At 43.1% G+C, this 71,927-nt stretch overlaps 1 protein-coding gene across 1 annotated transcript; it reads left to right on the top strand.

Annotated features, from left to right (window-relative positions):
* Positions 1 to 41,561: 41,561 nt before the first annotated feature.
* On the top strand, positions 41,562 to 68,710 carry CD96 (CD96 molecule). The gene is made up of 14 exons (XM_067289802.1): positions 41,562 to 41,652; positions 44,692 to 45,117; positions 48,466 to 48,575; positions 50,017 to 50,239; positions 53,786 to 53,841; positions 57,124 to 57,214; positions 57,570 to 57,746; positions 59,010 to 59,063; positions 61,025 to 61,099; positions 63,511 to 63,513; positions 63,908 to 63,982; positions 66,433 to 66,522; positions 67,335 to 67,458; positions 68,590 to 68,710. Exons 1-14 carry the CDS (start codon positions 41,595 to 41,597, stop codon positions 68,696 to 68,698), a joined length of 1,671 nt encoding a protein of 556 aa, XP_067145903.1. The 5' UTR covers positions 41,562 to 41,594; the 3' UTR covers positions 68,699 to 68,710.
* The last annotated feature ends 3,217 nt before the right edge of the window (positions 68,711 to 71,927 follow it).

The raw sequence follows: 71,927 nt of genomic DNA, 5'->3' as shown, positions 1-71,927 counted from the left end.
GTTTCTTTTTTGTTAACCAAACTGCATACATAGCTGATGTTTGTTAAAGCTAGCAAGCTGCTTTAGCAAGGGTGTCAAAGTATCATCAATATAACACGTATTCTGGCTTTTGACTTAGCTTGGACTAATCGTGACTAGAGTCCCACAGACAACTATGTCTCTCTTGTATTGAATCCTCTTTGCCCTCTGAGGATCATAGCAATGCAATAATTTATCTCAGATATGCGGCACTTAAGCCTAAATACTACTTTTTACCTACCTGCAGCGGCTACTGCCTGGTGACCTAAATAGCTGTATGTGATGAATAGGAAAACATAATTTTTTCCTTAAAAGTATTTTTGTAAGTGATATCACAGGGATGTATGTGTAAAGACAAAATGACAAGGGTGTTCTAAGGTTGTATCGCAGTTATGAATGATAGTAGGTGGTGTAGCTGAGTCATCTTAGCCAGAAAGTCAGGGTGATGAATGATTCTATTAGATACATACAATGTCATTAACCTGGGAAATCTACACGCAAGTTATGAATTCTGGCTTGACCTGGCAAACCTATTTTTAGGTCCTGACAATTTTTGAAGTTTTCTTTTTTTTTTTTTCCCCTCCTCTGTTACTTTGTTGCTTCCCTCAATTCCTGTGCTGAATAGAAGAGACTTATTTATGAATTGGTCTGTTAAGATCTGTTCAGGGCCTGATGATTCTGCCTGGTCCTGAAAGAGACATGATATTACAGGTATAATGAGCTTTATATAGTTTCTCTGCAGGGGCCAGGGCATAAAGTCTCTGGCACAGTTTGAAACAGAGGTATAAAGGCCAGCCTTGCCCAAAATGCACTAATTAAGAATAACGGTTATTTTCTGGTCACTGGGTGCATTTGTTCAGTACTTTTATTGGTGGTGCCACTGGTCCCCAAGCTGCCACTAAAGATCTAGTAACTAGATTTGAATGCCCCCTTTTTTATTTCTTTTTTTTCTTTTGAAAACTCAGACTTGCATCCTACTTTCAAAACGGCTGAGAATCTCTGTCCCTTTGGATCAGGCTGCTCTCCTTTCCCCTCTCCGCCCCAAGGTCGAGGTGCATTATATGGGTAGTGGGAATCTAAAACTGTTTTCTGTCCCTTCTTTTTATAGGAACCGCTATGAAGAGTGGTGAGGCTGATAATTCACATAGCTACTTTCTGTGTTTTTCCTTTCTTCAGACATGCTGAGACTGAGGAAAATTAATATCACACTTATAAACCTGTCCTTGTGGCTGATGCAAACTCTTCTAAAAGCATGTCAAAACAACTTGCTTAAGCATGGTGACTTGCTAAAAAGTAATAATGTTGGAAAACAGGACAAACTTGTTGAGGTCTATTGGCTATTTATAATTTCAGGATTTTAAATAGGATATCAGCTCAGAGGTGTGTGATGAATTTTGATAGTAGAGAAAGCAAAGACGGACGTTTTTGGAATCAGCCTCTGATGAAGGAAAAATCCTCTCTGCGCATTGTCATTTCTGAGCTTGAAAGACTGAAGCCTTCCATGTGAACCCTGCCTTTCAAGGGAAGGCAGCAAGGCTTGTTGATGTGGATGAAACAAATTACTGTTCTTAAAACAATACCAGAACGAAACGAGCTCTGAAATCTAACCCAGGTAGGCCTGAGATAGTCAGTAGCTTTTGCATATACAAATAAAAAGTTCCTTGTCTGCTTACTTATTTATTCTGCATCTCTGTAAAACATGTTACTCCATTTTATACTCCACAGATTAAAGCCAGAATTGCTGCTAATCAGGATTTTTGCTGCCTCATTGTAAAATGCTTGTGGTATCATCAGAAGCAATCTGAGCTTTTTGCACTCCTGACTTTTGACTTAAAATGGATGTATAATGCAAACCAAGCACAAAGGGAAGTACTCTCCCTGTCTCATTTAATGTGCTTAGTGAAGAAGGAAAACCTCATCATTATAATACTCAGTAAGTTTAGGTTAAAAAAAAAAAAAAAAATAGAGGCTTAAAAACTCTTCCCCCCCCCCCCCCCCCCAAAAGGCTGCAAACTTTATTGGTCCTAGTGTTCAGCACTGGCACTATTTGAGTTCTCTGTGATGTAAATCCCATATCACACCACTTGAGTTCTGGCCTCAGAAGTAGGTGGACAGCTTACCACAACAACATTTCATCTAGTTCCTTACTTTTTTTAGGACTAAATCTATTTTTCCAGCAGGGCCATTACACTGTATGCAGCTGTATCAATGCTGGACCTAAACCTGGCAGCAGTAAGTGGCATTTCCCTGGAGTTCAGCGTGTCTTCTGCCCTATTGAGAGGCCTGTGCTAGCCTGTCCTTATTGTGCTTGTGATGCACACTGCCTAACTTAAAGTCCCTGTGTCTCCACAGCTGTATCTGATCAACGTGTGGACATCTGCCTTTGCACTTGTCTGAATCAATGCAAAAGTAAAAATAAGTTCAAAATCTAAGACATGTATTTAATTGCCCTGTTTTGGGGTGTTTTTTTTTTTAATCTTTTCTCGCCCTTCAATGCTATTTAATTTTTGAGATAGCTCATCATGCAGTCTTTCCAAACCGACTGCTTGTCTTCATGCATGATACTGGTTTGCTATGAGCACAGGTTGTCCCTGCATACCCTAATGGGTCATTTTAAGCACAACCTTTCCAAAAGGGAAAAGCATGATAAATGGAAAGTTGGAGAAAATTCAGGAATCAAAAATAAAACAGAGCTTACTTATGGAGGCACAAAGCCCCAAGGGAGCTTTTGATGTATGGAACATAAATCTAGCGAGTTGCAGTCCCTAAGACACATAGATGTCAAGGCTCAGGAGGAGTGACTTGCTAGACCATCAATAACATGGGCAGATTATACCCAGATATAAAACTGCAAATAGAATCAGAGCACTGCCCTTAAAAAGGTTTTGCGCATCAGCACCATAACCTTGAAATTCATCTTTCTTCCTTTAGCATTCTTGTATCAATTACAAGGAAAGCTGCTGTGATACAGGTTGAAATATCTTTCATGCCAATGCTCTTTGGCAGCCATATTGTGAAGACGCTGACAAAAGAAGAAAAATGAGTTTATATGGAGCTGGTGGGCAAGAGGAGTGTTGCTGCAGTCGTGTCTAAAGGAAATGAGTATGGCTTCATTTCTTGGAAGCTGCTAACAGACCTGGGTGAAAAAAACCACAGTATTCTGAAAGGTAACTTCATCTTTCTTATGGTCTGCCTAATTAAAAAGTTATCGCAGAATGAGCTCCCACCCCGCAGGCATGATTGCTGCTCAGGCTTGAAGAGGTGCTTTTGAAGCATCAAAATAAATAGACAGTGGTCATGGACTGAGGTTGATGGCAGATGGCGCCCATTTTAAGCCTCTCCGGGACACATCTGAGAATGAAAGCCTGGACTGATTTAGCCTTTATTTGCTCTACAGGCAACTGGGGAACTTATACTAACTCATGGGCTTTCCATCATTAAGACAGATCCGAGAGTCATTGGCATGGAAGTGAAATTTCAGGTTATCGTGAGGACATGAGAAGCACCCAGTAAAAGGGATGAGCTTTCTAATAGTTGTGTAGGAAAGATGCTGTCCAAGGAGAGCCATAGTTTCCATAAGGCTCTCCACCAGCTAGGGTTCAGGTAGCAGGCAGAGAAAGGTCAGTATGGTAGGATTTTTATGGAAAGTGAAGTATTTCAAGTATTTTTATGAAAAGAAGTTCACAGAAGGTGACCAAAAATGGAAACATAGTGTTAACACTGTTGCATATATTCCTAAATAAATAACTGTGGAGAAAAACAAGCCAAAATCTTGTCAGACCATTTCCTAAAGATCTCTGCAAGTTAGCAGCCAAGTCCCCCAGTGCTTTCTGTTAGTAATATACCTCTTCATTCCCAACTGCACCTGCTTGCAAATGAATGCCTGTTTTAAAGCTGAAAAAGGGACTGGATGAATGGCGGGGCTGCCCAAAATATCCTTCTCTGCTTAATCTTCTTTTTATTGCCTGAGCAGTAGGTCCACGTATTCTCTCTTCCTCACCTGTTAATCTCACAATTTTTTTTGTACCACCCCAAAGATGATGTTGCCATTATTATTAATTCTCTGTTCTGCTAAAGCCACATCAGTAGTTTTCAGATCAGCCCAAGGTCCTGGCTCCTCTGACTGACCCAGCCGGGCACCGCAGTCTCCTGCTGTGGGGATGCAGCCCTGCAGCCCTTCTCAAGCTCTGGCTCAAGCCCTGAGACACCATGTCCAACCTCGCAGCGTGCCATGCTCTGGGACAGAAATTGGCCTGGCCACCGCCTGGGGTACCCTTCAATTTTGAATTATCTTGCAGCTCTATGTTGGATCCCACAGGCTGGATACATCCTTGAAGCTTTGAAAATGGCACTTTTGCTTGGCAGAGCTTAAATACACTGATTTTCTGGGATATCACTGTTTGGTTGGAATAACTAGCTCTGCTAGGCTTGGTATAGAGAAGAAAAGTAACAGGAAAAGAAGAACTCAGATCTGTACAGGGGCAGCTGAAGCACAGAGACATGAAGGAGATTTTTCCAGGTTTACTAAGCTGGCAGGAGCTGAGAACAGAATTGGGGTATTTGGAGCTATAGTTAAGCCTCCCCTTACCATTGGACACTGGAGGTGCAATTGGGGATGTAGCTTGCTTGGTACTGGTGCTCTTGGGCTTTGCCTTGTTGACCTCCTAGACAGCCCCTGTGCCTTTGGATGTGAGTTTTAAAATGTACACGTTAAAATAAAGAAGTCTGTGATGAGAAACACTCTTTTTCACAAATCTACAACATATCTCTGTGTTTCTTTTCAGCTGTATAGAAAATCAGAAATTTTTCAGAATATGTGCTGCCCTGTTTTGCATGTGGCAGGCAGAAAACAAACAGTTTTCTGAAGCACAGAAGATGTGATCATGGTTTGCAACTGAACTTGTTAATGTCTGAGCTTGTTATTTGTTAGTCACCTTATTTAACATTTCTTAGTTGCGCTGCCATAATGTCTGCAGAGAGGATGGATGTGTAACAATCAATCTGCTTTATGCAGATTAGAAGTGGAAAAATGGGCTTAGGTAACTGCAATGTCATAAATATCTCTGAGTCCTTAAGTGGTGCATTATCAGAAAGGTCAGGAGCGGGATACAATGATTACTGGTGACCTCATATTCATCATGAGTCTGTTCTCTAATCCTTTTGTGTTGGTCTTTTTGTATCTTTGAAAAATACTCTGATTATCCTAAAGATAGGTGGAAATGGAGTTTGGAGAGGATCATACCGTGAGTTAAATTAAGTCTACCAAAGGTGGATAACTCCAGTGGTAATTCTTCCCTGCACATTAGTGTTATAGTTTCAGATATGATGTATCCTCAGATGTATTTCTCTGAGGAGAAATAAGGCCAATGAGTGATCATCGTGTCACATAATCAAATAATTGTTTTTCAGTCTTCCTGTAGATTACTATTGACGGCAAGAATTGCCAGGAGGCACTAGCACACTGACAGCACCAATGTGTGTGCGCCAGAAAAACCATCACTGCGAAGTTAAGCTATTATCCAAAAATAGGATATAAATACAGCCAATGATTAGCAAGAGAAAGTGGGGGGCTGTGTGAGTGGCCTAATAATAATTCCAAATTGTCTTAGTACTGTGGCTCTCTTTACTTGATTTTTGAGTTAGCTTTCCTGGGCTGCTGATTTGTCTGTGATGACAACTGTGTTTCCTCGACTTATGAGCTATGTATTCTGGTCTGCTTTAATAAAATTGGTAAAGTCGATGGCCATAAGGGAGCATTTTTTTTAAAGGAGTTGCTCCATCTTAAGGCAGCCCTGCAAGAAAGAAAGCATAGTTCAGATGGGAGATAAAGGGCGGAGATTCTGGCTACAGTTCAGAAGAAAGGAGTCAGGAACCAACATTAGTATCTTGGGAGGCATTCAACATTTAAGCATTGGATGCCTCTAAAGTACCACAGATATTCAGTGCTGTAGGGTTATGAGATAAGAATCTTAGGATAAGGATGTTTTTCTAATGTTTATGCCACAGATGTGGATGGGCACACCTATAAATAATTTTGTATTTGAGGAATTATTTCTCAGACAAAAAAAATATTGAACTAACCAGTTCTTACTGAGCAATACAACATTGCTAATAATTAACTTTGTCTCCATGGAAGCAAAATCATTTTAGGAATCTTGAAGTTCATGTTAGGGTCAAAAAAGTTAAGTGTTCAGCTATACAATGGTCATTTTGTTCAGTGTCAGTTATTAAACAATTAGGAAAGTGTGGGCTGTCTTTGAAAGGTGCTGCTCTGCTTGTAGGCAACAAGCTGATTATGAAGGTCTGGCACCTAACATTTAGCAGCTGATTTCATTTTAGAGCAATGGATTTTAAGCTATGGAGATGGTATTTATAAGTTTAAAGTAATATGAAGAAGCAACATTGCAGGAAAGTTTCTATTTGTGATTTTATCATTACCTTGTTGATGGTAGCTTGCTGTTGAGCATGATTTATCATACACAGATGTCAATGATATGAAATAGAGTATCCTTCTGTGAAGTTCTGGTTCAGCAAACCTGTCACTTAGCATTTCTCAGTTTTATTTTGTTTTAAAACTATGATGATGCTTTCTCAATAGTTAGACTTGTCTGACTGATAAAATGCTATATTTAGTATGGAAGCTGTAGCATATGCACAGTCTTCATCTGGGCCAGTGGAGAATCCATCCAGATGACTGTAGTATGGACCTGTCCTATCATGTTCAGTTGTTGCACAGACATGAATAGAGTGTTTGCTTAAAAAAAAAAAAAAAACAAAAAAAACAAAACCTAATTTATTAGGATCTCTGCATAAGGGTGATGCTCACATGGGGACTCAAATGTCTTGAACAAGATGGTTGGTTGCTGTCTGGATGGCGATGGGACTCTCCGTTGCGAGGGTCTTTGTGTCAGCATCTTCAGCTGGATCAGGTAAGACTCCCCAGACTGCAGTTCTGAATTCTCCCTACACTTCAGCACATGCATGACCCATTGTTATTGATTATCTTAAACTACATACAAAACATCTAACTATGTTAAAGAAATGATCCTATGCCACCATTTCTGCATCTTCAGGAAAAGTTTCTACCATTTCCAAGCATCCCATCTATGTACAGTTCAGCCAATTATGCAGCAGGAACTACCTGGGGAGTCTCTGGGACAACCAGGTTCCCCACCCAGCTTGTTAGTCAGGACATTGAAGCCTATAAATTGCTCTGCACCAAGTACGATCTGCCTGAGGGAATCGCTGGAATCGCTAGAACTGTCTGAAGTCCTCCCCAGAGAGCTCCTGCAAGAGTTAGCCATGTGTTGGGTGTGATGGGGGCTAGGAGTCGGTCAACACTTTGCCGCAAGTCTGCCTGTTGTCTCATCAGTCCGTTGTTTCCTCTATGCAGTGACTAGCTGGGCAGCTTCTGGACCACCCAAGAAATTAGTGACATAAGTGCACTGGATGTGCATGCAGGCACAACCCTGAAACCCAGCTACACCAAAATGATAACTATAGGACAAGCTTGAATTTTTTTCTCATAACTCACTTAAAAATTAAATTCCAAAGCTCTTGACACACAGTATATGTGTAACAGTAATTTACAAGGTGTGTTTCCATTCTTGCTGGTACCCCAGGAAATGGTAGATAGATGCCTTCAAGCTCACACAACAGGAACTCCTTCATTTCTGTTATCACTAGCTAAAATAAGCCATTCGCACCACCAAGCTGAAGCTCAGTGTATCTACATGCAGAATATTGTTGCCCACTCAAAGCACTGCTCCTATACCCTTTGTAAATTGAAAAGAGAGCTCCTTCTTAAACTATGGGTTGAATTTCAATTGGAATTAAATAAAATCAGCAGCATTTTCCAGAATACTAACTTATTAAACTCAACACTAGCTACTTCATCTTTCATATTGTTATTTGTGACACTTAGCTAGCAGTTGTTTACAATGATTAAGTTGGTCAATAAAAATAAATTAATAGAGCTTTTCTTCCGATAAGAAAATATTGGAAGCTGGGACTCTGCAGTTAGAGCATTCAAACTTAAGATGCCTCATAAAATGTTAGTGATTGTTCAATATTTTTGATCTGCAACTTTATGCAACTGAGGAGTGAAAAGCCAAACTAAGGTTAAGCAGCCTTTAGCAAACATAAATGAATGTGTAGAAGCCACACAATTCAAATTGACGTTTTCTACAAACATAAGCAGCTCTACACTGTTCAATAATTGAAAAATCCCTGTGGCATGAACATACATAATGACGGGCAGTGAAAATGCTTTATCTTCCTTGCAGTGCCTGTTGTGGGTTTCTTGACTAGAACTTGCTGAATTATTCATTGCAAAGAGTTCTCGTTGTGAATGCGTCTCCTTTTTGCATGAGGAAGTCTGGGGATGCTGTGGTTCAGTTAAAGAGGCTGTGCTATGATGCTCATGGGGTCATCCTCAGTGGCCAGCTAGGTAGCAGGTGAGATGAGGGAATCAGAATACCCTTTTGTAGAGTCACAAAAGAGGTTGTTAAAAGTTATATTTTCCCCCTAATTGTATTCAGTCAGTAGTTTATCATGCATGCAGATTTCATAAATCTTTTTCTTTTTTTTTTCCATCCTATGGGCAATTCAGATTGCCACGTCAACTTGTTGCTTGCTAGTCTCACAGCATTGTGGGACATGCAAGTCACATGACTTCTGCTCTCTCACCAAATGACTAAATGTCAGGTGCATTTAAATGGAGATAAACTGCTGAATAGTTAATAAGAATAATACAGTTCCAATGTTGTGCTAAATTTGATGTTCATGCATCTTTCCACACATCTAGTGATGTGAGTCTGTGAAGAGCATTGAATGCAAGCTGTGAAAGTTCACAGTCATAGTGTTTTCCCCAGCTCTGCTCTTAACTGATATAAGGCTTTCTTTAACAACCTAAAAGAAGATAAATATTTCTAGCAAGTGTACTTCAAATTCAGTTTCAAGTGACCAATCATTGCCATGTCCATTCAGTCCAGTCATGGGAGCTTTGTTTAAGTAGGCAACAAACAATGTTGACCTAGTTGTTAGCTTTGGAATGCAAGGTAGCTGCAAAAGATACTGTAGAAACTTTCTGTAAAAGCATTGACAGTGTTTTACTGAGCGTTAATCATGTTTAATGGCTATTCCAGTCAACTAATGCAGTTTGTCTCTAAAGTGATAAATAATCCATAAACCTAATTTCTCATAATTTTCAGCATCTTTGACATAAACTAGGTTCTGACCATTTTATGTACGATAGTATATTCAATGAGTCAGCATTGTTGGAAAAAAAAAAGTAGAAAAGAAAAAAGTCTTGTATTTTTGGTCATGATTCCATTAGAGAGCTAGAATATATTTAGCTCTTACATTTTAATTTGTAAATAAATGAGCTACACAAGGCCAGATTGTTAGCTTGGCTAAGGTGTTGTAAATCATAAGCAAACCTTCTGAACTGGTTCTGACTTGTGAGAGAGAGAGAGAGGAGCCTACCGATTGGGTTTTAATAATACTTGTGCATGACTCTTTTTTTCTAAAAAATTATAAAAATCATAAAAATGAGTGTGTGAAAAGTCCTACTGTTAAACATTGCAGGTCTCTCTCTATAGCATTTCTTTTTAAATGAAAAATGATTATTTACTTTGGGACATTATTGAAAGCAGGATATTTTTTAGTTCATGCTTGAATATTTTGAGAGTTGCATGCTAATTTACATTGGTCTGCAATGTACTTGAATTCCCAGAAGAGTTTTTAATCTTCTTCTCATACAATATCAATGAATGGATTTTCTTTTTTAAACATTCGATGTGGGGGTAGAGAGGGAAAGTTCTCCATTTCTCCCAATACTTTTCTAGAATTTAGCAAACCTTTGGAGGATTGTTTGTATCATAAGCCACAAAATTTGGTAGTTGAGAAGGGGAGGGAAATGTAAGCACTAATAAATCTACATGTAGTAAATTCAAATTACAAATATAAAAATTATTTATTTTCTCTAGGGGTGGAGAAAATCATGTGCTAGAAAAAAATCCCCAGTCAGGTATCTATTCTTAAGCTCTAAATGTTAAAACATATTCCTTCCAGGTTGTGTATTGCTGCCTCCCCTATAATTTTCTGTACTCAGTATCACAATTCACTAAGTATGTTGTGTCATGTTATTTTCCTTGAGCCAAAACTCGCAATATATTAGCTAGCTGCTTGTGTACACACCTATCAGTGAAGCTGACAGGTACAAGATGTAAGGAATCAAAAGAAAAAAATAAGTCGTAGAAAGGGGGAAAGAAATTTCAGTACTTGGGAAGCAAAAGAGGAAAAACAGATTTCTTTTTCCCCCTACGTTGTTAAATGTCAGCTAGAGATGCACGAGAAGTTTCAAATGAATATTTGAGTAGTACAAGTAATTTAAAGATGGCCAAAGCAATTGGGAAATTCAGCTTTTAGTTTAATCTGAAAAAGGGAAAATATTGGTTCTACTGTAATATTGTTTCAAAATGTGAAAAAGGAAATTGTCATACATCCCTTCTTCTATGTTTTTCCTACTCTAAATGTAGAGTTTTCTTTGATGTGAAGGAAAATCATTTCTTTCTTTTTTTTTTGCCTCCCCCATTTGTGGGTGGGATGGGCGAATAAGGGAACTTCTGGGCTGCTGAATGGGAAGTTTTGTTTTCCACACTTTGCTAGCTAGCCAAAAACAGGTTTGCCCAACCTCGGTTCTGATCCTCTGGGGGCTGTGTTCAACAGGGGCATAGCTTCAGCCACTGTGCAGCGAACGCAGGGGTTGCTCTCTGGTGCTGGGGAGCATGGCCCCGGACTAGGAACGTGGCCCTGGGGGGCTTTTCAGCTGCTCTGGTGGCTTTCCCTATCCTTGCAGCTTTCCGTTCTCAGGAATTTCTGCTCGTGGCATCCAGATCCTGGCGCCTGGGGGTCTCGCTCTCCTCCACGGGCCGCGACAGCTCAGGGCCAACGCCGAGGTGAGGCGCCGTGGTCAGCTTCCCCAAGTAAAATAAAATGGAAAAATCAACAGGAAGCCCCACATGAGAAGAAACAAGCTTGCAGATAGACCTGGTACCTGAAAATAGCAGAGTGGTGCCCTGCTGCATAAATCAATCCCCCGTGTACCTCCTAAATCTTTTGCACAAAGGCAATAAATCAAAGGTAAATAAGCAAGTAACATAGTCCTTGTATACTTGTAAGCGTAGCAGCTGAGGCCGCCTCATAGGGGGCCATAAATCTGATAGCCAGCTATATTTAAAAGAGCAGAAATAGTAAGGTCTGTCTGAAAGAGCACTGTGTGCTGATACCAATGACTTTATATATGTCAGGAATGACTTTTGAACATCATAAATCAATTCAAGCTGCCTTGCTGGAAGGATTGGAGGTTTGGTTAAAAGACATGAAGAGAGCCCAGGCTGCAGTAATTCACAGAGGCACCTGCCTCATGCTCGCAGGTGGAGCCTTTCCAGAGATAAATATCAGGATAGTAGAGTTGTTATTGAGGTTTCCTTGATGAAGAGGGAATCTTAAAGAACACTATATTTTTTTTGGTCCCCAGAAACAGTGAGAGAGAGAGAGATCCTGCATCTAGCTCTGCAAACCATCTGCTTTAAAGATGTGTGCTTGTGTTTTTAATGCTGGAGTCGACGCTTTTGAAAAGTGAGCTTTGTTGCTATGGAGAGGAAAGTCTCCTCTCCCCTCTCCACCTCCTCGCCTCCCCCAAGAAATGAGAACGAGCAGTGAACTACATGACTTCCTTCATGCTACCTTGGCAGTATGTTTCAATACTGTTTCTAGGCACCAAAGGAAGTAATTCCTATGTAAATCCTATGTAATTCATTTTTGTCGTCTGTTAAGAAGAAGGAAAATACGAGCTGTGGTCACAGATCTCGAGGTGAGGATACAGCTCAGGACTGGTCAGAAAGCTGCTAAGTCTAAATGCATTAGTATAGTTGTCAAATATTTAACTGAAGTATTTGCAGGATTAAGACATCTCCAGAAGAGCTCCGGGTGAAGCCATACAATAAAATGAAATAAAATGAAATAAAATGAAATGAAATAAAATAAAATAAAATGAAAGAAGGTAAAATAAAATAGTCGGCTTTTCCACCATATAGTAAAACCTGAAATCTTGACATGGTAAAGCCAGGTTTTGGTGCAGTAAAATGTTACATTTCTTAAAACATGGTTTGAAACACAATTGGTCCAATTCAGAAGAAAACTGAAGTGATAACCTTTTAGTGTCCTAGATTTGGTCAGAGTGAAATAAGTTTTTTGGGTACAGATACATCCCTTACAGAAAGGGACACATTATTGAATTCTCTTGGTACAGGAAATACTCTTGTGAGGACTCCAAGAGAGATGTCATGAAGTGAGTAGGCCCTTGAGACTTTATTTACTTTCCTACCAGTCTTCAGAAGTGGTTCATTCAGGGCCAGGATAAAGGCACATTATTACTTTCCTTCTGCTGGTAGTGTGCTTTCTTGTGTAATAAATAAAAAATTCTTTACTTCAAGGCTGTCAATCTAATGACCTTCACCAGAATTAATACACGTTTTATGGAAAAGATTTCTTAAATTGTCCCACAAAGAAAAGGGGAAAATACAATTTAAAACTGATGCTTCACAGATATAAATGTAGCACATAGCTTTTCTAGAGAAGAGAGGCAATAGGGGGAAAAAAAACATGCCATTTCTCTTGACAGTAGGATTAAGACACGATTAATTTAATGCAAGAGACAGTTACGAATTTTTAGAGAGAGGCTTGGGTGTTCTCTTTAAATAAATGTTATTAAAAAACCCTTACAGGAGATGTCTCATAAGGTGTCATTTTGATTGTTCTTCCCCCCCCCCCCCCCCCCCGATTAGGAGAGAATTGATTGGATCTGCGGGTTTTGTGTTGGAGCAGAACCCAGACTATCTGGGACACATTCAGGTGAACTGCTGAATTTACTCATACCTTAGATTTTTACTTACAGATTAGCACTGTTCCAAAAAATTCTAACTTTTTGCCACAGCCTATTTTTGTTAACCAGCTTTAGTTTAGAAGGAGCCATGAGTCCACTTTAAGGCTCTGAAGCAAAAGCTGATAGTAATAACCAGGTTTTATATAGCTCTACAACTAAAGTTTTGTGCACATAAAGCATATATGAAATAAAAAAATAAAGGCAACACCTTTCTTTTTCCAGCACTGCTGCAAATAAAATGATTGTTTATCAATAAATACATAATAAACTCTAAACTGCATTTTAAACTGTGGGAGCTGAATGAATTTCAATTATGCAGACCAACGATATTGTGCCATCCATTATATAAATCAAAGTTAGGCCTAGGCCTGTAAGCTTTAGCTGCTTCACTGATTTTTATTGCTATACAAAATGATAACATGAAACCATATAGAACAAGGCAAATTAAGAATCTATTTGGGGGAAAATGCAATTGGCAATACACATTCTCCTGGAAGCTACATTCACAAGACAAATGCCTTATGAGATTTTATCTTCCACACACAATGCGATGATATTCATGTGCATATATGGTTAAATTAATTCTCCCTTATCAACATAAAAATGTAGCTGGCCAAAACAGATTAGAACAGCATAATATGCTGGATCACATTTTATTTAGGTGAAGAAGAGGAAAATATTTAATTTCAGACTGGAATGGTATTGAGCAGAATAAATGATTGAGTTCAAAGAAAGAGATCATGCTCTCTGTTTTTTCCTTCTGTACAGCATGAATGAAATGATCTGTAAATTCATGACAAGATGATGATTTTTCTCAGCTGCAGAACACTGAAAAGAAAATAAACAGCTTTCCCTATGGTCAAACAGAGACTCCTGGTTCTGCTGGAGCTCAGTCTCACCATTCGAAGGATTATTCTTTTTGGCGTTCAGTCGGAGCGTGGGAGTGCAGTTCAAGGCTAAAGTGGGATGATGGCTTCTGTGTCCAGCTGGAGCATCCTGTAAATGAACCCATCTTCTAAATGGCCCCCAACTGCCCACTGCTGTTGTTAGACCCCAGCTTGGTCCACAGATGGTAACCAGTTGAATTCAAACTGGACAGGTCCAGTTTTACTGCTGTCCTACCATTTGCAGGTACAATTATATTTGCCTTTTTTTTTTTAGCAGTAGCTTTGGCTTGTCTGTCTCGCCAGGCTTGCGGAGCTCTGCCCATCAGCACAATTCCGGGCGTGCAGCCTGTCTCACCTTCTACAAACGGGAGCCCATTTTACTGCGTCTTAGAAACATGGGTGAGTCACCTTGTGAGGAACGGCAAACCGGAGCCAAGTTTCAAGAGCAGAAGTCTACTGCTGACGGATGGGACAAATCTCTTCAGGGCCTTGCTGAGAAGTTTTTTCCTAACCCTCTTGTTTTATCTCTCCTTGTAGTATAAGGGGGTGGGGGGGTTGGCTGTTTTTTGACATTTTTTCTTTAACCATAATACCATGGAGAGTATTTCAGCCTTCAGCTGTTTTTTATGAAAACATTTGAAGAAGATACTTGCTATGTGCATTAAATGCATTTTTCAATGACAAAAAAAGTTCAAACAAGACAGGCAAATATCCCCAGCGAAAGGAACTTTATTTTGACATCTACTTCTAGTTTCAGTTGTGTGGATATTTTTTAATCCAAAATTCAGGCATTACAGGATTGAACTGGTGATCATTTAACCTTAAGACAAGATTTAATTGCTTAGCTTTGGTTCCAGGCATTTCACTGTCCCTCACCAATATACTGGATTTAGTTCATACCTATTTCTACTTGAGCTTTAAATTTCAAAATTGATAACCTTTTCCTGTGCTACATTTTGGCCAATGGGCAGGACTCGCCTTGCTCTGACTGGGGGTAGTAGAAACCCCTGGCAGAGGCTGAGCTGGGCGATCCCTTGACAGTGACAACGCCGTTCACGTGTACAGGAGGCTTCCACTGACCTACCTGGAAATCTCACATGCTTGGTGAGTTTAGGATCTGATCTCAGTTTATGGTACCTCATTAAGGTGAAAATGAACTCCCCTAAATCGCATTTAATAAGACAGGTTTAGACTGAAAAGGCCTCGAATAACTCTTATATTATTGTTAATTGCATAGCAATTTATGGAGCACTGTGGATGAATGAGATCTGTTGAAGGAATATACACTGTGCTATATGCATAAATGGAAAGTAGATGCATTTTCTCTAAATGTTGCAATGCCATCTCCTTGCAAGATTAGGAAAGCAGCATTAAGATGTCTTGTCTGTCATGAAGAAGCTGACCTTGTTACTAGTTAGTGAAATGCATGTTAAATGGCTTAATAAATAGAAATTATTCCTTCAAAATGCAGAGTTTTTTTTGAAACTGTAGAAGGAATTGATACTAATTTGCTAGAAATTATAAGATGATGCTTATTAAACAACAGAAGAATTTTGTTTAATAAAATACATAAACTGAGAGCAATGAAATTGAGGTGCGTCCACTGCAACTTTGCTTTGAGAAGCTTTGTGTATCACAGTTAAAGCTGTTTGTAGCTTCTTACACTTTAGACCTGAAGAAAGTCTCATGCGCATAACAATGTGCCTGGCTTTTGTTTTTTCTCAGTTATATCAATTGGTCTCGTGAATGACATTCCCTTTCCATGCAGTTTTCACTCATAGCTATAACATGTTTCCAAGAAAGAATTGCACCTTCCTAGTTGAGGGACAACATATTTGGGCATTCAGATGAAATGAGAGATGTTGAGATAAAAAAGTAAATATTAATAATTCTCCAGTATGACCTGATTTTGCCAGTAATAGCAATGTCTTTGGTTAAATTTGTAAACTAAATCTAGTTGAAATTATTGGTGAAATAGGCTACTCGGTCTGAGTTTTTTGTTATACAAATCGATGTTTAAACAGTTAACATTTTGGTCTAGCATTAGAAAAATTTTAAATGTCAGTTTCAAAGCATAATACCTATATTTTAGGCAGGAGAAATAAAGAAAAGGACTCTTCAAGGCACCAAAGATTTAGCATACAAAAGTAGAGTTCTGCTCAAAAACTAATTCATGAAAAAGAAACCCATTTTCCTCTCAAGGTGAAGAGTGGAAGCGGCACCTGTTGTGGTAAAACATTCCTTGGAAAACACTGTGGCTACCTATGTTGCAGGAAATGAAAAACCATTGAAAGGATATTAGAATAAAAGTGCAGTGAGATGTTCAGAGAATCCATCAATAAAAGGATGGCAAGCAATTGCTAAAGACAGCCCTTTCTAAATGTGTCTTTATTGCCAGAGGATGGAAAATTGAGAAAGAATTTGCAAACAATTGAATTTATGGTAATGGCGTATAAGCATATTGCACCACCAAAGCAACACAGAGAGCAAATATAAAAGACAAAGTACACCAATGCCCTATGGAAATCCTTGTTTTTTACATATTATCTCCTGGTACTGGAAACCATAATATTCTGACGTTAAAATGACATACTTTGCAAAATGCATTGTCGGTGAGTGATGTGGATGATACTCCTCTCCATGACTGCTTTAAGGTGAATTAATGGACCAAGAGTCATACAAGACGTGTAACAAGGACTTTGCTCCTGTGTACTCAAGATAGCTTTGTTTCTTGGCTTTGGTGATATTTGGACAATGTGACGCTCTTTCCTTTGAGTTTTATGGGTAAATTAACTTGGGATAATTTGAGTCAATTTGAATTTTAAACCTGCTTGAAAATACGCTGTCACTAAGTCTGTTAAACTCTAGCAGAGGTGACTGCTAAATGACTGGCAGGAGGAAAGTAATGAAGTGATGCTATGGAAAAGGAATGCCAATTCATGCCCAATTCATTCCATGAGATGGAGCCTGCCAAAAACCAGAGAAACTGGAAAGGGGAAAAACAATTTCAATACGACAGGAGAGTCACAGGGATCTGGAAAAAGCCCCAAACAAAGGCTGAGGGTGATAAAAAATGTGTCGTTGAAAAACCACAGGCATCAGAAGACGGTAAGCTTCAATGTGGCCTGTGCTCAGCAAGCAGGGCAGCGTTGAGGGAGGGACAGGGAAGGTTTGCCTGTACGGCTTTCACATGTTTTGGGGTGTGTGTGTGTGTGTGTGTGTGTGTGTGTGTGTGTGTGTGTGTGAAGAAATTGCTTGTCTGTTTTTGAAGAGATTATTTTCAGGGGATTTTGCCCCGCCACCTTTGGGTGGAGGGCTCAGGACAAGGGTGCCTGTGGTCTGCAGCACCCTGCAGTGTGTCGGCACTCACTTGTGCTGCGTTTTGCTTTTGGGGGGACGCTCTTTCCCTGGTGACCTGACATCTGGGCAGTGCTGGGTTTGTTAAATTCATCTTCTGTAGAAGATAAATTTTGTTTTGAGTTTAGGGCCTGAAAATAGAACAAACTGTAATCAAATAGCCCCGGTCAGTTCATGTTGCTCAGGAGCATCTGCGCTCCCTCAGGTGGGCAGAGAGAGAGCTGACCTGTCCTGGGTTATTTCTTTCTGTAAATCCTCTGCAAACAAGCTTCCCACTCTGAAAGGCCCTAGGTTGAAGGCACAGAGGAACAAAAGCAGCTTTGTAAAGAACAAAGAGTAATAATTAAAAAGTCCAGTTTCTATGAGCTATTACTCAGGCCTCAATATCAAACACCTAGGATGGAAGAGAGTTTTGAAACACCTAGGGTGGAGTGTTTTGAAAATGCTAGGAGGCTGCTACAAGGCAACCAGCAGTGATATACTCACTGGCTTTCAAAGCAATATAGAACAAGGAAAGCCCAAAGTAATTAACTGGAGATAGGAGGTAAGCTGAAGCAGCCTGTCTCAGCCCAGCCACATGGAGAACAGAGCTTGGCGAGTACCTCTTTGGTGAACAAAAATGTCACAGCAGCCAGCTGCTGGCCCTGCTGAGGTGGTGGGACAAGTTTCTGCTGGGCAAAATCTCTCTAAGCCAAGCCTCTATATTAATGATAAAGACTTCAGTGTTAATGGCTTGAGCTGTAGCACAGTCTCATGTGTCCCTTTCCCTGTAAATGTTTGCTAAAATCTAATTAGCATGTATTATTGTGCTGTTATTAATGACTCCACTTGTGCTGAAGTGAAATATTCTTGATCTTATGGGATTTTTTGTTTTGTACTATTTCACCCTAAGCATAACATTTCCTAAATCTGTAGAAAGCCGGTGAGTGAAGAAGGGGCAGTGGGGGAGCTCTGCCAGCAGAGGGAAGCTGGTCACTACAAGCAGCATAGCCACCTCGGCAGCACATGAGGATCTGGGTACCTGTGGGACATTTGCCTTTAATTGTGGAGGAATGCCACTGCTGACTGCAGAAATGTTTAACCCTCAGAAATGCTTGTCTTACCTGTTAGCATTTCATTGAAGTGCTGGGTGTCATTGCCATGGCCGGTAGGCAGCAGAACCCTTCTGGCTCAGTTGAGGCTGCCCTCAGGAGGTCTGCGGGAGCACTGAATGGCTTATTTCTTTGACTAAATGCCCACCATGTGTAACATGCAGACACAGGCAGCGACTATCTGTACCTTCACTGAGAACTGTGTTGAAGGCTGGTCGCGAAGCCGACAGAGGTGGTGATGTCTCTGTGGGGACATGCCTTGACCAGCCAAGGGAGGTGGTGACCCAGCTGCGTCCCCTCCTGGGGTCATGCTGCTCTCTCCCCATCTTCCTTTTGGGCACCCGTGAGTTTGATGCATGTGGTATTGGTGTCTTAGAAGCAGCCCTGTAAGTATAACAGAGTTCATGGGGCATGGGGGGGATATTTTGGTTTTAGCCAGAGCAGTCTGCACTCTGTTTTTCTGTGGACTTGTTTATCACAAGAGAACCTTGTGATAAAAGCTTTAACTAATGTATACTTAGAGGGGAGGAAAAAAAAAAGTGTTCCATTTTCCCAGACTATTTTTTGTATTAGGAAAAGCTGGGTGGCCCCAATTAAGTTTTTTTAGAAAGAGCCCCAATAGAAATTAGCGTGGATAAAACGTTCAAGTTTGTATTGCCTCTCTAATTGTGAATGCTTCAACCCTGGCTGTCAGTCAGAAAGCTCTGTTGGACTTCCCAAACACTGATACGCAGCCACAGCGGCTGCTTTCTTCCCGGGAGCTGCCTCTCCCACTGGTCACCACCAGCAGGGTGGCGGTTTGATGAGCTCTTCCAAGGCTGGCAGGTTTTATTCACCAGCAAGCAAGGATGAGTAATCAGCAGTCTGTCCTTGCCCCTTCTCCCTCCTCCTATTTCCCCAGCCAGAAATCCTAATGTACCCAGCTGTCTTTAAGAACAGATCTGATTCAGTATTGCATTTGTCACCCTTAACTTTCTTTTTGAGGCAGGATTGCTGAATAGTAGCTGTATGGGAAAGTGCGGAAGAATGTCGAGGAGATAGGCGATGGAAGCTAGCCAGACCGTTCCGTGGGAAAAGGAGCATCAACAGGACATGTTGACCCATAGCCATGTAGCTGGGCCTATGCCAGTGTGGTGTGCACCTGGGCTTTGACTCGAGATTAGCGATGAGCTCAATGTGCCCACTGCGCATGTGTGTAGTACACAAAACCCACGTATAGTGCCCCCCGGCGTTCCTCGCCATGGACCGACGCTCAGCGGTGCCAGGGACTCTCCCGCTCCTTTATTGCCTCGATCGGGAAATCGCTGGGGAACCCCCGCTCAGACGCAGAGGTAATAAACGCTCAGCATTGACCTTAGTGTGCCTTGTGTTTGTGTATCTGTTCCTGCCGGGAGTCCAGGCGTCGCCCCCGCCGGACCCTTACAACTGGCGTAGTCGGCAGGATACACAAACGACAATGCCGTGGCCAAGGAGAGCGAAGGGGGAGGGCGAGAGCCACGGAGGGACTGCTCGCCTGCGGCTGCCAGGATGGCCCCAGACTGAGCGGTGGGGGCCGGTAGCTGCATTGCTTGCCACTCTGGCAGTCCCCCAGGACTGGCCAGAGTTGGCACAGGGGGAAAATGTTACCCCGAAGGCGGTTGAATCCGCTTTACAGGCTATGCCCTTCCGTGCTGCTTCGGAAGCAGCTCGGAAGCTCGCCGGACAATTAGGGTGGGTGCTGTTGACGGGCATTCGAGCCTTAGATAATGAGGTATCATCTTTGCAGCAACGAGTAAAAGATGTGGAGAAGGAGAATGGAGATTTGCGTGATGCGAGGGCGGTAGCACAGGAGTTGATCGCGAGCCAAGCTGAAAAGAGTCAGGAATTAACCCATAGGGTAGAGCGATTAGCTTTACGAATGGCTAACATACGCCGTGTGCGCTATGGTAAAGCCCCAGCTACAGTTGCACAGGTGAGAGCAATAATAACTAGACCTTCCTGGGACCCGGAGGAGTGGAATGGTAATATTTGGAGTACTTCATCTGACTCGGAGATTGAATTTGGATTAGAAGGAGAATCGGCTACTCCCCAGGTCTGACCTCTTGTGCAACTGAAGGGGGTGAGGCAAGTAGACGGGAATACAGTGGAGCAATCTAGGACGTATACCCCGAAGGAATTGCGTGAGTTTTTAACTGCTTTCCAGCAGCAGCATGGGGAGTCTTTGTTAGCCTGGTTAGTGAAAGCATGGGATGCGGGTGCTGGATCGCTTAGTCTCGTAAGAGAGGAGCTGAATTTAATGAGCCCCTTATCAACCGATGCTCAAGTTCAGTATTATCTTACCCAATTAACTGCTCCGCGGGACGGGGCAGGAAATATTATCGTAGCTCCAACATTATATCAGTGGTTATGTGCTGCTGTGGTAGGTGCTTATCCGTCCACCGATGAGTTAGCCACCACAGTGGGAGCGTGGCGTACTTTGGAGGAAGGGATCAACGTGTTGCGGCAGCTAGGGGTAGCAATCGGATTAGCAGATGGAGAAGGACCGGACGGTGTGGAAATAATGCAGCAAATGAAGACCCAGTTATTAAGGGGGGCTCCAAGTGCCTTAAAGCCCTTACTATTTGGCATAGTAATGCCTGCAACTGGAACAGTGGGGGCTTTAATACACAATATAAGGGATTTGACACTTGTTGGTGAACCAGATACTAAGCAAGCGAGAGCAGTTCGGAATTCCAAAGGAAGAAAATTGGCAGGGACTACTAAATTGAGTGGAAAGGTAACGAGGTGGCAGATGTGGACTGATTTGCTGCAGGCAGGGGTATTACGTGATGAGATAAATGGTCTTTCTACTGCTGACTTATTCAAGCGGTGGCAGCGGCTACCTGCTAATCAGCAATGTCGAACACAGCCTACCGCCCCCCCTGCTCCAGCCACAGCGTGGAAGCTGCCGGCCAAAAGACAACGAGGGGAGGCGGGTCCCCTGCAATACGAGCGTCAGTTGCGGCTTACCATCGGGGGGACCGACACCCTTATGTACCCTTGCGAATTCGCTGGCGCTCTGGAGGAGAAATTGCTGTGCTTGCTTTAGTAGATGCTGGGGCAGAAGCTCCTGTACTACATAGTGCGGTAGCTCCGGGGAAGGCCACTACCCGTATATGTGGGTTAGGAGGATCAGCCACCCCAGCAAGACAGGCTGTAGTTACGTTAGCAATTGGCAAAACCCCCCCATTTTCTGCCACTGTTTTATTAGCACCGATTCACGAGTATATCTTGGGGATCGATGTGCTACTGGGCAGAGATATTCAGACCCTGCAAGGATTGTTCTCCTTTGGAAAAAGTTCTGCGTTACCGCAGTTGCAATCCATTACTTTGATTAGAGAGTATCCAAAATGGGACCCAGTGGATCTACCGGTTCCCCCCACTGTAGTGCAAGTGAAGCAATACAGAATTCCTGGTGGGGAACAGGAGATTCAGGAAACTATAGATGCTTTATTGCATATCCAAATAATACGCCCTGCCCTGTCGGCTTTCAATAGTCCTATTTGGCCTGTTCGGAAGCCTGATGGCTCATGGCATATGACTGTGGATTATAGGGAGCTAAATAAAGTTGCCCCACCATTAGCAGCCGTAGTACCTGACATGGTAACTCTGCTGGAAGGCATAGGGAAACATCTGCAAGAATGGAAAGCTGTCATTGATTTGGCAAATGCATTCTTCTCTATCGCTATATCCCCGCAATCGCAAGACCAATTTGCATTTACATGGGATAATAAGCAATATACGTTTTAAGTCCTTACTCAGGGCTATAAACATAGCTCCACTATTTGCCACCAGATGATCTCAGCTGATCTTCCCCCCCACTTACAGAGTGTACCATCCACCATTATATCGATGATATTTTGATAATGGGACCTTCTGAAGAACAAGTCCGTGAGCAGTTATCATTGCTGGTACAGACCCTACAGGAGCGGGGGTGGGCTGTAAACCCTAAGAAGGTACAGGGGCCGGACATCAGTGTGCAATTCTTAGGCATAGTCTGGAGGGGGCAGACGAAAGCTATCCCTGAGAAAGTGCGCAATACCATTCAACAGTACCCTGTCCCCACTACTGTGAGACAACTACAAGCTTTTGGGGGCCTTTTGGGGTTCTGGAGGACCTTTATACCCCACTTAGCATATTTAATGCGGCCGCTACAGCATTTGACCAAAAAAAGTAGCCAGTGGCAATGGACTAAAGAACATCAGCAAGCCTTCGACCTGTGCAAGGAGGCGGTGGTCCAACATTGCGAACTATTCACTCCATATGAGGGACGACCTTTCGAGCTGGAGGTAACGGTCATGGGGGATACGGTGTCTTGGGGGTTGTGGCAGCAATGTGCCCACGCAAGGCGGGAACCTATAGGTTTCTGGTCCCGTTCCCTGCAAGGGGCCACAGCAAATTATACACCTCTAGAAAAACAGCTCTTGGCTGTGGTGTGGGCTTTGCAGGATACCGAACGAGTTACAGGACGTGACCCGGTGACCGTACACACCCCCATCCCCATTCAGGCATGGGTGACAGATGATACCATCAGGGCCCATGTGGGGGTGGCCCAAGCTGCAACCCAGTGGAAATGGAAACACTATTTACAAGCCCGGTTTAAGGCAGGGAGAAAGGACATGAGCACCCCGCATGCAACCTTGTTAGGGGAGGTACGTTTTGAGCACGTGCCTCTATTGTCAGAGCCAGAGGGGCTGCCCCCCCTTGCTCCCCCAATAGAGCCATCGCCTGTCCAAGAGGCCCCTCCTTTTGAGACCTTATCTCCTGAGCAACGAGAGTGGGCCTGGTTTTCTGATGGCAATGCAGTGTATTCCTGGGCAGGAGAGCGAGTGTGGCGCTCTGTAGCATATAATCCTGCCACGGATACTATCTGTTTTGCCTCAGGAACGGGATACTCAAATCAGTGGGCTGAACTAAAGGCTGCAGCTATAGCTCTCGATGAGGGAGATGCACGCTACCTCTATATGGACAGCTGGGTAGTATACAAGGGTCTGCGCAGAACCTGGTTACCAACATGGGCCGCTGCACAGTGGAAGATACGTGATAAGGAACTCTGGGGGAGCCCCTTGTGGGAAAGGATTTGGGACATTGTGCAAACTAAAGCTGTGTCTGTGCGACATGTCGATGCCCATCAGAAGCAGGAGACCCTCGAAACTCAGCATAATACAGCAGTCGACCAGATGGCAACTCCCTCAGAGTTAAAGCAAGCTTGGCAAGCGTGTGAACGATCAGGGCATCGTGGCCCCATCACAGCTCAGGCTTGGGATCTATCACGAGGCCATCCCATGTTAGCCCTACATTGGTATAAGACAGCCCGTGCTAACTGTCCCGTTTGTATGAAGATAACAAAAGTGCCTTTCACCAGCACATACGGTCGCATCAAGCGAGGCGAACAACCCTTTGTGACCTGGCAGGTAGATGATGTAGGCCCGTTACCCCCCTCACAGGGGCGAAAGTATATATTGACTGCTGCAGACACACACACAGGCCTTATGTATGCATATCCTACCTACCATGCGAATCAATCCTCTGCTGTACGGGGCTTAGAGCAGCTCATGTATACTTATGGTATACCAAAAGAAATACAGAGTGACCAAGGTACCCACTTTGCAGGCCATGTAGTACAAGAATGGGCAAAGGACTTGGGGATCACCTGGGTCTTGCATATACCATACCACCCTCAAGCTAGTGGATTAATAGAGAGAATGAATGGCCTGCTAAAAGAACAAATTCGAAAGTTTACCACCACGCAAACCTTAAGGGGGTGGATGAGCATGCTCCCACAAGCTCTGTTTATGCTTAACAACAGGCGTGTTGGAATGCTTACTCCCTATGAGCGAGTACAAGCCAAACCGACTCTAGCAACTCCTGCTTGGATATCCATAATGGAAGGGGGAATTGCCCCCTGCATACTCGCCTCCGGGGAGGTAGAATTCTATACACCGGAGCAACTCATGATTACTGAACAAAGGGTTATAAGCTTACATTTAAGACTTGACTGCCCTTCACAGTGTGTATGGCTGTTTTCATCTTTGATACCTGTCCAAATAGCCCCACTCTTATTGACCTCTTCTCAAGATTTATCTTTCCAGGTATCTGTATCCACGCCAGTGAATATTGCACAGGGAGCACCGATACTGCGAGGAATTCTGATCCACAGTGCCGGAGTGCCTCAAGTTCAGCAAACACCCTAAACACACTCTTTAGCCAGTGTGTGGATACTAACTCCTCAAAAGGAAAAGCGACCTGGCACTGTTCTAGCAGATGGTCCAGGAGCCACTGCTCTAGTTCTTCCTGATGGTGATACTATGCCTTTCTATCTTCCCATCAACAGGTTATCACGCCGGCATCTGTAAGCTACTGTTGAGATGTTGCCTCTTGTTGACCACGACAGATGCCGTTAATCTACAAGACCATCCAGCTTCCCATGTAAATACATGGATTTGGCTCACACAAAGATCAGCTAACCTCTCTGCTTTCTGTATTGCAGGAGGACGATCAGTGGATGATGTCTTAACTACGTATTACATGGGTGTACCAGCTCCACTCATGGTACTACAGAGTTATATACAAAAAAAAAGGTATTTCTGTTACTCCCATGAATTTATACAATTTGGGTATTGTTTCCCAAAAGATGACACCTTGGACTTACTCTTTTTGTATTGCTAACATGTCTAAAGCATATATTTGCTTTCGCTTTGTAAATGCTACCTCTGTTCTGCGGTATGTAACCAATACACAGTTAATTTGTAATGACACTATAAATATTGCTTATGCGTCTGCTCACATTATACTACCCTTAGGTTGGTTCCTTCTGTGTGTCACTACAGCATATACATATGTGCCAGCCAACGCCACAGGTGGCCCATGCACTGTAGATTGTGTTACTTTAAGCATCCTTCCCTTTATGATGGAGCGGCGAAGGACCCCGTGACATATCCTAGATGCCATTTGTAACCTCCATGTAAGTTTATTTTCTCATGCGGAAGCCCTAGGCCTATTGCTAAGCCTAGTTGGGATCCCGGGGGTGGTGGCGCATGATTGTAAACGGTTAGAGCATGTTGTCTGTGCTTTAGCTCAAGGCTTAAATTGGACATCTAGAGCCATTGCCTCTTTTAAATAAAGAGTTGGGAGCAGTACGGCAAGAAACACTGCAAGACCATCTAGTGATCGACTATCTCCTACTGTGTTACAACCATGGATGTCCTGACTTTGCCGGGATGTGCTGCTTTACCATCACTGAAGAATCAGCATCTACTGAGACTGATATCAGCCACTTACAGAACATTATCCAACATACCTGGCAGAATGGCGGAGATGCCTGGCTGGCTAATTGGTTTGGCTCCCTAAGGGGATGGCCGGGCCACCTCATACAAGGAGAACTCTTGTTTATCTTTCGCATTATATTATGTTATGTTTTGATTTCATTACTTTGTAAATTCCCTTGCCCTCATACCACACACCCTTCTGAAGACTGGAATGGCCTGTAACTAGCTTTCCATCGTGGGGGTGGAGTATATGGGAAAGTGCGGAAGAATGTCGAGGAGATAGGCGATGGAAGCTAGCCAGACCGTTCCGTGGGAAAAGGAGCATCAACAGGACATGTTGACCCATAGCCATGTAGCTGGGCCTATGCCAGTGTGGTGTGCACCTGGGCTTTGACTCGAGATTAGCGATGAGCTCAATGTGCCCACTGCGCATGTGTGTAGTACACAAAACCCACGTATAGTGCCCCCCGGCGTTCCTCGCCATGGACCGACGCTCAGCGGTGCCAGGGACTCTCCCGCTCCTTTATTGCCTCGATCGGGAAATCGCTGGGGAACCCCCGCTCAGACGCAGAGGTAATAAACGCTCAGCATTGACCTTAGTGTGCCTTGTGTTTGTGTATCTGTTCCTGCCGGGAGTCCAGGCATCGCCCCCGCCGGACCCTTACAGTAGCAAATACAGCACTGCATGCCGGGAATCAAGCAGCACATCATGGAGTCTGGCTGTCTAGAAATCCCTGTCTGAAGACTGGAGTCAGGCTCTCCTTTTATGTAAATCAAATAAGTTCTTCAGAGACAACTATGCATTTCTTTGTCAATCATTGCCTTTTGCCAAGTGGTAAGCTTTCATTCCACTTCTGTTCACTATCAGTCCTATGTCTTCAATTTATTCTGTATAAATTGAGATGCTGTAATTGGACTTCTCCAAGTCTCCACTGCCTTGTCTTAAAGTATCCCAAGTGTCTGACCTGTCTTCTATTAGTCTTCTGACGGACTGCAGGCATCCTGCTTGTTAGCCCATTAGGTAGCTTCTTATCTTGGTTGTAGTCTTAAGAAACCCCATCATTTCAGTTGCACAGCTCTAAAAATTAGGCTTCCCGAGTAGTGCTGCCTTGGCCCACATAAAGAGAGCAGAAGAAGGAGCTGTAGGGAAGAAGTTACCCCGGTAGCAGTCAACAGCATGAAGGAAGGAGCTTTGGTCATACCTGTTGGATGCCGAGTCCTACGAAGCCAGGCTACCAAGCAGACCAAAAAGCTGCTGACTTAGTCCGTTCAGGACTGTTTGCTGTTAGGATGTGTTGCTTCAAGAGAAGTTCCTTCAGCTCTGATGCATAAGTCAAAGCAAAGAATTACCAGAAGCTGAGGTAAAGGAAAAATATGCTAACACATCTGGAGAAAACAACTTGGAACAATAGTTATAATTGCTGTTTATAGCAGGGACTGTTTGATTTGGAAGATGATTATCTTTGCTAATTCAGGGAGAAAGACTGAAAAGATGAATAAGATAAAATAGATTGCCTTTTTGCAAAAACATCTTATTGGCATTTTCCATTGGCAACTTGTACCAATTAGGTTTTCACTGGGAAGATGAGCTTGATTTGGGGTTGCAGATGCACATCTGAATCTTCATCATATGGCAGCATATGCAGAACAGGCTGCTAGCATACAAATATTCTGATTTTCACCTGCAATATTACCTGAGGGTAGAAAGATATTCAGGATTTATAAATGCCATTTGTCCCCTGGAGAAGGGAGGTTGACTTCAATGCATTTGAAGGCACTGCAGATTAGAAATGTTTTAATCTTGCATTCCTACTGGTGAATGCACATAACTGCAATGAATATTTATCCAGGTGGATGAATGCAAGGATCAGGTTTAGCTTTAAGCTGTCATTGCCCCCAGTGAGTCACATATTTCATTGGTCGGTCTTGCTGATGTGCCATTTTCCTTCCCTAGATCATCATGGTTTCTCCAGCTGGCTGTCTGCTCTTCCCTATGTTCACTTAGTTTCTCCCAGTCGTTCATCAGGTTGCACCAAGTATACCGGCCACAGGAGCTGCAAGAGGGAACTCGTCCATCCTTTATCCTTTGTCAAGGAAGCAATCGGGGCTCTTTTTTTGAGGTCAGTAGTACTGCCAATATCTTGTATGACATGGTGGACTACGGGCAGTGCAGGAGCCTGACAAAAGGTTTAATCAAACATTTACCTGTAGGTAAATGCTCAGTAGGGCAGTGCAAGGTGCTGCCTGCCAATGCTACTGCTCATTTAACCACACTTGCATGTTGTTCAGGCAGGAAGAAGTTTTAATAAATTATAGCAGAGCAAGGAGTGTGGATTTAATGTGGTGTCATAGGACAGGACATTTTTTAACTAATTCCAGTCTTTCTGGGTCACAGTTCAACTTCTTTTCTTTGAACTCCTGTAGGGGAATTCTATCTATGCTCAGTGTTAAGGGGTTTTTTTGTGTTTTTTTTTTTCCTCTTTGACAGGACCTTGAATGTCTTCATTTTTCAAACAGAAAGGCTGATCCCATAACTCACAAGAGGAGGCTGCCTTACAGGCATGACACATAACAGCAGGGGAAACTGCTCTTTATGTGCTGGATCTGAGACCCCGAAAGTGTGACTTGCATGCTTAGTTTCCATCCTCTTAGCAAAGAAATGTGTTTCTGTACTAAGATAAAATACATTTCCCTGAATATAGCCATTATTATTTGAAGAGTAAATCCTGAAAAAGTCTGGAAGAAAGCAGATGAACCTCAGTTGTTAAAAATACAATGGGGTTTTGTGGAAAGGCTTTCCTAAGACAATAATCATACTGGCCAAAAAAATGTATCAGGGCTAAGTTGTCAGAAAATTTTCGGTATTGGTTTTTGGTGCCTGTTTTCTAGCTGCAAAACTTGCATGTGCACTTGCAAGCTTTTTCAGGCCTTGTGCATTTAAAATTAACTGAGAGTTACACAATTGTGGATTAAAGTATGCACCCACAAAATGTTTTCCTCGATTGATTCTATGTGCAAAGTACAGGGAATGCAAATGCTTGTTATGGTTCTTGGCTTGAGAGCCATAGGAGACAATTTGTCTGTGAAAGGTGATACTAGAAGTGCAATATCCAGTGTTTTTCTCTTTTCCAAAGCGAGAGTTTTTGTGCTGACATGCAAACTAGTAGCTAGAAAATAGCCCCAGCTGCATGACTCGGAGACCTCTCCATTACTAGCATCTCCAAAATGTATCACAGGAAGGACTAGGCTTGATGAGCCCCTTGTAGGTAAAGCTTGGGTGAAGGGAAGATTTGAAACAAAAACCTTTTTTTTGGATCTACCTTCCCTGGGAGGCAGGTGTCTTTCCCAGAGAGCAAGCAGGAGGCTCGTCCTGTCGAGTTTTCAATACCGAGTTGTGGTGCAGCTTGGTCCTGTTGACTGTCATTCAGTAAATTAATTTCCTGTCCCAGTGGAGCTGCCTTAAGAGATAGCTGGCAAGAAATTCCTCCTAATGGCAGGGCTCAAAGGCCCCTGTTCGTGTGAGTTTTGGTTTCCAAAGAAGCTACTACCTGGATAACGTTGGCTGGGTCAATAGCTGGACACTGTGCAATTCCTCTTGGTTGTAAAGGGTGGTAGCAGTGCCAACCCTCAGTGGTGTACCTCCTAAGTGCTCAAATGGTGTGTTAATACAGATGTTTCCAGGCCAGAAAGCCCTGGGTCACAATCTCCTGAAAAACCAAAGTGGCTGGGAGAAGCACTGGCATGGCCTGCTAGAGGGGATCGTTGTTCGCAGCCAGACCTGCACCAAGCAGGCTTCTCTATCGCAGCTGGTTACTGGTGCCGCCTTGCCACACAGGAAAGCTGTGGCAAACTTTGGACCCTCTGCTCACCAGCGAGGCCTTGTGTTTTTCACCTACCTCTTGGTTTACTGCTTTGCACATGGCATTAATAAGATTTGTCATAAAAAATACGCACATTGACCAACTGTGTTAATAATTGACTTAATGAGGGTCTAACCACCTCTAGCTGATCCCGGAGAAGTTAATTGAGGGGATTGTGTTTATAATCTGCCTTGAGAGTCCTAATCTTCTGTTCTAGCACTGCCAAGCCAAGGATTGATTGATTGATTTTGGTCTCTCGGAGAAAAATAACAACCTCCTGAGACAGACTTTGGCAGTTTCCCAAAGACAAAATATGTGATGTGGGTAATGAGGGGAAAAAAATATTGTCTCCTTCCTGGTGCTTGAATGTGGATTGCTGAATCCTGCCTCCTAGAAGATGCAAATCAGCAAATGTCCAGCTCTCAGGCACCCTCCCCATCCTATGAAAAAACTACAAAGACCATTGTTGTTAACGGAACCTTAGTCTTTCTGCAAGGAGGGTGGAGGAGGAAGTTTTTTCTGAGAATTTGGGGGGGGGGGATTGTTAAAAAACAAAACAAAACAGCTTGCCTTTTAAGGAATGATGGGAGACATGACCTTATGGAGGTCATTCTCCTCTGTGTCTGGGGACTTCCTCACCAGAGGAAATGCAATGCTACTTGAGGTAGTGCGCAAGAGGAGCATGTCAGGTGATGACGAAACATGATTCCAGTGATAGAAGAAAAAGTCACCCGCAGAGAAAGACTCCTGGAAAATGTTACTGCAACTGAAAAATGGAAAACAGCAGAAAAACATGCTGGAGAGCTTGTCAAGAGATCTGATTCCTCCCTTTTTACCTGAGCAGGATTAACTACACCTAAGTTATTTTTGGTTAATATTTTTTTAGATAATAGTGCTAAGCATAAAATCACAGAATCACAGAATGGCTGAGGTTGGAAGGGACCTCTGGAGATCATCTAGTCCAACCCCCCTGCTCAAGCAGGGTCACCTAGAGCACATTGCACAGGATTGCATCCAGGCGGGTTTTGAATATCACCAGAGAAGGAGACTCCACAACCTCTCTGGGCAACCTGTTCCAGTGCTCTGTCACCCTCACAGTGAAAAAGTTTTTCCTCATGTTCAGATGGAATTGTCTGTGTTTCAGTTTGTGCCCGTTGCCTCGCGTCCTGTCACTGGGCACCACTGAAAAGAGTCTAGTCCCATCCTCTCGACACCCTCCCTTCAGATACTTGTACACGTTGATAAGATCTCCTCTCAGCCTTCTCTTCTCCAGGCTAAACAGGCCCAGCTCTCTCAGTCTTTCCTCATAAGAGAGATGTTCCAGTCCCCTAATCATCTTAGTAGCCCTTCGCTGGACTTGCTCCAGTAGTGCCACATCCCTCTTGTACTGGGGAGCCCAGAACTGGACGCAGTACTCCAGATGTGGCCTCACCAGGGCTGAGTAGAGGGGGAGAATCACCTCCCTCGACCTGCTGGCAACACTCTTCCTGATGCAGCCCAGGATACCATTGGCCTTCTTGGCCACAAGGGCACATTGCTGCCTCATGCTTAACTTGGTGTCCACCAGCACTCCCAGGTCCTTCTCTGCAGAGCTGCTTTCCAGCAGGTCAACCCCCAGCCTGTCCTGGTGCAGGGGGTTATTCCTCCCCAGGTGCAGGACCCTGCGCTTCCCTTTGTTGAACTTCATGAGGTTCCTCTCTGCCCACCTCTCCAGTCTGTCCAGGTCTCTCTGAATGGCAGCACAGCCCTCTGGGGTATCAGCCACTCCTCCCAGTTTTGTATTGTCGGCAAACTTGCTGAGGGTGCACTCTGTCCCTTCATCCAGGTCATTGATGAAGAAGTTGAACAAGACTGGAGCCAGTACTGACCCCTGGGGGACGCCGCTAGCTACAGGCCTCCAACTAGACTCTGCGCCACTGATCACAACTCTCTGAGCTCTGCCATTCAGCCAGTTCTCAATCCACCTCACTGTCCACTCATCTAACCCACACTTCCTGAGCTTGTCTATGAGGATGTTATGGGAGACAGTGTCAAAAGCCTTGCTGAAGTCAAGGGAGACAACATCCACTGCTCTCCCCTCATCTACCCAGCCAGTCATTCCAGCATAGAAGGCTATCAGATTGGTTAAGCATGATTTCCCCTTGGTGAAGCCATGCTGACTACTCCTGATCACCTTCTTTTCCTCCACATGCTTGGAGATGGCCTCCAGGATGAGCTGCTCCATCACCTTTCCAGGGATGCAGGTGAGGCTGACTGGCCTGTAGTTCCCTGGGTCCTCCTTCTTGCCCTTTTTGAAGACTGGGGTGACACTGGCTTCCTTGCAGTCTTCAGGCACCTCCCCTGTTCTCCATGACCTTTCAAAGATGATGGAGAGTGGCCTAGCAATAACATCCACCAGCTCCCTCAGCACTCGTAGGTGCATCCCATCAGGGCCCATGGATTTGTTGGTGTCAAGTTTGCTTGAATGATCTCTGACCCGATCCTCCTCCACCAAGGGAAAATCTTCCTTCCTCCAGACTTTCTCTCTTGCCTCCAGGGTCTGGGATTCCTGAGGGCTGGCCTGAGCAGTAAAGACTGAAGCAAAGAAGGCATTCAGTAACTCTGCCTTCTCTGCATCCTTCGTCACCAGGGCACCCACCCCATTCAGCAAAGGGCCCCCATTTTCCCTAGTCTTCCTCTTGCTACTGATGTATTTGAAGAAGCCCTTCTTGCTGTCCTTGACATCTCTTGCCAGATTTAATTCCAGATGGGCCTTAGCCTTCCTCGTCGCATCCCTGCATACTCTGACAACGTTCCTATATTCCTCCCAAGTGGCCTGTCCCCCTTTCCACTTTCTGTATACTTCCTTCTTCTGGTTGAGTTTTGCCAGGAGCTCCTTGCTCATCCTTGCAGGTCTCCTACCTCCTTTGCTTGACTTCCTACTCATAGGGATGCACCACTCTTGAGCCTGGAGGAAGTGATGTTTGAATATTAACCAGCTCTCTTGGACACGCCTTCCTTCTAGGGCAAAATAACTAGTGCACTTGCTCTGTTCCATATTGCCCACAATTTATTTTGAAATAACAGATTACTTCCCTAAAGAAATACTAGTTATTTCCTGTGGGCAACTGGTGTGTGATGTAGATGCCAGTCCCATAAAGCTGGACATGTACTTCTGTTCAGGAAAAACAGGCAATCTTCCCTTGGATTCAGGAAATACATTTATTGCACCCAGTATTTTAAAACACAGGCACCGTTCACATGGGTATAACTAAACATTTCTTCTGGATGAATGGCCCACACCCATAGACTGTTTCTTTCCCTTTATGTTTCATAAGTGGGTTACTAAGTGTTTCTATTGTTCAAGGCATTAAACCATATATGAATTTTTTTTTGAACTTACAGTTCTTTCACCATCTACCTTCCCCTCTTCAGCTCGCTTCAGGGGAATCGGAGTCTGTGCAAAGCAGGAAGCCTGCCAGGGAAGTCCAATATCTGAGGGTGATATGAGATTACAGGCCAAATCTAATAAGGATAGATTAGTTTTATTTCCCATTTAGCCATGAGCTCAGCTGGTAGAACAAGATATTAAATCAGACTTCTAAAATTGTACTTATGTTCAGAACAGCTGGTGAGCTTCGCTGATCCCCAGCCCTGGTACTTTTCCTTGCATCCTGAATGACCATACCCAAGCCTGTCCAAAAGCACTGCAAGCCAAATGCATCTCTGGTGCATTCATTTAAATCAATGAAATGAACCCAAAATGATTCTGATCCAGTCCTCCTGCACACAGAACTGTGGGGCTTCCAAACTTGTTATTTCGTGCAACACTGTGCTGGGCTTTTTCTTCCTTCCTGACAAGCTCTGTGCCTTAACATCTGTTACAGAAATACACCATGTGAGTCAGTCCAATTTAAAGGGGAGAAGGGGTGGCTGGTGATGGCTGCAGCTGCCCTAGCATGTGTGATGTTTCCTGCTTCAGCTGCTGTGTGGCTGAGCAGGAAGTAGGGCAGGGAAATGTCCTCCAGAGAGTCTGATGCACAACAAGCCAACTTAGTTCAGTTTGGTAACGAGAGATTTTTTTCCTCATTTGCAATTAAAATGTCAGATAACGTTAGAAGTATTTGATTTGTGCTCAGTCACAGCGCAGTTCTCCCGCTTACTGATTTTAAGGAAGGTCTTGCAAGATGCTTCTTTTTATAATCCAATTACAGTAACAGGCTGAAATTAATTTACTGAATCATTGATTTTTCCAAGGGGCAGAAGGTGGCTCCAGCCTTTTGGGAATAAGACTTGGGGAACAGGAGCAGCTTCCTTTGCCTGCACAGTGATGCTCTTTTTAGGGCTCATAATCTGGATGTATCCAGGTGCTACCCCTCGATGTGGGCAGCCCTCTGACAGGGCCCATAAACCCACTGAGCTGCCGCATATTCATTTCTGAAATGGAGACAATCATCATGCAAAATAGAATATAACTGCTTTGGTACAGGTCTCAGATGACTTCATTGCCATTAGCAATATTTTTAAGCTTAATCAGTTGTGCAGAAGATAAAGCATGACCTCATTTTAGATGGGAGGAAGAGTGGCATTCAATTATCTGCTGAAGGTGTGTCAGTATGTCACCAACATGCTCCCAGGCATGAGTGAATCATACGTCAGTGACAGAGATGGAAATAGTATCTAGGACACAGGGTTAAACTAGGAGGAGGATAGGGGTGGAGGGGATGAGTAGCAATGTCCACTTGATTCACAACCAAAACTCCAGGCCGAATGGCGCTCAGGAACGATTTTCGCTACGTGATTCTTCCTCCCTCCTCTTCGAACAACGAACGTGTGACCAGTAACTAGTTAGTGTCATCATGTTAGTGTGTTAAATTGTCACTAGTTAGTGTATAGTGGTGAACTGAAACAAGGAGAAGCAGTACAGGCCCTTCTAGTATTGTTTCAGGAGTTGACTCAAATGTTAGAAATTGAGCATTTATTTTGCGTGTGTAGTTACTCTCACCTCTCCTCCCCTCCCCATAAAGCTAGAAATCCTTGTTAATTTTAGTGGCAGTTGAAATTTTAGGAGCTGATACTGAATGACGACAGAAGTTTTACCCATTCAAAGCTATCTTTAACTCCCAGTCCTCTGCTTGCTCTATTTGGCCAGCAAGCCCTCCTGAAGGAGATGTGTGCAGTGCACATTGCTGCACTAATACATCCTCACGGCTTCCTAGGGTAACTTTGTGTTATACCTTCTATCATGGCACAGTGGAGTGAACCATAAGGATCCAGATGTAAAGTATTTAAATGTTACTCTGATTATTGTCTGAGAAAAGCATTACGCAAAAATATCTGAGAAGTTTCCTATTCTGTTTCATATTCTTGCTGCTCTCGTGCTGGATTTATCCCATCTAATTGTAGGCTGTTAACTGCATTTAGACACACAGGAATGAACTTGTCTTATGCTCCCCTTGTACAAGGCCTACTCGGGTCAGAAGTGCCTTCTGGAGATGACTCCCTCTTTCCAGAGCCTGGCAAGGTGCCTGCTCTGCCAGGCTCCAAACCAACGCACCCTCGGGACTCCACGCTCAGGCTCTACTGAGGTATAGTTTCTTTTCTGAAGAGTCAGGCTCAACATGAAAAATAATCTCTGTTTTGCCTTTTTCCTTTTGTACTTCACTGCCATTTCTAAAAAAACCTCATGCAATTAGGATGTAGTGGACAATTAAATCGATGATGGATGTGATGGGAGAGATATCTCACTTCTCTGTGATTACTTCTGACATGCTGATAGCACAAGAGGCATTTACAGGGCTACAAACATACTGCATGTAAACAAACACATGAATGGTGATGCTTTCAATGTATTCTGTCAAAAATTTTTTCCAAGTTATGGTTCTCAAAGTCATTGTAACTTGGCCTTTTATTGCTGTAAATTATTTGATTCTTTATAATGAAAAAGCAGCTACTGCCTTCAAATTGTCACTCTTACTGTATCTGAAATTAAGTTTCACACCTTTAATCTTTTCTATTTGATATATTTCTTGAGTGGTGAATTCTAACTACTCTGCTGGGTTTAGTTTTGGCCAGGCTACTGTGTGTCTGTGAGATGGCATTTACATACATCAGTATGGAGGAACTGAAATTAATCCAGGAACAAAATCCATTAGGGATGGTCTGTACAGTAAAATGAGCTGTAGCACCCATCTAAGTTTGAAGTTGAACTCAAGCTTTTTGTTTCTGATGGAGCAGCCTGTTGCTTGTTTTGATAACTCCCTCTTCATGTGGAGTTCAAAGTAAAGCTGCACCAGCTGTGGCTGAGAAAAGCCTGTTCTCAAGCAGAGTCCCGGTCTCTCTTGCTGGTGTCATTCATGGAAGCTGCTCCGAGTGTTGCCTCCACAGCTGCTGCCAAAGTGACCAGGAGATGGCATTGCCCTTCTGGGAGTCATCAGTGGGAACTCAAGCTACAGCATCTGTGGATTTTGTGCTCTAACACAAGCAGATGCTTCGTAACACTGACAGTGGGTAACTTTTTCCTAACAAACACCTCTTTAAAGCTATGGGTGCCATTACATTTTGTTACTCAATTCCTCATCTAGTCAGATGTGTTTTCTTACAAAATGTGAAGGAGGAGATGTACAAGCAATGGGACTTAGCGGGTGCTGGGCTGGGGGAAGAGCAACCAGTGGGCAGGGCTGGTCTCATGTACAGCTTACATTTCATTTTGAAAATAATAGCTCTGTGTAGTCTTTCATTTGTTGGAAATGTCTGGCTGGCTTTCACAGAGTGGTTTTTCATTGGTGTGTAGTTGTTTGGTTATTTTGCTTCACATTGGTTTTGCTTTGTTTTGTTGGTTGATTTTTTTTTTTAATCTCTGTGCTTTTCCCGTAGCTTGTGCTTTGCCAAGCAATGTTGAACAGTTTACACTGACTGTGGCTATCACTGATCAGAAATGGCATTAACTGGGAGTTGGTGGCTCACTGGGACCTGTGGTTAGAATGTCAGAGAAGACAAGGAAGTCAATTATCTTCAGTTTATCCCCAAACTTATTCTGCCTTTCTCTGAAACATGAACTGTTAATTAGGCCTTCTAACTAGAAACAGCAGTGCTCATTTTTGTAGCCCCCTATACCTGTATCCAGGTATTTGTCACAGAAATGGAAAGCCAGAAATGTGCATGCAGAGAAACTTGGCACTGGAAGAGACTTCCCTGGGGTCATCGAGCTTACCCAAAAGGCCTTATCTGAAGGGCTCTGTAAACGCCAAATGGTCCTGAAGGGATTTTTCCACAGACAGCAGGAGGTGAGGACCAAAGGGCTGTGCTCCTTGCCTGTCCATTCAGTTTGACTCACAGCCTTAGGCAGGGCAATTTAAAGGTGAGTTGCCAACTTCTGAAATGAAGAAAGCAATATTTACCAGTGGGATGAGCAAAAGGTGTAATTAAAGAGCTGTCATCTGGTTAGATTTTGCCCCAAAATGTCTGCAGGACATCATGGCAAATGAAATGTTTGTAGAAGAGGTTGTCTTTAACTCTGCTGGACTGGGAAAGGCCAAGGGGCTTGCGAAGGCAGGATGAGCAGCCCCGGAGCCAGCACAGACTGCGTGCCAAGGCAGGGAGGTGATTGCGGCCAAGCTGCCCTTAATTTTCATCCCTTCTCCAAGCCATCAGTGAGGGAGGAGGCATGAAAAGTCTGTTCAAATCTTTAAACATGTTCCAGCTGGAAAAACTGCTATTGAAAACGGAGTGCATATGTCTCCCCACGCTGCTTAAACACCCCAGCTGAAGCCAGGGCTGCGTTATGTCAAACCCTGTGCGTGTATGCATACACAGAGCCACAAGAGAGGAGGAGGAGAAAGGGGAAAGCAAGCATGGAAGAAGGAAACGGTGAGAAATCCCCTTTCCTCTCCTTCCCCATCCAGGAGAAACAGTGCTACAAGCTGCAAGTGTTAAGAGCGGGAAGAGGAGTGTGAGGAAGCTGAAGGTCACTGGAAAAAAACAGGTGGGGACCTGGAAAGCAGACTACGCTGCCTGTCCCCTAGATAACGCTCCCTCCCCTGCTTGTGTGGCTGCGGTGCCAGAAGGCACTTTGCCAAAAGTTGCCTGGTGGCAATAGAGTCATTAGTGCAATTTTCAAAGAAGTTCGAAAACAAAACACAATGACAAAGTTGGAGTATTTGTGCTAAGTGTCAAGTGAACCTGAAAGGTTAGTCTCCTGTTTAATGAAATTCCTGCTTCAAAGTCTCCACTTCTCCACTGGGGAGTAGCACTTTCTTTAAGCAATGTTTAGAGGACACTAGTCTGCAAGGGTAATCATCCTTGCCTCTGGCAGGAATAGCTCACGTGCCAGCGTTTCTGAAAGGGTTCTCTTTGTGAGTAACTGAATTTGTCTCTGGAGTTCAAATTTTCTTTTTCTGTGGGACTGACTGCAGCTCTGTTTCCTCCTTAGATGCAGCTTACTGTAATTGAGCTAGAAGAATTGTGCTGCAATTGAGGTTATAGCGAACATGACGCATAATAGAGGTGATTGCCACGGAAAGAGTCATTTGTAGCATTCGAAACGCCTGCTCCAGCAGTGACCGAATCTGCAGAAAAGAATTAAAGGACCCTCACTGCCACCTTCCCCTCACCTCACCCACAGGAAAAGCTATAATGTCATGAGGCAGCGGAGGTGGCCAGTGTGCGCTGTCAGGGCTGTTCCCAGGGATCCTCGGAGCCATGTGTGGTTCCCGTGGTGCTGCCTCTGAAGGGATGCTGTGACCCACGAGCACCAGCCAGCCAGGTCTGTCCTGTCCAAATATCCTCGAACAACCCTGGCAGAGAAACATTTCCTTTAAAATCTCCCAGCCTTGCAGTGCTTCTGTATGCAATGTGGTGTGTAGGTCTCTCTAGAAAGGCATATGTAGTGCGATGGGAAAACCTGTGCACCATGACTCCAAGACAAACAACCCTGTGGCTGCCCCACCAAAGAAAAGCTCATTACAGGTACATCCTCCATCGTGTTATCTATGAGGTCTGTCACCCCCGGGGAGCTGTCAGTGCCTCCTCTCACCCAAGATGTCCCTAACCTGCAATCTGGTGTGTAATAGCTCACAAGAGCGCCTACTGAGATGTCTGTAAGTAACTTTTCAGGAGGGAGGGGAAAAAAAAATGCTCTCAAAACAATTTGTATTGCTGTGAGCAGGAATTCATGTCTACTCCAAGAAGTAACAGCTCCCTGCTGGTAGACTGAGGTAAGTGATATGTCTCAGAAGTAATTTTTGCTGCCTTGTGCATATTGTTGTGCCATGCAAATCAATAGTAGGGTGAATGACTATTTCAGAATTGGGCTTAAAGTAGGAATTGGGGCAAAGCACAGTCCTGAAATGAACAAAAATCCCTCCAGATGGAAGTTTTCTTTCTTTTCTTTCTTTCTTCACCAGGCTCAGCAACAATGCTGAGTGGCTGTGTTCAGACAAGAAAATGTGACATGGCAGCAGTATATTGTCAGGATGCTATTTTAGAGAGGGAAACAAATTCTAAGGGCAAGACATAATGATCCAATAACTCAGAGGAGCTGTTCAGGGATTTGTCTGTGGCTATTGAATAAACCACATGGTGCTTGTGCTGTCTTGTCAAATTGTGATGTATGTTTGAGATCAATAAAATGGCTCACCTGAGATCTTTTTTTCCCTGCATGTTGCACAAAATGCATTTTCTCATAGTAACTACAAATCTTGCAGGAACTGATCAGCAGAAGAAGCAAAGATAACTCCAGTCATGACTGAAAGTCCTAATTTCAGATTTAAGTCCAATTTTCTTGGGCTCTAGTCCCTGAAAATAGTCCCCAGTTTCTTTGTGGTTTCTTCTCTGAACTGGAAACCAGAACATATATCTTTAACACTTTTGCTCTTTTCTGTGGCTGGCAAATACAATGACTTGAATATTCAACCAAAAGATTGCACATGTACAAATTAGGGAAGTGGTATAGATGTTGCTTACATCTGGTATTATATAAAATAGGGAAATAACCAGTGAGTTTGTTCTTTCTTTCTTTTTTTTTTTTTTGTTCAGGCTCTGTGACTTGCTGCAGCTGTGGGGATCCCCATGGTCAGTCAAAATCAGATAGTCAGGAAGGAAATGGAAAGCTGCTGGGAAGAAAACTCCTGGTGGTGGCTAGCCATTTCTGTATGCCTTGCCTGAGCAAAGGAGAGGGGTGCTGTAAAAGGATGGGGGCTGACAAAGGCAGTCAGGCCCCTTGAACTGCTTTCCAGAAGGAAGCTTCAGGACCGGACCACACTCAGGTGGACCAGGCACCAGAGTGATGGCACCATTGATGGAGAAAGGTATCCATTCAAGGGACTGTGATTTTGGTCATCCAGATCGCTCACTTTCTCTGTTTGAACAAATTCTACTCTGAAAGACAGGCTGTAATCAGCTCTCTCTTAAAGTCGAAGGGTGCCTCGTCCACAGGCTCCGGGGAAGGATGACAACAGGAATGACCAGATCCCTGCTCAACTGGGTTTCTGAAGACCAAGCCTGGCATCCAAAAAAGCCATCAGATAATGTACTTACAAGCTGTGTACACGAGGTGTCCTGACCTACTCTTTTGTCATGGTTTGGGGGAAAGAAATGTGATAGGCAAAAGCTCAAATCTATTTCCTTTCCCAAAAGCCACTAACAGCCGGCCCAGTTTGCTCTGTGATGGCCCTGCACCACACACAAGAAACAAAGAGGGATACGCCAAGTTTCCCACTAGAGGACTGCTGCCGCACAGATGAAGCGTGCATCTTCCATGGCAAATGCTGGACTCATGCTCACGTGTCCAGGGCACCGGCCGTCTTTGAGAGTGTGCATGGAGCACCTCCATGCAATGGGCCGACGGCAAAGCATCATAACGTCTGCGCGGTGCAGGGTAGCAATGGTGAATGTTTCAGTACAGGACTGACCTCTTTCCAGCAGAAGATAAGCTTTGTCTTTTGCATGCTCTAAGACTACTATGGTTAAAACTTTAGTACAGACCAAAATCATACCTCTGACCTTCTGAGGCAGAACATTGAGTTTGTTTTTTCCATGATAAACACTTTTTTTTTTTACATGCTGATGTGTTCACTAAACAGTATTAATGATGAGAAAGCAGATCAGATGAGTGTTACCTGAGGAGATGTTGCTCTTACTAAAGATATTCCTTCTCGCTTTTGCTTCTGGGATCTGTTTCTGAGTGTTACTGAAGCATGAATATGTGCTTGTGCCTGTATTTGAACAAGTGGTAAAGTCTGTGGAAATGGGAAGCAGGGAAGAAAGCAGTAAATAAAGCCAGGCTGTATGGAACGCTTCCAGGAACCTGAAATACTGCCCAAACCCTGTCTCTAATGAGATGCTTTGCTGACAGGTGCATGCCTAGTTTATGGAAATACAAAATGCTTCCAGGACAATCTGGAAGGATTTATAACTGACCTGCAATAAGGCAGGTCCAGAGACTGACAGACGCTTCTGCTTGAGGGTGCCACCAACACCAAAGCCACCAGCTGAACTGGGTTGAGGTGTAGCGGGTGGATCACATGGAGTGACATTGTCATGTGCAATCCTATAATTCCTCATCCTGCAGAAAATAATTAATGTTCCCCTTCTCCACAAAGTGGTGAATTTGGAAAACTCTCAGTGAACTCTGTTTTAATTTAGGGAGATTATTTTTGATATTTTGTCATTTCTTTTAAAAGCCAGTAAGTGTAGAGAAGTTGGAAACTGTATCTTTAAGCTATTTTGGAATAACATGTGAAGGAAATGAAGCAGAGGGTAAAAAAGCCACCCTTCTTGTATGCTATGTGCCATGTATTCAAGTTTAAACACCTATCTACCTGGCTTTCAAGAAGAGAGAGTTTAACCCACTAAACTGTTTACTCTGAGTTTATCCATAAAGGCAAGAAAAAAAAAATTGGTATTGAACATGGGCTTAGAGTATAGACAGTGTTTTCAGCATGAAAGTTTCACAAGATGTACTAATTTTATCGCTCTGGCAGGAAACTGAGGCTTTCACATTTAATGAAGCATTTCTTTGAAGTCAGGCTAAAATGATGAGCTTGGCTGTGTTGTGCATCTATCTGTCTGCGCAGGGCAGACCATTTTGACTTCCTCTTCAGTGAACGTGCAGCGAGCAGGCCTAGAAAGTACAAACTATTTAACAAAACTTCACCAGCAAAGCAAAGATGGAAAAAAGATGGCTCTTCTCCGTGGTTTATTTGGTTGTTGTGCCCGATGTCGCAGGTGAGTGCCAGCGGAAAGGCTTTACTCAACTTTCTAAGGAGGGTACTGAGGGGAAGCGGGATATTTGCGGACTCAGGTTGAAAAGCTTGCTTGTGTGTCTCACTATAGCAAAACTGTAACTACTAGCAATGATTTTGTGCTTAATGGCAACGTCCTAATAACTCTAGTTATAGTGTACAGCTAATAAGCAGTAAATGGTTTGTGTTGACTGGCAAATTAATTTAGTCAAAATATATAACCTGTTTTCACCAGAATAATCATTGGGATGATCTCGTTCATATTTAGGACAACATGTGCTTGTATCAAACGGGCAAAAAAGAAAACTGCTTTCAAAGAATAACTAAATATTATCTCTCTCCCTTACACATACACTTGCGTACCCAGAGAGAGAGTTGAAATATTTAAAGGCAAGGATAAATTATACAGCTCTTACCTCTTAAATGGACCCTTTCCTTCCTCTTCCCCACCCAGCCCTATGTGCTATATTAAAAGCTTGCCATTGGGGTTAAAACTTTCAGTATATTTGAGTAATGAGAACTGCATGCCTGTCAGAGAGAGTTTAAACCAAAAACAAGCCAAGGAAAAACAAGAAAAAGCCAGGTGCTTACCCCCCCACTCCTCCCACCCCAGCCTGGCTTTCCTGAATGCTGGAGTATTTATTACCAGATAGGAAGTTGAAACTTGTAGGATGAGTATTTTTCCAACTAACAAAGGAAAAAGTGATGTTTCATGTATTTGACTGGCACGGTAGGATACATCTCAATATCTGGCACGAGCTGTTTCTATTTTCTACAGCACTGAGGCAAACTGGCTTGAAAAAGAAAGGAAAATATTTCATATATATATGCATAGAAAATATAAATTCCCAAATGCAAAGAACCAAATGGAAGCCTCAGGATATGCAAATACGAGAAAGCTCAATTCAATACTATTTGGGGAAAATTTTGACTGTTTTTTTCCCCCTTTGTGGATGAAATCCTCACTGAAGTCATTCAAAGGTGAAAGTGCCCCCCTATCCACCTCCATAGGCATGCAGATGTCTAGGAGTTACTCCATTAAATTGCAAATGGAGCCAAGACATGAGCTCATGCATAGACTTGTGTAGGAAATATGAAGTTGGCTTAAAAATAGACTTCTTATATTGACATGCTGGCAGAAACATTAGACACCTTTGCATGAAAGGGACTTTGTTATAATAGCCTGCAGTGCTCGGCTACTAATAAAATAAAAAAAATTAAAATGTTGATTCTAGATATGTGACTTTTTCATCTTAATAAAAAATATTAAAGTGATTCTTGCTAGGCATTCTTTACATGGTGCTTTGGCCTAATAGAGCATCAATGTGAATATTACAGACAAGTTGCTAAGTAGGGGACTTAGATCTTGTCTCTTTTGCCTCCCATTCTGATCCCAAGAGTGATAATTAGTTTTTACTTAACTTTTACTCATGCAAAACTTCCAGTGAAATCAGTGAGCATTTGCTTTAATAAGCTCCTTGACCCAATGAAAATAGTTTTCAGTAATTTTGCTTACAGCGCTTGTCCAGCCAGGCTTATTTTTCTTCACCCTCCTACCTCCTCCCACCTCTTGGAAGTTAATTGAAAGATTAGCTTAGTGTGCACAGAGATAAAAACCTGAGATGAATGTTTGCCCTGACTATTCAGTAGTTTTGTTTCCCGTGAGTCGGTTTTCTGTGTGCTTGTGTCACGGTTCGGTGGTTTACCCCACATCCCAGTCGGCTCTGCAAGGCTGTGAGAATCTGCCCTGCTTCTCCTTCCCTGGTCCCAAACCAGAGCTTTGGGCTGCGGGTGCCACAGGTCCCCATCGTGTCCCCAGGTGAGGTGGCGGGGCACACTCTGCTTCCTGCAGGAGTCACCCAGGCTGCCTGATGCACCCCAAGGCACCTTGCAGCTCAGGTGTTTTGGAGCCCTGTACCATGTGGCTGAACATGCTTTAAAGTAAAAAAGCTACACCTGCTATTCGAAAGCAAAGAGCATCAACAGTGTGTACTAACTGCAGCGGGGACTGCGGGGCAAATTCTCCTAGAGAATTTATGGTGACGTTGTGAAACATAGGGAGGATAAAAAGTCAGTGGAGATAGGTGGGAACAATTCCGCACCTGAAAAGATCTGTACAAATTCATTTTTTCTAGGGACCCGCAGGCCCTTTTGAAGAAGGGCCTGTTGGTGTATGGGTCTGTGGGTGTGATTTTATTTGGTTCAGTGTGACCTGCCTGTTCATAAATTCTTTATCTCCCCAAGTTCGTTAGCACCTTGCGTACGAAGGTTTGGGGAACATTGTGGGGGACTGTGAACCTCTTGTTCTCAGGAGGTAGAGAGGGGGAGAAATCAATTTTACCATGGCAGCAGCAAAAAACAAGTAGTACAGGTTTGTGCTGAAAGCCCCTTTATTTCTCCAATGCATTACTTCTTTATATGGCACACAAAGGACTGCCAACGTGCTGTACGAAATTAACTGAGAAGAAAGCACACATGCAGGGGCTACTCACTCTGATGCCGAAGTGGACACTCATTTATGCCACGCAGGAGCTGTTTAATAACGTGGAGATAAAAGAATTGCTTTCCCTGTCAAACCAGTAAACGTAATGGAAATAGGCAGATGGAATTGTTCAAGGCAAAATTAGCCAGCAAGGATAATTCATTTGTTCTTGCAAAAAGAGCTGGGGAATAAGTGGTCCCAGCTTCTGCTTTATTTATATCTCTTGAAAGATTTCCATTTTCACAGAGTCCCTTGGAGCTCCCATTTCTCTTCAGCTAGTGTGATGGGAACTCCCCATCCTCTTTCAAACTATTGCTCATTTGTTTTTCCAGTTCTTTCCCTGCAGTTTGTATTATTGGTGATCTGCTGCTTCTCTCCACTCTAAATCTCCTTGGAAAGTATACTGTTACATCTCTAGGCCTGACTGTACTGTCTTGGTAATTATCTCTAGCTAACGCACCAAATCACGTCAAAGACAAGTCAGAAGAGAGCTTTGTTTAAGTATTACTTGCACTGAAAATGATCCTGTTTGTTTTTAAGGCCAACTTGAAGATGTCATTACACAGGCAAAAGTGGTCCGTGCTTTGCCGGGTACTGATGTGACCCTGGTGTGCAGCTTCCCAAGATCAGATCACATCTATTTAACACAGATGCAATGGTCCAAGACTGATGACAACCAGCTTACCACAATAGCAGTTTATCACCCCATTTATGGCGTCCAGTACTTCAAATTTCCTGAGACTTCTTACAACTTTTCAGTATCCTTCAGCCCCGGGAACTGCTGCAGCAGCAATGCTAAAGACGCTTTGTGTTCTCCTGGCCCAAAAACCTTTCCAGAGTGCAGCCACTGCGCTCTGCACCTGAAAAATGTTAGTGTCTCCCTGAGTGGGCAATATGAATGCAGTCTTGCTACTTACCCCTTTGGGACAAAGGCTGGAAAAATTCAGCTTATTGTGGAGGCAGAAGGTAAGTGATTATCAAAGAGATGCTGATTTTTCATAACAGGGGCTGGGAGGGGAGAGAAGAGCAGGATAAAAGAACATTTCCTGGTCAGTGACAGTGACTTGTTTGGGGTTTGCAACGGTGCACTGAATGCCATTGCCTACATAATTTCTTATTTGCCAGGCACTCTTTAGCTGTCGTTACCCAGCTTGTGATTAGGAAACCTTATTTGTCCCGAGGAATATGAAGGTATACAGGAAAACAAAAAAGGTGGCAAGATGGACATTTTTGGCATTTGCATGTGGGAGGAGCACCATGAGGAGAAGACTGTGCGAGTGGCTCAGAGTGCTGTGGGATGAAGGGTGCCAGCTCTCCAAACCACAATGCACTGCAGCTATGTACATGTAGGACTGGTCACCAGAAAGTGAAGCACTCCTGGCTGGTGGAGGCCCAGCGGGCAACTTGCAGAGCATCCCGGGGATTAGCACAGGTAGAGGGATGAGCTTTCAGGAGGGCACATCCCCACCTTCAAAAAGAGAGTGGAGCAAAGCAGAGGAGGATTGGTTAGGACGATCAGAGGAACGGAGACATGGGTTGTTTCATCAGCCAAATGGAAGGTGGAAAGCGATGTGATTGCTCGTGGTAAGTAAGCCTTGGGGGATAGTGTGAACTCTAGGGAGGATATTTAAATTATCCTGGCATAGGAACAAATGGTTTTGAATAGGATGTGAATGGATCTGACTACAGTTTAAACAATGGTGGCAACCACTGGCATGGCAAATTGGGGAACAGCCATTTAATGAGAGTAGTGTGGGCAAAAAATCCAAATTGCCTTGAAGATGGAGCTGGGCAGGGTTCAGAGAGGTTTGTTGTGCATGCAAGCGACTGGATTTGATGACCCCAGAAATATCTTCCAGGCCCAGGTTTCCATGAGAAGGAAAGAAGGATTAAAAGAGATGTAGCAAACCTTGCAAGAGTTCAGCGCTGAGCTGCAGGGCCAGCACCTTCACCCAGGACTACAGACAGAGCGTGATTTCAAGCGTTAGAGCCAGGAGCAGGCACTGGTGACCTGGGCAGTAGCACAGGGCAGTGGTGAGCGGTGGGAGCAGCATCTCTGTTAACAGTGCTGTTAGCTGGGTGAAACCCTCCCATGTTAAGGTTGACCCACGTTAAGGAGGACCTGCATAGACATGCCAGATATTGTGAGTGAGGCTACACAAGCTGTCCTGGCAGCCTGGTGGAGCATTGCTCTACCCTTGGGCTATGGCTGTGGGACAGCCCTGTGCTCCTGGGATACCTGAAAGGGAGGAAAAAAGGAAATACGTAGATTGAGAATCTGTTTTTCTGTTCTTCTTCATGCAATTTTTGTCTGTCTGTTCCTTAATATAGTAATAGCAATCATCAGGCATTGCTCTTTTTCCTTTGCTGATGCCTGTCATTGATGCTGGCATGTCCAATCCTTTTACACATGTTAAATGTAGGCAGCTGTTGTTCATATCAGCATCTTTGTGGTTTTCTTCAGCAACTGCATGATGTAGCAAGCTGTGCTACTGATACTACCTGCTAGAGAGAACTAAAATATTCAGTTAGCAACATATCTCCAGCAGATTTGTATTTTAAGGTAACCAGATCTTTTGCAATGAATCATTTCCACTCAGAATACAGCAAAAGACCTTAATCCAGCCTAGGAGTGGGATGGAGAAGGGTGCTAGTCATTAATGAAGTGCAGCTCTCAACTGCATCAAAGTGAAGTAGACACCTAGTAGACACTACACAAAGCCTGCAGAGCAACAGCCGTACACAGGGCTGACAAACACAGAGGACCTTAGCCAAAACACAGCTAATGGAGGTGGGAATAAAAGAGGGAGGGGAAAATAAGCAGTCATGACACGTGACTGTGAGAGGTGGTTAGCAGATTGAGCTCCGGGGTGAATATTTGTCTTTGTACTTCTCACAGTTGGGCCTGTACGTTGCACGGCACTTTTGCACGTGCGCTTGTCCCAGCAATGTCTCCTATGCTGCTTTTTTCCTTGAGATGCTGTAGATTCATTTCCTTGGTCCTTTCTTTATTCCTTCTGCATTACCCCGCGGTGCCAGGGCTGGCGTGCTCTTCGTCCCGCCGTGATGGCTGGCTCCTCAGCTGCTTCACTCCTGGGGCGAGCAGGGATGCACTGCCTCTGCCTCTTGGGGCCTCAGCTGCAATGGCTGCATGCTGGCACTGTTGTCCTGTGTGTGCTGGCACCATCACCCTGCGCTTGCTGCCTGGGGTAAAAGGAAGTTACTGTCACCAAAAAGTCCCCGCTGCCAAATAACGTAGCAATCTGGGACAACTAGGCAGCCTCCCTTCCCCCCAAGAGAAAAAAAAAAATCTCTTCTATCTCAGCACGTAAGCCAGATCAACCAAAGGCGCAAAGTTCAAGAGCGGTGTGCAAAGAGGGGAAATACATTTTTACCTCGTGGTGGTGCTGGCTCACCGACCAGTGCAGGCAGTGCAGCGTCCCCCACGTCGCGGTGGTAAAGGCTCGAGAGCTGCGTGGTGGTGGAGGGGGATGAGCCATGGGCAACAGCGATGTGGGCTGACACCACAAGCCCTGCCAGCTGGCTGGGCAGGTGTCTCCGTCTTTACGCCCCGCACGCACACTTCCTTTTCCAACTGTGAAATCAAGGGCTGTGGTTGAAAGCAGAGGCAGAGCTGAGCAGTCCCTGCATTGCCTGCGTGCTGGACGGGGGCAACCTGCTCAGCTCAGCATGATGCAGCTCCCAGCTTTGTCACCCTCTCGCTCAGGCAGAGCCTGCCTGGCCCCTGGTTTTGCAAGGGCCAGAAGATCTCTGCTTCAATAATAACAAAAGAATCAATTAGGCAGAAAAATGGGGTTTATCTTAACCTGTCTGGCATGCTGAGCATCTTACTTAGCGCAAAGACAGACAACTTTAGAGGAAAGGAAGTACAGATGAGTAAACTTGACATGAGGGTTTATTGCAGTGGAAAAAAAAAATCATAAGAGAAAAATGGAAGCTTCAGATTATTCTCAGTTCCAAAAGGAGACATCTTGATCCAACAGTTAAGTGAAGGTTTTTATGAATTGCACAAAAATTCTGGTAAAGCCGTGAATTAGTCATGAAGCTGCATCTAGAACTGGGTGCAGGGCTTTCACTTCACCAGTGTGTCTATGGGAAATGGTGGAAAATTACAATTCCCTTCTAAACAAAACAAAGCGCCTGTTCCTTGAACAGAAGAGTACTCAGCATTAGCTCTTAAAGCACAATGAACATCACGTTTCTGATTTTCCTTCTTGGGCTTTGTTGTTGTTGTTGTTGTTGTTGTTGTTGTTGTTGTTGTTGTTGTTGTTGTTGTTGTTGCAATGATAAAAGAGGAGCAGCATTACGTGAAGGAAGTGCAGTTAAACCAGACTTTAGAAATTCCATGCCTTGGGAACGTGAACTCAGAAAATCTGTCCAATTATCCTGTGAAATGGCTAGTGGTAAGTATAACTGTTTTTCATCTCAAGTACAAATTTGGGAAGAAAGAAGGTGTTTTTGCAGATAGAAATAGAAATGTTAGACTGTGTCCTGCAGAACATGTTAAACAAAAGATATCAGTAGGGTTGGACTCTGATAATAAAGGAAAAAATGCAAATGTAGTTTTGCAACATAAACACTGCAAACAATAGCTGTTAAACAAAGAGGGAAAAATCCATCTTAATTGCTTTTAATTTTTTCATGAATACATGTAGAGCAGTTCTATGGAAAGTGGCAAAGAACTCAGCAAATGTAACTAAGCTAAAATAATCTTTGCACTAGAATTCTGAGGGATTTTTGTTGTAGTGAAGCATTAATATCTCATACACAGTTACTGCACAGAGTAGTGAGATATCAGGCTACTTTGAAACAGAAAAAAAAGGGGATGACCAGAGTGTTTTTGTTTTCTGTTAACCTCCATGTCACAAATTCATGCAAAAGTCATGCAAATCCAGTTATCTAGCTAAGCATTTAAAACCAATTTTTTAAGCAATATGTCAGGAGACGTTAAACAAGTTATATTTTTGTACTGCATCTCACTTTTACTATTAACTTCTGTATTTGGAGACAAGTATCAGTCATCAGTGTCCTTGAGCTTTGCCCATTAGTTTCTATCCATTGTCACTGTAACTGAGGAGCTATCATTGTTGGGGGATTTCTTAAAAGTGACTTTTGAATGTTTTCTTTTTTTACTCTTCTACCCCAACTCATTATCTGTGTAAATCTCCTTCTCTTTGCCATGCATTCCTTCCAGACTTAAAACTAGGGAATGTGCTTGTAATTAACACTTTTTAGTTTTGGTAGTTCACATTACAAAGTCAAGTAGCAGAGGAAGGGAGAAAAACAAAAGGCCGGCACCATGACGTGTAGGTCACCATGTGTCATTCAGAGTGCTACTTGTAAATATGTATTGAGGCACAAATGTCCAGCATGTCCTGATTATGCCTGCATCTAAGAGTGACTGGCACACAGGCACTAACAGAAGATGACTTTCAGCTATTATTATCAGGTTTTCACTATTTAAAGCTTAAAAACTCAAGGATTGTCTTGGAATTTCGCCCATGTTTAATACGTATGGGGCATTCAGCATAACTTATACAGTGAGAAAGCAGCTCTATAGCCCTCTGTGCAGATTACAGAGACCGTCTCTAAAAAGGCACAGCTATTTACTCCACAGTCCATTGGTAAGATGATGACTGCTATTGGTTTTGAAGGTCTGGAGGATCTACTCACAAAAAGACAATGTTTCGGGGAAAAACGTGTTGCAAATGTCCAGTTACTCCTGAAGTTACTTCTTGATGTGAGGGGTGAGAAGGAGGATTTTCGTGCTGGGAATAGGGCTTGCCTACAGAAAGAACATGGAGTTCCCATCTTCACGCCTTGCATCGGTTGCTCTTTTCACAGGGGGGGAACGGAAGCAAAGAAGAAATTGTAACTAAGGAGCCCTCCTCTCCTGAAGTATACAGGAATGGCAGTGTGTTGTACAGAGAAAGAATCCACCTGGCTCTGAATAATGCTCTAAAGATTTTCCCCACCAAGCTCTCCGATGACGGCAAGGTGTTTTCATGTCACGTGGTGTACCATCCAGAGCGAACCCACAAGAGCAGCACCACAGTGAGAGTCCTGGGTAAGGGCCTTACGCCAGCTGTCCTCTTACATGATCAAATACAACACTCCTATCTCATTCTGAAGGAAGTAGCTTTTGAAAAAATACTGGATTTTTTTTATTAATATTTACACTATTTTTTCAGTTGCAATAAGTTAATATGTTTGTAAATAACACCATAGTTCTCAGGAAGGATATGAGATAGTTATTTCAATTTCTGGAATGAGAAATGATAGATATATCTCACTGAACATATATCAGCACTGTTGGCATGCAAATTACCACCAACTCATCTATATGCGTAAGTTTACAGTGGCACATTGTGGCTTATAGGTAGGCACTTTGGCCATCAAGATCTCTGTGCCCCAGCATTACAAAATGGCCGTGCTGCCTGTGGTTAGGAAATCATAGTCCAAATTTATTAAGCAACTAGAACAACGTGGAAGTTTCGTTTGGAAGTATTTCAAAGGCATGTGATTCTTAACTACAGCCAAAGGCTCTCTTTCTGAAAATGAGGTACTTCTAAGGGGTCTCAAACCAGCCAGGAGGAGCAGGGCCAGTGTACTGCAAGTGAGTGGGCTGGCATTTCATACCGGGAGCCTTCCACATCTGTAGTTACTTGCTCTGTTCCCCTTCTAGCAGCTTAGGAATGGCCGTACAACTGCTGAGCTACAGCTTAGTGAGAACAAAGCTGCCCATGGAAAACAGGGCTGCATTTTCTGCTTGCAGAACAGTGCATCTGGAAAATATATTGCCAACACTCCTGAAACAAATGGGTGTCGGGCAGTGGGTCTGCCAGCATTGCCTTGACTGTATGGACTTGCCGGGGGAGGCTCTGGAATGGCGCAACTATGCAAGGCTGGAGCCCAGAGCGCAAAGAGAGATTCAGCAGGGAGCACTGGAAAAAGTAAAATCTCTGGTTGGAGGCTCTTGGTCACTGATGTAAGAGAAATAAAAACAAATTTCCTCTTGCATTTGCATGATTTAGTCGTGTTTTGTCAAATAGCTACAGTGTTACCTGGGTAATCGTTCAAGTACCCTGACATACTTGAATTCTCCCTCTCCTCTGCTGATGATCTTGCCTTGTTCCATGTATCTGTTAATTTAAAAGGTTGCTGTATTTATTATTTGCCTTATTCTCTGTATTACTGTGTCATGTGTGGCTGCCTGCGCGTGCCCCCATATTAGCATGTCAGCACAGCAGGAGAGAGGTGCAAGCAAGAGGAACCGTGCCCATTGGTGGTGAGCTCTTCTGAAAGTCCCGCCACCATCCCAGGCACCATGGGCTGGCTTCTGACACTGGGGCTCAGCCTTTTGTGGACTGACAAACAACCACTTCAGCTGACAGCAGCTCTTTCACTCATTGTGCCAAAGCTGAACAGAGAATGAAGAAATGCACACTTACGTCCTACTGGGTAGACTCAGTCTCAGATGGCCGCAGCAGGACCTAAAACACTACAGTAAGCGAGTGCAATGTCAGCAGTGCCTGATATTGGCTAACCTGGTAGTTCAAAAGGAAATGACTAAAGACCCAAGGCAAGCCGAAACCCGGCGAGGTTTTTTGGTCCCAGCAAGCCAGTGTCATGCTGGTGTGTGATGTGCGAGGGACTTGGCCAACCAGCCACTGGGAGGAGGGCAGGCGAGGGACAGGGAATGCATGACTGAGCCTCATTAATGGTGTGAGACTCAATGGGCTGAGTAAATACAGATATTCAGCTGAGAGAGCTTTTTTTAAGAAATCACTTTTGGACTGAAAAGCTTAAAAAATACTCTTTTTCATGAGTGCAGTACTTTTAGATGCAAGTTTCTGCAAAGATGCATGGCCTTTGCATGTCTATCTTTGCCAAATATTGATTTCTCCTTTTTGTAAGAGTAAAAGTTCAGCAGCAGAAACCACTATACTAAATATTGAATTTCTGCTAGACCCAAAACATTGGTAAATATCCTAGCAAGACAAATGAATGTCAAATTGTTAATAGGGGCTGAGATGTTAAATGGAAAGTATCTATTAGATGATTCAGAGCTTTGCTTGGGAGCTGCTGCATAGAATAGTTATCCAGAAAATGTGTCTTCTGAAAAAGCAGAGGACAGAGTCCAATATGTATTTGGAAAAACATACCCTGTTCTGATCAAATGAAAAAAAAAGGGGGAAGAACAGGAAATAGACTAGATGTTATTTTAAACTCTTGCCAACTTTCAGCTATTTTGGAAGTCCCAATTTACCTTTTTTTTTTTTTACATTTAGAAAAGTATGGTTGTCATCTGCCAGTCCTGTTACCACATGTATTGTTTTGGCAAGGCAGAAACAAGGATGAAATTTTAAAATATTCATTTCCTGATAGTTAGGATATGCCAACCAAAAAGCAGGATAAAAAAAATGGAAATTCCACCACAAAAGTACCCTAATTCCAGAAAACCACAAAGCCCTGAAAATTAAATATGTGTCAGTCCAGGTGTAACCAGTCAGCAAAACTAGGCAGAAAAGTGGAAATGAAGAAAAGAGGGAAACAAAGTCCTAGACAGATTCACTGTATAAAATGACAGAGAAACATCAATAGATTATCTCGGGGGAAGTAATGAATGGACGTGGCCCTATATTGGTTAGCAGGCTTAAAAAAAAAGAAGAAAAAGAAAAGAAGAATGCAATGCAATGGTGGAGAGTAAAGTGCGGTGTGGGTTGGGAAGAGAAAGACTCACAGACCTCCTTGGTGATCCAGGGTCTGTGCTTGTTTCCAGTCCAATTTTGAGGCTCAGAAGGGCCAGAAGAATGATTTATCTGAGGCCTCTGAGAGCCGCTATATGTCACTGCAGCTTTAACAGTTCTTACGTAATAAGTCACTTGCTTAATATTACTGCACAACCAGTGATTGCAATGGTTATGGTTTAATAATTTAGATATGCTTATGGTGCCTAGTAGCTTTTGTTGATATAGTCAGCTGTGGCTAGAACCATAATGCTGTGAAAATGAAAGAAAACAAACAAACACTTTTTCCATTTCTTGTGGATATGGTCATTAGAAGTCTGCTGCTTTGATGCGAAGGTAAGTCCTGGGTTTCCTGGCAGGGCAGGAAGCGCCTGTGGCGTGATGTTGTCCCACATCTGTCCAGATGACAGCGTGTGGGAAGTTGGAACCCAAGGTCAATGAACATTTTGGGGGATGGCAGGGGCAGGGAGTGGTTAAAGTTTTTGATAATGACTTTGATCTGCAAACATCTGGAGGAACAACAGCTGGACAGTGGGGGTTTTTTCAGCAGGCCCTGAAAGAGTTGCTCTGTTACCAGGGCTGTGACTGCAGGCTGGTTTTAGACAGCGTCTCCAGCAAAGCGGCCCAAGAAGTTTTTAGAAAGATGATGAGATACATCACAGATGCTGTGGTAGTAGCTGCTGCTATATGCTTGTAAACCACTTCCTTGACCTCAAATTGGAGCTCTGCAAGCTTTTGTCTTGCCATGTAGCTGGGTGGATGTAGGATTCAATTTACACTTGTTTTATGAAATAAAGCTATTAACTTTCATTAGAAGACCTTTGGTATCCATTTCATTAATATATTTTTTGTTTGTTTTCCAGCCTACCCTGAAATCTCTGTCACCCTACAAGAGGGCTCAGCTGACACCTTGCAAAAGGTGAGTAATTTTAGAATAAAGAACAACTTCCAAGAATATAACTGCGTTGCTCAGTGGTGCTCTGGGCCCGACTGAAGCAGATGGCCTAAATGAATCAGACCTAGGAGGGCCCTTCACGCTGCCCAAGCTCACATGGCAAGAGGCGAGTCAACAATTTGGCATCAGTGATTCATACCCCTTCTCCTAAGCTGGTCCTACCCCACTGCAGGAAGCTGCTTCAGTGAGCAAAGACAAGAGGTAGCTGAGAGATCCTCTGTGTCATGGGTAAAAATCTGGTTTTGTAGCAGCACTAGACAAGGCTCCAGGGTAGGGTGGAGAGGTGGAGGAGTTGGGGTGGATTGCAGGGGGCTGCAATGCTCCCTCTCGCTCCCCATGTACCACCTACCAACTAACAGAGTATAGATATCTTCACGCTGCATAAAATCGCTTTCCAAAGAAAGCTGCAGGGGTTGGTGTGATCCTCTCACATCCTTTTGTGTAAGGGTAGAGATGTGACCCCCTCTGCTACGTTTGGGTGTGTTTTGAGCAGGGAACTGTTGGGCATGCTCTGAAGGGGTAAGTAGCCAAGCAAGAGGTGCTGTTAGTGGACTGAGAAAAGGAAAACTAGTGATATACAGTATGTCAGGGAGGAGCTTAAGAGAACAGTGGCACAGTCTCACAAAGGAAGTGTCAGAAATTTTGGAGCTTTTGGAGCATCTGAGTTCTATTATGTTTAGGCTAGTGATCAGCTATTTACAGAATGTAAATGTGACTTTTTAAAATAAAAATGCAGCTATGGAAATAATGGCATTTACTCAAGGGAATAATAATGCATAGGGAAGGAAATGAACATACCCAGAGACATTGGAACAAGTCAACTTCTGAGAAATAGGCAAGAAAGCAAATGTAAACCATTTACCTGTGGTCTTCTCCCTGCACTTCAATTATGGATGTTTTACAGCCAGGCAGACAGAAGACACAGCTGGTTTGATCAAAAAGGCTACCATTCGTCTTTAACAATAATCGTCTCCATGCCAGGACACAGAAACTACTCTGAACTTGTCATGAAACCTAGGTTTTTCTTTAAGTTTTAAGTAAAAAAATTACAGCATTTTAATAGCTATGTTTCAATTACAGAAAGTTTGCAAGGAAATGCTGGTCTCATCCCTTTTGGATTCCAGACAGTGTAAATAAATAGGCAAGTTTAGAGGTGTTCTTGGAGAGCCTGTTGGACCACATAGACCTCCTTGCTGATTAAGAAAGACTGGGAGTCTAGAAGACATCCACTGGGGAAAGAATTTCAGGCTAAGTTCCTGTGTGCCTCTCTGACTTTTCGTCTTTAGGCTATAGTTCTTCAAATATGCAAAAGGCTGCAGCAGAAGGGAAGAGAATAATCTGTTTAATGCACATGTACAGACACCAGAAGAAGTGGCAGACTTAGACTGTGCAAGGAAGATTTAGGTTAGGCACTGGGAAAGTCTTTCTCATAATAAGGACTGGGAAACACTGGGATGGGTTGAGCAGACTGTGGTGCCACCATCACTGGGGGAGGCAAGGAATGACAGGAGTACCACTGGCCCTGACTTTGGGCAGGGAGCTGTACTTAGAGGATCATTGCCAACCACATTTTCTATTACAACATTCAATAGACAGCATTTCCTCCATAAGGCTGAGATGAGGATCAACGTCACTGTAATGAGGATTGATCAAGAGATCCTTCTGGGACATTCATCTTAGGTAGTAATCCCTCTGAGTTGTTGCCATCTAATTCAAGCTGATGTGGTGCTACTCTGAGTCAGGGCTGGAGATGAAAACACCTACAGGTTGCTCCCAAGTTACCTAATGCATCCATGGAAAGGTGATACTCTTGCCATGCTTATCATATGTTCTGAGCAGAACTCTCTCAGCTGGAGCGATCAGCTGCTGATGGAAGAATTGGATCTAAGTTGGAGGGCTGTATTCGGAGCCAAACACTTAAGCATGTGTTTTGGGGCCTCTGCAGTACCATCTGCTTAGTAATGTCAAAACTTTAAGAGTTGGTGGTGGGTGTTGCAGGCTTTTGTCCAGCTGAACAAGAGCAAGGGGTGCTGCTACCAAGGGTCTGATCAATAGAAACTTTTCCATGAGCCTTTGCCCATTCTTCACATCCAAACAAACACTGCCTCCTTTCCTTCTCTTTTCTACCCTTTCTTGTAGGGCTTAAATCTACTCTGCAGATCAGATTTGTATTTCTTTATAGGCAGCATTTGTAAAAATACTATGAACAAAATGTGTCTGAAAAATAAGTGAATAACAAAGAGAAAAGAGGAGAAAGCAATTACATGAGTTTGATGGTTATTTACCATGGCAAGAAAAGGGCTCCATCTGGGTAGTTTCAGTCTTCATACTGAATGATTGACTTCTGCTGGCTGCAATACATCAAGCTTGCTTTCAGATGAATGTCTGTACCACTTTCTTCAAAAGTGGGTGCAAGAGGGCTTTGTGCTGAGTGTGTAGTAATATGAATCTCTATGTTTAAATGGACAAGGCAGTTTCAGTGCTATAAAAGCTGCTATGTAAATATTAATTGGGAATATCCAGGTAACATGAGGACAAGACCTCCCATCCTCCTAGTGCCCATCCCTGAGTCCAGCCTTGATTTTTGATGTTCTTCCAGTCCTTCCACCTCTTGCATGACGAGAAAGTAAATTAAGCATAAACACCTACTCTTTGGAGCAATTGGCATATAACCGGGGCTATTCCATCTAACATGTGCAATTTCTTGTGACTTCTGGAAACCTCTGACATATCATGCCCTCTGCAAAGGTATCTAATTTTGTGTATTCAGAACATCATTGTGCTAGGCAGTCTTTTTCAGGGGATTTGTCTCCTTATCTGCTTAATGAAGGAAGGATTTACATGACAGTCTGGGGATGTCTTATTCTTTCCCCTGCATGCTGCCCATGACGGATGCCCCTGGTTCTCTGTGTGGGAGTTTGCCCAGAGGCACTGGACTGGGAGGTAGGGGGTCACCCCACGCGTCTCTGACCACGGTGCAAAGCTGGGTGGTGTTTGAGTCCTGTCACCCCCAGCCTGGCCCCAGGCAGGAGGGCGTCCCTTGAGTCTCATTCAACAATCTTTCGAATCAGAAAAATGATGAGGAAAAAAACGCAATGAAGAGGAAGCAAACACTTCTTTGCTGAGTGGGGTGGTGAGTGTATGAGCCTGTAGGAGCAGCTCTGCCCATAACAGATTTTGGTGCTCAGTAACTGCAACCAGATCAGAAATGTTGGAGACTAATGACTGGCTTTTACTACCCCATAGCCTAACGTTAGCTGTGTGGTGAGGAAGGCGTTTCCCAAGCCCAACCTGGTGTGGTACGTGGACAGAGAGATCCTGACAGACCAGTCTGGAGGTAATAAAACTTGTTAATTAAGCAATTGTAGAAAGGCTTCACAAGAAAGACAATTGGGGCTATACCATTCCTGCTAAAGAGAGCCTAGAGGTGCCCCCACCTGGATGAAGGCGAATATCAGGTGTCCTAAGAGAGAACAGCTGGTGAACAGTCAGGATCACCACGTGCTGTTGCCATTCGTGGGAACGACAGCTTGGCATAAGCGTGCTGCTCTTGCCAAATCTTTGAATAAGGTCTCAGCAAAGAAACCTTCAGCCATATGAGCTTGCTTTTTAGTGCCAGCATTTTCCACAGCTCTGATTTATAGTTTGGAGTGTAACGAAAGGGCCTCACAGCTTTTCTTTTTTATTTCCAGAAATGTCTGTTGAACAAGAAGATTCAGAAGATAGTGAAGGTTTCTATCAGCTACGATCAACGCTGATGTTACATGGGACCCACCAGACACATAAGATATTCTCGTGTGCATGTCTGTTTTCCTTCCTCAGGAATGAAACATGGCATATTTCATCAGAAGAAATATTTTTTTCTTTTGGTAGGTTTTCATAGATAGGACACATCTGAAACGTAAAACATTAAGAACACTCAACACATGCATTCTGTTATTCAAAATACCGAGGAAATGCCAAGCATGTGGAAGTTTTGTTGTAAAAATTCATCGCACAGCTTGAACAAAGGCTCTGAATGAGCTAAAAAACCTGTCAAAAAAAGCCTGAATAATCTTAACCAGTTGAAAAGAAAAGAAAGTTCCTACACATACCTAAGAAAATGCTTGCTGTTTGTTAAACCATATCCTGCTGCAATTCCTGTATCCAAAAATATACTAGCTTAGCTACAAGGCACCAGTAAGCTATTATAACCATGCATTTCTCACCGAGCCCTCCTGGGAGAAAACCTGCATGCATGCAATGCAGCTCTCTGGAAACTCAAACCCACAGAGTTAGGGCTGTGTTGCACATCCTCAGGGAGAGCTGTGAAAAGTCTGTAAGATGGTAGAAATGCTTTAGGCAATGGAGAACCTTCCCTATTCCCTGTACTCTGAGTTAGCTGCTTGATTAGGGCAATGTGGAGAAATACTGTCTCAGGTAGCTGGTGAAAGCTGGAGAAGCAGTGGTCGAGAGGTTAATGTCATGCTTGAGGGTGGGAGGGTGGCTGGCAAGAAGGGAGGTCCGATTTCCCTTAGCACCCTCTTGTGCGTGCCTGGGCTTCAGGCTCAAATGCACACTTGCACCTTTTTTCTGCTAGGCATGCTCCTTGGAGCACAGATAATATATCCGTTCCTGAAATGCTGGCCCCTTCGCAGCCTCCGTGGGTATATCAGCCACCTGAGTAGCTACTTACCTCAGTTCAGCTGTATTCTCTTTTTGCCGGGGATGTACTTAGTGGATATGCTTTTTCTACAAAGAGAGACCGCATCAGGAATCAAAACTTTGTCCCCTTGAAATGTAGCCTTAGAGGGTGGGGAGATGAATGATCATTTTTCTCCAAAACGACTCATTTCACCCAATTTGCAGTTTTGTAGAAATGTATTCAAATCAGAGAGCTGTCCATTAAAGAAGTCTATATTCTTGCCTGCAGGCTATACTAGCACAAAGATAAATCCACTCTGTACAAAAATGTTAATGTATTTAGAGGTGAGAAAAAGGGAAAAAAAATTAAATTACTTTTCAGCTATGTTCTGTGAAGGTGCCACACTAATGCACAGTGTGACACAAAACCCAAGGTAAATTTTCAGCCTTTATAACAAAAGTCTAACTACTTTTAAGAATTGCTTTCACCTTTTTTTCTTTCTTCACAGATAATAAGTCTAATGAAATCTCAACTCAAGCTTTTTCCACCATGGCTTCAGAAGGTAGGACAAATTAGAAAGCAAAATAACTTGGGTCATGTTAGGAGTGCAACTATAAATTCCTAAAATACTCTTAAAGCTGTTGGAGAAATGATTTTGCAAGCTTGTTTCTGGACTGATGGTTATGGATCCTTTTCTGCAGCTACAAATTCAGGGAAAATACAATGAACAGATATTTTTGTAAGGTAATCTATCATAGTTAAGTCCAAGTATAATTAAACTTCAGCTTTGAGGGGCACTTAATGTTATTCCTGATGCTTGAGATGGCATTTGAATATAGCTCTTTCAACACTGAACTGATAATTAAAAATAACATCTCTACTAATGGTTCTACATTCTGCTTAAGTACACAGCCAAGATCCCGAACACTCTTGCCTAATTAAAGGACTGATGGAATGTTTCTTAATTTGTGAAAATTTGCTAAATTCTTGCTCTGCTCCTGCAAGCTTATCTTGTTTTTATCTTATTGCAAATAGACAAACTTGTCTTCAGCACCTCAGCTGAAGCACTTTGGAGCCACATTTTGCAGTGCAAAGTGTCCCTGCAATCTTCTGTTGGAGTTGCAGACTCTGAAATATCTAGTGGATGGAGCTATACGGATGCCATCACAAGGTCATATATGTTATTTCAAAATGCATGCTAATAAGGTGCACCTGCCTGTATGGGATAAACACATGGAACTCATTCCTGTGTTTTGAGTGAGAGGCACATCAGTAATTTGGAGGAGCCTGGGATTCCAAACCCCTTCGTCCCCCAAACCATTGCTTTCCCTAGAGATTTCACAGCACAGTTACTTCAGGTGCTTCTTGTTCCTTGCTGTACCACCAGGTTGTTTTGCACACTGAAACACGATTTAGAAAATAAGTGCAATGCGCTCCCTCTCATTCTTGAATCCTTCAGGGACCCACTTTTCTAAACCAGAATGAGTAATTCTTCCATCCTGAGTAAAGGTGTTCTTGCTTTGATTTGTTACAGACCTTGGAAATTCAGCACCTCCATCAACCATCATGACTACCTCAGGTGAAAAAAAAATCCCTCTTTATTACTCAGTTAATAGATGTATGATCTCTTTTTGACCTGTGCTTAAATGTCATATACATGGAGGCAGAGGAGTGCCAGTGAAAGGTTAGTGTGCTCTGATACTGATGGTACCTGTAATGTCATTTGATGGAAATTTGTGAGCTATGAAGTTACCCAGGAAGAGATTTAACACAAATCTTGATAAAGTTCTGTCACAGGAGGACAGCATATAATACGGCATGCTGAACGTTGAATATTATTCTATACCTTTTTACAAAATGGAGTAAAAACTCTATACAACTACAAATAAATTTCTTCTATCATGATAGAGCGGTGCTTGTGATTGAAGAGAAGTTGAAATCACCACTTTTCCTTAATCTGATAGTGGCATATCATTCCCATTCATTAATGATATAAGATAAATGCCACTGCTTTACCCGAGCAGCTTACAGATATCTGTATAAAACTATCTTCATCAATTACTGTCCTCTATGTCTGCTTTGGGAATGGCTGTGGGGAAAACCCACAGGAGTATGAGATTCCCCAGGCTTATACAGTTATCGCGTGTCATCAGGACCATTTCTGGAAAGGCCCTGGTTTGGTAGGACAGCACCACTATTAAGTGCATAACGCACACCATGGCAGTTAAACTCTATGTATTAAAAAAGTAAATAAATAAAGCACACAGCTAACTCATGTGAAAGTGTCTACATTAATAACACCCTCTGATTGCCCGTTGAATTTGTGGTATATGTTTTGAACTTTTAACCTTGAACTTTGGTAGTGGGATTTCTGCTGCAGAGTTTGTGTTTACCCAACACCTAGTGCAATAATTTTGATCTCCAGTCATTTGGGTTGTTTTATGATTTATTAATATTATTTAAAAAACACCCTATCAACTAAATGTGATTCCGTGTAATACCATGCAATCTGTTTTTCTTTAGAGCATCAGTCTGTATCTTTGGCCTCACTGGATTTCACAAGTCAAGCAAGTTTGGCTCCTGCTACCACAACACAAGGTAATGAATTCAGCCCAAAATCTTTTCTCTGTTGTTTCAAGAACGTAGAAAGGTACATAAACACAATAAACATCTTGCTTTTTTTTTTTAGAACATAATTTAATATTCACTGAAGCCCTTTTTCTAATGTGTTATATACCTAGAAGGCCACTGTTTAAAAATAAATATATAAGAAAATGCTATATTGATTTAATAATTTGATTCACTATGAATTTCATTAATTTCAGCAAATAAATAGACATCAAGTATATATTTTTAAAATAGCTATTTTCTCCAGTATCTCTAATCAACTAAAGAATGAGATTATAGCTCGAAAGGGCTCAACCCAAATATCGGAACACGTGAGTACAAACACAAAGCACTGAAAAACAAAATCTTTACAGCGTGTGACTCAGCTTAGTGATTTCTCCTCTTCACTGCCTTGGCAGGCCCAGCAGGGGCCTGGGCACACTGAAGTCCATACAGCGCAGGGTGACTCGTTTGCAAGTGTTTCAGTTTTCCTTCCCTGGGGAGAGGTATGTGCACGGAAAGGCTCTCGCGCGCCTGACAATGCAGCAGCGCACATGTGAACCAGGAGCAAATGAAGCACTGAACCCGTCACCTTCTAGGTGGTTGGGTCCCAATCTCAAGATACAGGGTTGGTACCAGCCACTGTCCCAGTGGAGAAGATTTTTCTGCAGCAAAGACTGTCAGCAGACATTTTTATTTTAAGGCTCTTTTCATTTTGAAGCCCAGTTGTTCATCCCTGTAGGACTGATTGTTTTTGTGCATTAGTTAGACAAGTGTTCCTGCTGTCCTGACTGGCAACAAGGGCTGTGCTCACTGTCACGTGGCCCCAGTACGCACAGGCATGACAAATGCTCCTGTTTCAGAGAGAAAACACCTCGTGTAAAAAGGCAGCCTTGCCAGCATAAGAAGAGGCAATGGAGCAAGTCATTCTTCAGTGCCACCTTCCTCTTCAGAGCAACATCAAAGCTATGGCTCAGAAATGGTCCACAGCTCAGGCTGCATCTGGCAAGGGTGGATTCGGCCCTTGGTGCCTGTGGCAGCCTTATTCTCCTAAACATAAAATCTATTGCAACAGACAAACTTTCATGAGTCTGCAGGATGTTGAGTACTCCCTTAAACTATGTAATTCAATCACGCAAACTTCATTTAAAGTAACCTACATAAGCACTATAGCAATATCTACCCAGACATGAAAGAGTACTGCAATTGTCAGTGTGTGCAGTAATACAGGGGAAGAAGCTGAACAAAAGGCTCAGTCGTGACCGGGCAGAGCACTGTATGGGAACTGGACGGCTTAATGTAAAGCCCTGAGGAAGGAAGAGTTGAGAGCAAGATATGCTAGGGCATGAATGTGGGCTGCAATGGCACTGAAATTACAGCTTGCTGCTTCTCATGCAGCCCTCCCCATACCCCAAAGCAGAGATACTTCTACCAGCTGGCTCACACGGGGGCGAGCAAAGAGCCTGTCCAAGTGGAGGAAAAGCCTTCTGTCTTGCTTCACTCCTGCAAGCAACTAATTTCACAACTGAAGCTGTAGATATACAATGTCAACAGCGAGGATTCTCCTGACTGGATTATATATTATCACTGACTGAGGAGAGAGGAGGTCAAAGTCATGGTGTTTGCCGGAGATGAGCCATTTCTGTCTCCGGTGAGCAGCTTTGGGAAACAACTGCACCATAACTAACTCCCTTGACTGTGCGGCAGTTGTGTGGTATAGGTCAGGGGCCCTTAGGCAGGTGGGGAGTGTCCAAGAGACCTGCACCGGCGTTACTCATCCCTCTGCCTTGCTTCTAGTTTCCATACCAAAGTCTTCTTGATCAGAGCCCTTGGGAAGCAGCCACATCCAGAAGCCGAGCCTAAGTCTGCCATAGTGTGAACAGGGTTCGGTTCAGAGTCTGTTATTTTGCAAGTTTCTAATGAAAATCCAAGAGATAGTTGGGAATTGGTACAAGGGAAGAGCGCCCAGAAATAGAAGGGATGAGGAGGGAAGACAAAACAAAGGTTTATAAAACTGCAGCCTGGTCCACGTTTAGTTTCCACACAAATCCTTTCTGCACTGTGTAATAGCTGCATTTCACCTTCTCAGGTTTGTTCAGATGGCTTAATGGTACTTTTCCAAAAATGAGACAAGTGTTAGGAAAGATGGACTCTTCTTAGTAAATGTGAAATAGTCCTCTTTGGCAAATAGAGGTCTCTTTGCTAACCACCATCTGTCTGTGTTTGAATATCAGATGAATAGCTAGTTGAGCTGTAGAATACTTAGCACTTCAAAAAAGATCAAAGGTAAAATATTAAATGAGTTGGTAATTGGTACTGAACATCACAAGCATGACTCCTGTACACTAGCTTTCTCAAAACTTCTCTTTGCTAGAGGAGAACACAGTTTCATCTCATTGGAGCTGGTGAAATCCTGTCTAAATTCTGGTTTACGTACATTCATTCATCATTTTCTATTGGTTTCATGTCAAAACAGGCCAGAGAACTCAGAACTACTGAATTTCAACTAAAGCAATCTGTCTAGGCTTCTTTCAAAATACAGGCTTAAATACCCCATATGTTTTCTCAAAGTTTATCCATCCTTTCACTAAATTCATCTTGAGTTTCTAGCTCGTGACAGACTTTTAAAACTTGATACAGAGCTCTGTCTGCTTGTCTGAGGGAAACTAAAATTTCAGGTACTAGGTTATAACTATTTGATATTTTTGGTCAGGAAACAGGGAAGACAGAGGAAAAACTGAAGAACAAGCGATGGTGTCTTCGAGAGTAACTTTTGCAAACTTGTGTGTTTTTCAATAGGAGAGATGATTTTTACTCCAGAGACAGAAAACTATACCAGCACCACAGCCTTCAATAAGAGTTTGACAACAGCACGTAAGTAGATGATGCTTTCTCCTTTGCTTTGTAGGACTGTAACATGGGAGTTAGGAAACTAAAGACGCTGCAAAATGCAAGTGTAGTACGATCTTATCATTAAGTTGCAAATATAGAGTGATCTGGAGTCTCTTGAAAAAGTACGGTAGTAGGTACTAGACTCTACATGATCCTCAACTTGTGATGCCTTTGCAAAGTACATTAGTTTTCTGGTGCTTATTTTCAGCTGCTGCTTGACAGTCATTACATCGCCATGCAAAAGGTATTACTAAACATGAAAAAGTTGTGCCCAAGCAGAGGGCAGATGCTGGGTGGTGTAATCTGTACTGGCTTTTTAATTTTTGTAGAAGCAACTCCCCTGTGGGATTGCGCTGAGTTAGGTGAAAGACTTGAGTCTTCTAAGCCATCAAGGATTTGCAGCAGCAAAAGAGGAACCACAAACATCTGAGTATCATGTTTTTATTAGACATATTTAATTTAATAATGTTAAAATTAAGAGAGTTTCTAGGAGAATGTAGTGGGTATTGAGGGTAGTTTGTGGATGAAATAAGTTACTGGAGAAGCCAACTAAAATCACAGAGTAGCAATGAAATTGTGAGATAATGGGGGGCAATAAAGGCTGGCTAACAGGACACAGTAAAGAGCAGTGAATGTTAAGAAAAAGGGTGGGAGGTACACTGTTCCACAATTTTTCCCCTTTAAAATCTCTGTTCACTAGCAGTATGCCAGAAATGACTTTCTTTTTTAAAACAGCTGGGTTTGTCTGCTTTCAGAACAGGCAGGGCCAGTCAGTATGCTAGTGCATTTGTGTGGCAGCATCTTCTGGCCAAAGTGCAAATGTCACAGCCATTCCTACAGCTGTTGCAACAATTTCTAATGCTTCACAGTTCTGCTCTTGCATAGCTTCCTTGTTGCTACTTTGTTAGAAGTGCACTGAATCACGCTGTTATTTGCAGGCGGTGCTGTGCCTTGCACTGCTCGTCATCTTCCCTGCAGCCATGTCCGCTTGACAACCAGCTGAGGCATGGCCTTGAAGGGTCCTCGATGAGGCAGCTGTAATCGAAGTACAATTTCAGAGTGCACAGGCGCTGGCGCGCCTTCCGAGGCATACCAATGCAGTCCAGCGTGTCTTCCCAGAAGCACGGGGCTAATGCCACAGGGATTACCGTTATCGGTTAAATCCTCTGAGGCTGTAACATGAGCCATTATATAAATAGTAATAAGTAGCATTCACTGACATGCTGTACAGAGCAGTGTTACAAGATTTCTAACTGCATGTGGGTTCTTTTCTCTTTTTTTAAATACCAGAGCCAACATGCTTATCCCCATAGAATTAAATACCTAATAAACAAGGAGAAAAGAAGAACCAAATTGAATTAACATCCCAAATTCTCAGTGAATTTTTAGAGTGCCATAATATTGCATTGATTTTTGTTGTGTGTGTGTATATATACACACACACACACACACGCACACATGCACACAAGCACACATGTATTTATACGCTTGACCATTCAATTTCGATCAGAACCTGCATCTCATGAGAAAGCTAGAGATTTTCCTAGCTTTGTCTGTTTACTCATTTACACCATTTAAACAGCAGAATTTTTCTTGGATTTATAAATCAGCCATTATACTAGAGACTTTCAAGTATCATTGCTATTTCATTTGTTGTTTGCAACAGAGAAAAGTAAAGGATATAAAATAGCCAAAGTTAAACCTAAGGAAGCAGCCATGTGCAGGCTTGTAAAGTCAGTTAAGGAAATTATTTCTCTTTATATAGATTGGAACGATTCCACCACTGTATCCCTGCAAAGCCTCCAGAAGGCAACACACTCCTCGGAGAATACAAGCCTAGTACACCGTAAGTGCTGTGCTGTTGTCTAGTCACATATTTTAGCTATTATTTTGGAAGACATGAACATTGAGACAGCTAAAAAAAATAGGAGTGTATCCTTAGGCAATATTGATCTTAAACATAGGTAGCTTAGCTGTATTCGAAGAGGGAAAATAGCTGTCTACAAACAGATGAAAGATGATTTTTGTGGTTCAGACACTTCAGTACTTGATATAGGAGGCCGGGGTTTCACTCAGCCACATTGAGAGCAGACTCCTTGTGATGCTGCTAAGCCACTTGATATCTTTAGTGTTTTCATTACCCTACCAAAGAGGCAAAAAGCTTGTCTTTCTCCCAGAGTGCTGTGCAACTTGATGCTGTTTTGCTGGAACTTCTTAACATGCCTTCTAATATTCTTTAATTTGGTAAAAGCATATTTTTTGTCTAATAGTAGGTTGTAGGCCAAAAAAAGTAAGTGACCTGCAAAGTGAATTTTGACATCCTGATGCTGGAATTTGATTTTCAGTGCTCAGTTGTGTGAATAACAGTGGCTGCTAAACACTGTCAGAAACAAACAAGTTATTAAAAACATTCTGTGCCCATATCTTTTTAGGTAATCTGTCCTTCAGTGTTACAGACCATGCAGTTTCAGTCACCAGATGGAAAGATTTCTATACAACCAGCAAGCTGGTCAATAGTACAGGTGAGACATTATCCTAGGAAACATCTCTTTCAAATATATCATTGCAGTAAAGAGGAAATGCAGAGAAGCATGAAATGTGGAGCGTTGTGTCAATTTGGCTTGGGTAATTCAAAAAAGGGACAAGGGCTGGCACCACGGCAGCTCGCATCCCTGCCCCGCGGGTTGTCCCAGATGCTTTTTGGTACTGCAGTCCCGCACTCCTCATCAGCTGGAGGATGACCACGCTCCTCCTCTCCTTCCTCCCCATAGCTGGGACCCCTGACAGCCCCCAGATAAGTGCTTGGTGGGGCTTGGCAATCCTCAGAGGGTCTCCTGGGCTTTGCAACACTTTGCCAGAAATGGCTGCACCATAGGCCAGAAATTTGGATGGCGTTTGGTGTCAGCAGCATGACGGATAACCCGGTGAGACGGACAGCCGTACCCAAATGCCAGAGCAGGCAGCTGGCTGCGGACCGTGTGGGTGCATGCTTCCTCTTGGGGAAAGCCACTGGGGAATAGACTAAACCAGTGGTTTTCTGATGAAATGCTTGTCAGGATGTGCCTAAATAATCTCATTGTGTGAACTGATGGGTGGTTGAAAGCAGCCCACAAACCCAATTAGAACAAAATAGTTTAAAAGTCCATAAATTAGAACGGTAGTGCTTAAAGTGCACGATCCTCCGCTTCCGAATCTGGCAACCCCGTATTGATTTGGGGCTGCTTTGTGAACAGTAATGCGTCTGGTGGGGAGCAGCATGCCTCAGACAACAAGTATGAACTTCTCTCTTCGCTGGCAGCGTTCAGCTGAGCTCTGTTTCTCGTGTCCCTTCCAGGCTCTGGGAGGAACGCGAAAGCCCATCTCTTCCCCTGGCCGACAGCGGTAGCAGTCATGCTTCTGTTCTGCAGTTTCCTAATAGTTTTAGGGATCAGGAAATGGTGTCAATATCAAAAAGAGATGTAAGTATTGGAAAAAGGGGTGAGAGGCATGGTACAGAGGGCAGCACAGAGGCTGTTACAGATGTTTGGATTTAAGCCTTTTCACTTGAGACTATTCATAGTGCACACAGCCTTTAAGTACATGGATAGTTAATGCCATTGTTTCATACAGAGGTAGGAAATGTAGAGTGTTTTCAGTCTTTTCACCTATTCTGTGAAATATCTATAAAATAAACTTCAAAAAACAGCAGCAGTGCTGCTTTAGTGTGTATGGTATAAGGGAACAGTGCAAGTAAAATCTTTTCCCCAGAACCCCAACTTTTAATAGCTTCCCTGCCTACTGCTCTCACTCTCTCATTTTGCATGGTTACTTGAGGACATATTTTAATGAAACTGTACTTTCAGGGTAATACAGACTATCTGAGTGGTAGGTAATGTATGTGAAAGTAGGTTTCCTGAAACTTAATCCCAGCCAAAGAAGTGTTGAGTTTGTAATGATTATCAACATTTAATTCCCTTGAAAAGCACTCAGAGATCTACTAATGAGAGCAGTATCTAAGAGTTAGTTATTTTTAATCTCCATTAATAAACTAATATTGCTAGAAGTGTTTGAAAATTCATGGAGATCATGAACCATTTGTGGTCCTACAGAATCCTTTTGAAACATAACAGGAAATCCTATGCATCAAAGGTAAGCAAAAGAGTTATAGTTATACTTGATTTTTTTCACAGTTTTAAGGCAGGGACCTTTATCTTGGCCTATAAATTGACAAAAAAAAGTTACGAGCCTTTAAATATAGCTTCATACAGCAGCATGAGCAATTCTAAAATCATTTTTAAAGCATGAATAAAGTGAATTTATGAATGAAATGAATAAACAAAAAGCATGAATAAAGCAAACAAAGCACAAATAAAATAAGATTGTGAGCTGGAAGCTGAGAAAGCCGAATGAACACCAGAAAGTGTGCTGCGGCTGTGGAACAGAAACCAGAAAGTTGAAATATGTAAGAACAAATTCTTACAGGAATTTGGATTATAGGATTCCATTATACTGTGCTTCTTTCCATCTACTGTCCATCTACTTCCTCCTTTTTTACATCAGTATTTTATATGGCTTGTGTGTTATACCACATTTTGTCTCTTTTATTCCAGTATGAACAGACCTCCATCTTTCAAGCCACCACCACCTCCAATAAAGTACACCTCCATGATAGAGTCTGATGGGACTCCCCCATCCTGCCACGAACTGGAAAGCCTGTAACATTGTCTACACTGCCTGTGTAGTGCACAGAAGACAACTGACACATTTAAAAGGCTCTGTCTTTAAAGCAGTGATTACAGGAGTTTGGTGTTAATGACCCATATTAAAATTCAGAGTGCCTAAATGACATTAATGTTGGAAGCGGAGCACTCCTGAGCACACTTACTTAATCCCATCTATCTCTATATATGCATTATGTTAACACCATTGTGAGTGTCACAGTAAGATTATATGTGCTTAATTTGAATTGGGTGATCAACTGGGAATTTGCTGTCTTGTTAATGGGAGTAGATTAACATATCACTCCATAAGCCTGCCTAAAGAAAGTGTTGAAGCTTTTTGTTTTAGTGAGTGTATAGAGATGACAGCTCTGCCATATGGAAGCCATGATTACGTAGGAGCCCTTGGCTTATTACAAGCTTTTTGATACATACATGAGCAGTTCTTATAATTAGTATTTTTTTTACTGCACAAATATTAACTAACTGACCCAGTGTGTAATTTTCTATCAGTGTGAAACCCAAAAAATCAATAGCTTGCACTGAAAGGAAATAGCCTGCACCTGCCATCATGGCACAGAGTCACTGGCAGCAGCTGATAAGATAAAAGGCTGCTGTGCAGGCCTGGTGTGATTGTTTGCAAAGAAGAGGTGGTTGCCTTTTGTGAAACCCCAAGCAAGAGTAAACTTGGGGCTCATTTACAGACCATTTGTGGACCACAGACCTAAGGGCTCAAGTGAAAAACGAACCCAACAGAAAGGGCCAGTCCTTTTGGAAGTACTGTGTTTTTGAAACAATAATCACTCTTGAGTCTTTTTCTGAATATTGTATTTATGGTATGCAAGAAGAAAGGAGTATAATTCTTTTATTCTCCCTTGTTGTTGATCAGCTTCTGTCATTTACTATCTTCAGATATTCCAAGATCCATGGGGTAGTTTCCCAGGTGGCTTAAGCCTGCAGAAGGGACAGTCCAGTCTTACCCCTACCCTGCCCTGGTATTTCCCTGTGTTGGCACTAACGATCAAATGACCGTACTGTGGACTGGGTCAGACCAGCCTGCCGAATAGCTCTCAGCTGGGTCAGCAGCTGCAGGATTACTGATGCAAGGCAAAAGAGAGGCAACAGGAGCACCCCTTTTGGCAGCAGCATGGTCTTAGATTAACATAAGCCAATAAACTGTCCCTCCAAGCTTGTTTGGAAATGTATTGTTATCACAGTGCTATTTCTGTAATTAAGCCAAATCAAGTAAAATTCAATCACATCCAACTTAAAAATGGTGCATTATTTTCTGCTTAAAGCTGGTTGATGCAGAACAAAGCTCAGAGCATTGTATTTCTTGTGACTTCAGATGAATGTATGACCTGCTGGAGAGAATGATTTGATAGATCTTTCAAAATATCACCAAGCTTTTAGTATTTCGTGATGTTAGTTACCTTACAGCACAAGGAGTTTTAAATGCATCACTGAGGTAATATCTGTGCTTCATAGAAAACACTCTGCTTCCTACAAAACTATACAGACTTTGCAGGCACAGAAGAGCTGACATTAATTTGATCATTTCTTGTCCATAAGTGGTTTTAAAAGCAAAATATTTTAACTTTTTTTTTTTCATACTGTCAGTCACTGCAACAGAGGGCAGCTTTTCCTTGATTAAAAAAGCAAGCAAGCAAGCAAACAAAAGCTCTGGATAGCCACACTCCAAGGGATGAGGAGAGCCTGGGCTTTCTTCCTTGCTGTTAGACGGGGATAGCTGTCTGTAGTGTACCTGTCAAGGAGGGGTTATTTCATCCTCTCAGATATTTTGTTTTAATCATCTCAATCCCTTCGTGGCCAAGATGTTCCCCTCTGACAGGAAGGTTTTGCATTGTGCCTTTAACCCTTCATCATGCTCCTTTTAATCCTTCTCATTATCCACGTTGTTTTCAAGACCCAGTCGCACTCGCAAAGGGGAAAAAAAACTGGTCGTGGCCAAAGCGGGAGGCGCTGCAGGGGCGGGTGGACGTGGCCTCCCCGAGCTGCCCGGGCGGCGGCGGCGCTGCTGCGCCCCCCGCGACCAGCAGGTGGCGCCGCAGCGCCGCCGCCGCCACTGATGATGGTGATGATGATGGTGTCGGCCGTGTTCTTTTTTTTTTTTTCTCATATTTCCATAAATAAAAATGCCCATGCCAGGGGACTGCAGTGCACACACATAAGGTTACTCAGGAATTGTGATTAGCTTCAGAATTTACTCCTTGCTTTAATCTAAAGGGGGGAAAAAAACCCTTCCAAGCCATTATTTTTTGCCATCAGCTGCCCTCATATGTGGGTTTAAATCATTCAGATTGGACATGGGTTCTATTAGCCCTGGAGCACTGTAAACATTTCAGCCCAGATTAAAGTTGAAATTATCAGATGCTTGAAGATGGCTATGTGAATACCAGGTAAAAGCTGTTTTATAAGAGCCAAGTGTTCAAAGCTTGCTGCATAGGGATAGAAAAGATTTCTTAGAAAAGACTTAAGTGTTAAACTGCTAAATGCAAATCCATGGCAAAGCAAAACCTGTAAGGCAGACCTGAGTCAGAATCTGAGGTCATGTATAACATAAGTGTAATATTGTGAAATTATCTGTATCTGCTGCATATGGTCCTTTATACGTAAATTATCCAGACCTAAAAGTGATATATAGGAAAGCCAAGCAGCAATGTATGTTTATGTATATGTGGTTTTCATCTCTTTTGGGGGAGAGCAAAAGTGGCTTGAGCCTTTGCCTTGCTTCCACCTCTGGCAGTTGATGGGACAGCTGTGAGCTTAGAGGATGCCCAGGTACAGGTGTGCCTGACAGACATCCCACTAAGCATCTAAGCATTAATCCTCCCAAATACCTTTTGTCTCCCTCTAAATCGTGTGTCTTTAAAAAAAAAAAAAAACACAGCACTGTGTAACTTTTCTTACATGGCACCTTTCTGTCCTGTAAATTAATTAAGCTTGGATTGCTTATTTAATGAGCACCGCTATTGTTTGCACTGTGCTCTCCAGTCTAATTTATGGCCTATTGTTGCGATGCCCGGGCGCAGGTTGTGGATTAATCCCAGAGGTGGATTAATTAGTTAACAGTTGCTTATAACAGGCTTTAGCAGCTGGGATTTCCTGGGGAAACAGCCTGTCTTGGCACAGACCCAAAGAGTTTTCTGTTTTAGGTAGGACTCTTCCTTGTTCCAGCTGTGTGGAAAGCCTTGCACAACTTTGCAGCT

The sequence above is a fragment of the Apteryx mantelli genome, chromosome 1, assembly GCF_036417845.1.
Source record: "Apteryx mantelli isolate bAptMan1 chromosome 1, bAptMan1.hap1, whole genome shotgun sequence".
Lineage (NCBI taxonomy): Eukaryota > Metazoa > Chordata > Aves > Apterygiformes > Apterygidae > Apteryx > Apteryx mantelli.
This window is presented reverse-complemented; position numbering and strand designations above follow the sequence as displayed.

What these genes read in the sequence shown, in the direction of transcription:
- CD96 (XM_067289802.1), top strand. Translation starts at nt 41,595, where the DNA reads ATGGAAAAAAGATGGCTCTTCTCCGTGGTTTATTTGGTTGTTGTGCCC. An exon ending in ATCCTGTGAAATGGCTAGTG is followed by an intron (nt 48,576 to 50,016) that starts GTAAGTATAACT and finishes CTCTTTTCACAG; the next exon opens with GGGGGGAACGGAAGCAAAGA. An exon ending in CCTGACAGACCAGTCTGGAG is followed by an intron (nt 57,215 to 57,569) that starts GTAATAAAACTT and finishes TTTTATTTCCAG; the next exon opens with AAATGTCTGTTGAACAAGAA.